The sequence below is a fragment of the Arachis ipaensis genome, chromosome B1 (genome assembly GCF_059453495.1).
Source record: "Arachis ipaensis isolate K30076 ecotype BB chromosome B1, ASM5945349v1, whole genome shotgun sequence".
Taxonomy (NCBI): Eukaryota; Viridiplantae; Streptophyta; class Magnoliopsida; order Fabales; family Fabaceae; genus Arachis; species Arachis ipaensis.
Window position 1 is genome coordinate 13,036,620 of NC_142436.1, and position 70,093 is coordinate 13,106,712.

At 39.8% G+C, this 70,093-nt stretch overlaps 5 protein-coding genes across 6 annotated transcripts in view; 4 read left to right on the top strand and 1 right to left on the bottom strand.

The window, feature by feature from the left end:
• LOC107625263 (transmembrane and coiled-coil domain-containing protein STS1) overlaps window positions 1-5,795 on the top strand; it is a 9,374-nt gene extending 3,579 nt beyond the window's left edge. For both annotated transcript variants that reach the window (XM_016327861.3, XM_021117568.2), the window contains exons 3-15: window positions 860-1,354; window positions 1,590-1,758; window positions 1,864-2,016; window positions 2,648-2,745; window positions 2,919-3,010; window positions 3,204-3,274; window positions 3,362-3,497; window positions 4,024-4,083; window positions 4,174-4,256; window positions 4,398-4,474; window positions 4,580-4,650; window positions 4,960-5,017; window positions 5,261-5,795. In XM_016327861.3, coding sequence (XP_016183347.1) covers window positions 860-1,354; window positions 1,590-1,758; window positions 1,864-2,016; window positions 2,648-2,745; window positions 2,919-3,010; window positions 3,204-3,274; window positions 3,362-3,497; window positions 4,024-4,083; window positions 4,174-4,256; window positions 4,398-4,474; window positions 4,580-4,650; window positions 4,960-5,017; window positions 5,261-5,383 — 1,686 coding nt within the window. In that variant the 3' untranslated portion in view covers window positions 5,384-5,795. The remainder of the gene's footprint in view (window positions 1-859; window positions 1,355-1,589; window positions 1,759-1,863; window positions 2,017-2,647; window positions 2,746-2,918; window positions 3,011-3,203; window positions 3,275-3,361; window positions 3,498-4,023; window positions 4,084-4,173; window positions 4,257-4,397; window positions 4,475-4,579; window positions 4,651-4,959; window positions 5,018-5,260) is intronic.
• A 21,040-nt stretch (window positions 5,796-26,835) lies between these two features.
• Window positions 26,836-27,903, top strand: LOC107646530 (protein FAR1-RELATED SEQUENCE 2-like). Its single transcript, XM_016350714.2, has one exon. It carries the CDS (start codon window positions 26,836-26,838, stop codon window positions 27,901-27,903), a length of 1,068 nt encoding a protein of 355 aa, XP_016206200.2.
• An 11,789-nt stretch (window positions 27,904-39,692) lies between these two features.
• On the top strand, window positions 39,693-40,406 carry LOC107646535 (uncharacterized). Its single transcript, XM_016350717.1, has one exon. The coding sequence runs from the start codon at window positions 39,693-39,695 to the stop codon at window positions 40,404-40,406; it is 714 nt and encodes a 237-aa protein (XP_016206203.1).
• A 3,033-nt stretch (window positions 40,407-43,439) lies between these two features.
• LOC107646543 (putative F-box protein At1g67623) lies at window positions 43,440-44,018 on the bottom strand. Its single transcript, XM_016350727.1, has one exon. The coding sequence runs from the start codon at window positions 44,016-44,018 to the stop codon at window positions 43,440-43,442; it is 579 nt and encodes a 192-aa protein (XP_016206213.1).
• A 3,505-nt stretch (window positions 44,019-47,523) lies between these two features.
• Window positions 47,524-48,168, top strand: LOC148575752 (uncharacterized). The gene has a single exon (XM_088502530.1). The coding sequence runs from the start codon at window positions 47,524-47,526 to the stop codon at window positions 48,166-48,168; it is 645 nt and encodes a 214-aa protein (XP_088358656.1).
• Window positions 48,169-70,093: the final 21,925 nt, after the last annotated feature.

Genomic DNA, 70,093 nt, shown 5'->3' on the forward strand with positions numbered 1-70,093 from the left:
ACAACTCTAAAATACAACTGAACGTTGCTTGTCCACGCTGCCTGTGAATTCCAGCAATTCTGGTAAGTACTAGAGGCTCCAGTGGCTACCTGTAATCCAGCACTAGTGAGTTTGATCAAGTAAGCCATTCAACACTGCTTCCATTGGTCCTCTGTTTTTTCTTTCTCCCTTGAGTCCTTGTTCATTCTTCATTCTCCATTCTCAATTCTCAATTCTGTTGAGGAATTTAAGTCTTTGCTGTTCAATTCCTGCCAGAAGTAAAACAGTTTCTTAAGGATGCTGTAAGGAAGAAAAGCTCAGGATTTGATCCACACCATGCTGTATAATTCCTATTTCCCTCTCGTATCAGAATGCTCGCTCTCTCACTCATTTGCCAGCTAGGCAAGTTGGTTTCAAACCACACCCTAGCTACTCAGTTACAATTAGGTCCTTGCTTTATCTATAATTGAATAGGTTCCTAACATACTATTTTAGTTGTTTGATTATCTTCCTGCACAAAGAATGTTTGTGAGAAATTCATATTCTTCCTAGTTCCTACACAGGAAGAATTGTGCTGGGATTCTTGATATGCCTCCAACAAAAGGGAAATTTATATTTTAGGGTAAAAGATAGTTATGTTATTTATTGGAAATAAGTAGTAACACTTACAACTGAAAGCATTTCACAATAAAATTGTAGGACTGTATGTGACATGATATTTATTGCAGTTCATATTACTGACTCCACTGTTCTAGTGTTTTCCTTTTATAACAACTTTCTAATCTTTTGCTTTCATTTCTACTAACTATTGATGTTGCTTGCACTCCTATGTTTTTTTTTTTAGTATATCACTAATAGACTATGTATGTGAATGTTACAGCTCTTGAGATTGCTTGCAGAAGAATCTGATGATGGTTCTTCTGAAAGGTCAGATCAAGAACTTGCTTTATCAAAAGTTGTTGATGGTATACTACTTGGCATGGAAGAAAATTTAAGCTCTTCCAAGGCTAAAAGGGGAAAGCTTATCGAATATGAGCATCATTGTCGTGAGAAATTTTCATCTGCCGATGTTAATCCTAATTCTGAAAAGATAGATGTGCCATTCGAAGCTCAGAAGAACACTACCCCTTCTGTTGATTGTAAAGATTCCCAGGGGTTTGTCCATGGCCAAATTGATGAGAAACCAATTGAAGAGGTGACGATGCTTAGTGATCAAAGAAAAGTGACTGTTCTCTATGAACTTCTTTCAGCTTGTCTTTCAGATTTAGGTGAAGATAACAAGAGATATACACGGAGAAGAAAAGGTTATGATGCTCGGCATCGTGTGGCTTTGCGGTTGCTAGCAACTTGGCTTGATGTCAAGTGGACAAAAATGGTTTGTATATGTACAATGAATCCTTGAAGTTTTAATAGAGAATTATGTGAATAAGAAACAACTTGTTTTGAGCCGAGGATCATGGGATACGAGTGCTATGGTTTCTGAGTGTTCATTTTAATTGACAGGGATCAGAAGTTCATTGTACATTGCCTATATGTTGACCTTTCTTTTTATTTCTTACTCACATTCAAGTTCAGCCTAATTGTAAGAATGATGTATATTCATTTTGTAGGAGTCCATTGAGACCATGGTTTCATCTGCGGCAATGGCTATAATTAAAGAACAAGAATCCAAAAAAGAAGAAAGTCAATTAAATGAAAGCAAGTGGGCTAAATGGAAGCGTCGTGGGATTATTGGTGCTGCTGCTGTAACTGGGGGAACTTTGTTGGCTGTTACTGGTGGTATGGAGACCCTAATATCTATTGTAACTGCATTGTAGAATTTAGAAACTCCAGATGAATATTTCCTTGTGTATATGATTGTTTTTTATTTTAAGCATTCTACAGGGTTGGCCGCACCAGCAATTGCTGCAGGACTAGGTGCTTTGGCCCCAACTTTGGGTACTCTGATCCCTGTAATTGGAGCAAGTGGATTTGCTGCAGCTTTTAGTGCTGCAGGAACTGTTGCTGGTTCTGTTGCTGTTGCTGCATCATTTGGAGGTATTTTATTGCCTAAATATGTTTAGTTTGCTAGAAGTTTTTCATGTGATGTATAGATATTTTTGTCCTTTCTTTGAATGTGGTCTGCAGTTTAAAGGTATTGTTGGGATCTCCAAGTCACTATTAACATGGTTGTCTTATGGTTGTGTTTGTGTTGGGGTTTTTAATTGCTGTTAATATGATGGTTTTTGTGTTACATTTACATTTTGACTGATAGAGTGTTGTGTCCATACTCAATAATAAACACGTTATGATTAGTGAGGGTGATTTTGTTTTTGGCTGCTTCAATTGTTGACTGACTTGCATATGCTAACTGCTTCTTAGATGAGTTCCAGTGTGGTTGCAATAGAACTCATACATTTATCTTTTGGTTGTTCAGACAAGGATATACCGCTTTTGCAATGGAGTTTGTCTTTAATTTTATAAGTAATTGGCTGGATGGTCAATGCATGCCTATTAATCGTCAACTTAGAAGATATTTTGGCAGTCATAGTCTTTTGTTTGCTGTTGTGGCAAAATTAGCATCTGTTGAGCAAGATGTTTCCAGCCATGCATTTATTTCTAAAATTTAGTTAGAGATGTTCCATTTTTGCATGATTAATTTTTTTTATGAAACAATTTGTTCTACCAGCTGCGGGAGCTGGACTTACTGGAAGCAAAATGGCTAGGAGAGTTGGTGGTGTTGAAGAATTTGAATTCAAAGCTGTAGGAGAAAACCATAAGCAAGGTGTAAGTTTTTCTAGCTAATAATATTCATTTTCATGTGACTTTTTATTTCACTTGATCTATTATCTGTGTGTCTGTGGATGCATGTGTATTTATCTCACCTTTCTTGTATTTTCCAAGGACACTTTCGCATTTGATATATTTTTCATAAAAGATTCTTGTCGAACTTCTTGCAGAGGCTAAGTGTGGAGGTCATGGTCTCTGGATTTGTTTTTGAGAAGGAAGACTTTTTAAGGCCATGGGAAGGACAGCATGACTACTCAGAGAGGTACTATTGGTAATATTGCCCTTTGTTATATTTTCCTTTGTCAGGGAATGAGGGAAGTGTTTTCAAGCATGGATTATCTTATTACATTGAAATTTTCATTCAGTTTGATTTCAGAAATTTTGATGTTAATATTTCTATAAGTCATGATCCTGACATAACAATTTACCTTAAATACAACCTTGGTCAAAGCTAGATATGCACTGCAGTGGGAGTCCAAGAATCTGATTGCCGTGAGCACTGCAATTCAAGATTGGCTTACTTCAAGTAATTGGTTTATGGTGCTATTACTAATAAATCATTAGTATTTAAGTTGCACTGGATATGCTGAAAATGCTCTTCAATTTGCATTAGGACTTGCAATGGAGTTGATGAAACGAGGGGCAATGATGACTGTTCTGAGCACACTTTTAACTGCATTGGCTTGGCCTGCCGCGTTACTTGCAGCGACTGATTTCATAGATAGTAAATGGACAATTGCTATCAATAGGTTTATTTTTTAACTCTTCATTCTATTTGGAACATAACTTCTGTGTGGTCATGGGATAAAACATCTTTTTTTTTTGCTATTATCATCTGTGCAATGCATTTCAAAGAGTTTGAATTTTGAAATATTGGGAGTTTTTTATTTTTTTTCATCAATTTATAATTGAATGTATTTTCCTCTTTTTTTTTTTTTTTTTTTTTTTTTTTTTTTTTTTTTTTTTTTTTTTTTCTTTCCGGGTGGGGTGTTGGTTGGATTGGGGTCTGGATTATTTTGCTAATAAATACCATTCTGAATTTTTGACAGTGACCTTCTACTCATGTATCTTGTGTACTACATAGTTTAAAAGGCATACATCTTTGGTCAAAAGAATGGCGAACTTTGTGTCTGTTTTTCATTTCTGTATATTCATGCTTTGGATATGATTCTTCCATCATTCTAATGAATAATTTGCTATGAACACCTTCTCTGTTTAGTGCACACTGCTATATTTCAATCTGCGTTCCTTATCCAAGTTAATTTTGTTTTTCAGAGCAGATAAAGCAGGAAAGTTGCTTGCTAAAGTCTTATTAAGTGGAGTACATGGAAATAGGTATTTGACTAGACTAAATTTCAATGCATCATTTTACTCCCGCTCCTAGAAAGTTGTAAAGATGCAATATTATTAATCTATGGATTTCAGGCCTGTGACACTTGTAGGTTACTCACTCGGAGCAAGAGTTATTTTCAAGTGTCTTCGGTATTTGTCCCAGACAGAAAACAGTGGTAGGTATTTCCTGTTTAATCTTTTGTATTTGACCGTGTTAAATTATTTATATGATAGGTGTTTTGTTTCTCTTTACATTTGTCTATTGGATAAGATTATTTCTTGTTGACTTACAAGGCAATCCTTATGTTTATTTTCAGCCGAAATAGTAGAAAGAGTTGTTCTTCTTGGAGCACCAATCCCAATCAAGGACGAGAACTGGGAAGCTGCTAGAAAGGTTCATGGGGGGATTCAACTTTTTTTCCCCTTATTGTAGAGTCTTCTCATTTGTTCTGAGACAAAAAAAAAGAAGTTTTTCTAAGATTATGAAACTCTTCTGCAGATGGTAGCAGGAAGGTTTATAAATGCTTATTCAAGGAATGACTGGATGCTCGGAGTTGCCTTCCGCGCCAGGTACTTTAAAATACTAATGTAGTATTATAAAGTTTCTACGAAGTTGTAGGGATTAACATAACCTTTGAACAATTAAGCTCGAAAATGTTCATTTCAAAGAAATAATAATAAACCAGGGAATATTAAGATGGAGTTCTATGAATGCTTTTGTATGCATTAATTCTATTGCTGTTATAATATTATGGTAATATCTAAAAATAATATAATGAATTTTTTATCAAACAAACATAATTTTGTTTGTGTAGAATTTGATGATATATTTTTTTACAAGGAGCAGAAACTAATATCTTTATTTTTTATTTTATGCAGCCTATTAACGAAAGGATTATCTGGAATCCAACCGGTCAATATACCTGGGATCCAAAATGTAACTTGCGTCTCCTTCTTTGCTATTTGTAGTTTTTTCTTCAACTGTCCTTGCACCTAGATAAACTCTCCGTACACGCAAATAATTGGATAGATTCTTAACATAACTTTACACCAATAACTCCTATTAAATCTATACCGTTGAATTATCTTGATTCATTTTAGTCATTCCATCCCTTAAATAAGCTGCGCAGTCGCTTAAAAAGTTTGGATAGTGACAATTTGGTGGTGTTTTGATTTGCAGGTCGATGTCACAAACCACATTGAAGGCCATTCTTCTTATCTGTGGGCAACCCGTCAGATCATCGATGATCTTCAATTGGATACTTACTATCCCGTTTATAACAACATTCTTTGTATATCTTGAACTCCCCCTGACGTTGTGGATCCCAAAATGGGAGGAAAAGAAAAACTAGAGCAGAAAAATCACAACCATTCAGGTGCTCTACTTCTCTGTACATCATAGTTATTGCTATAGTTATTGCTGGTGGTCCACCAGTAAATGCACCGATTTTAGATATAAAATGCTAAAACTCAGTACTTTTACGGAGTTGACCACCTGAGTTAAGATAGCTGTAGTATATATACATTTTCTTTATCAACTGCACAGAAGCCTCAACTTGTTATTTGGCGTAACTGGATTGGAGCAAAAACACTACTTTCATATGTGACAAGAAACACCACTTATATCTTCTATAAGGATTTTATCTAACATGAATGAAAGATGTATCAGTTGGTAGTTCAATGAAATATCAGCTGGTACATAGGTGTTATAAGCATAACATTGCTTAATGAGATAAAGGGCATACTAAGGCTGTGTTTGGGTGCTATTATTTTGTAAGATGTTTTTATAATTTTTTAGTATGTTTGGTAAGTTATTTTTAATAAAATAAAACACTAGAAGAATAATTGAAAAAAGATAAAATTTTCAAAATATTAAAAAATAAAATTTTGAATTCTTAAAAATAAGATTTTAAACCTGTAACCGCTTCGTCAATGTAAAGTCCCATCTCATCCTCTCTCATTGCGTTGCTGGTGTCTCGTTTTCAATCGTCCGTCGCGCTAGTTGTTTTACCCTCCACTGCAACTCCTCTGTGCACCGTGCGAGGCTCACTTGATCAAAACATCCTAAGTTTAAGAAAAGAAAACATTTAAAGTTTAACAAAAGAAACATCCCGACTTAACAATAGAAATATTCTAAGTTTTACAAAAAAACATTTCAAGTGCAATAAAAAAAATCTTAAATATAATAAAAGAAACATTCAAGTTAACAGAAAGAAATATTCGACAGTTAGTTTAATAAAGAAAAACATTCCAAGTTTTACCAAAGAAACATTACAAGTGTATTTAAAAAAATTTCAAATTTAATAAAAGAAACATTTCAAGTTAAATAGAAAAAATTTTTTCTCATGTTGAAGGTTTGATAGGGTTTCACGAGACCTTGCATGCATAGTCGCACGTCGTGACCAAGAGAATTGGAAGTAGAAAGAACGGCGATGCCGTCTAGGGTGCTCGGCAACAATCGGCGGCGAACTGGACTCGCAGCAACCGAAGCACAACGTTGACAGTCCGATCTCGCCGTAGGATACGTTGCGTGTAGATCGGCGCGTCGCAGTGAAGAGGTTTTGATGCAAAGGGGACTGGCGCCGCGACGCGATCAGTTATGGTGGATGAGGCGACGGCGGCGATGGTTGCTGGAGCTTCGGGAAACGGCAACGCAAAGGAGATGGCGTTCACGTGGAAGCAGCTATGCAAGGATAGTACGTGGAGATTTTTTTGCGTTAGGCTTATATGGCATGTTTTTAATATCTTAATCTTATTTTTTTAAAATTCTAATTTTTAAAAAGTTGTTCAAGTTGGCTTATAGTGGAGTTACTATCAATTGGTGGTTCAATGAAATATCAGCGGGTACATAGGTGTTATAAGCATGACACTGCTTAACGAGATAAAGGGCATACTAAGTATGTTTGTTTGGGTGCTATTATTTTAGGGAGCTACTCAAATGAAGATGCAAAAAACATCTTTTTATGAAGATGCTTTGTATAAAAGTGTGATTTATTGATTTGGCCACACTTCAAATAAAAACAACACTTTTATAACATATCAAAATCTAACCCTACACTCCATCATCTAAGGGTCAAAAAGAAAAATCATCACATGAAGACAATTATAATATCTTCATGGGAGTACCCACCGTTATTTTATAAGAGATTTTTTAACTTTTTAGTATGTTTAGTAAGTTATTTTTAATAAAATAAAACACTAGAAGGATAATTGAAAAAACATTTTTTAGATGTTAAAATTTTCATTCTTTTTAAAGATATTTTTTACTTTAGGAAAAAGATGCTTTAACATAATAGAGGATTAATTTAAATTAGATTTTGAAAAAAATTACTTATTTGTTTTTATGTTTTTTAAAAAGATATTTTTTTTTTAAGTAGATTCCACATTTTAAAAAGTACTTCTCAATTATTAATTTTTTTTAGTTTTATTTGGATAAAGAAAGGTATTTTTTAAAAACATAAAAATACTATTTACATACTAAAATTAGCTATTAAAATAAGTTATTATGTATTTATGTATAATAGTTAAATACATGTGTCCATTTTTAATATGTATTTTCTATTTTAATATATATTTTATTTTAGTGACTAATTTTAATGACTGATTTTAGTATACACTTAATATCATTATTAAAGTTAAATTACATAAAAAGACATGTTGAAAAAATGCTCCCAATTAAATGTTTTTCTTTTTGTTCTATTCTTTTGTTTTTTGCTTTTATAAACTTATAAACGTTAATCACATTCTTTGTAATGAGAAAACATAATGAGCATATCAAAAGAATTTTTTTAGGGCTATAAAATACAACAACAACAACAAAGCCTTGTCCCACTAAATGTGGTCGACTACATGAATCAAACGACGTCATTGTGCTCTATCATGTATCATGTCTACAGAGAGACCGTTTACATGTAGATCTCGTTTGACCACCTCATGGATAGTCTTCTTAGGTCTTCCTTTGCCTTTCGCCCTTTGTCTATCTTCCATCTCATCCACCCTCCTAACTGGATGTTCTATCGGTCTTCTTCTCACATGTCCAAGCCACCTGAGACGCGATTCAACCATCTTTTCTACAATGGGTGCTACTCCAACTCTCTCCCTTATATCTTCATTCCTTATTTTATCCAATCGCGTATGACCACTCATCCATCTCAACATCTTCATCTCTGCCACACTCAGCTTATGTTCGTGCTCTCCTTTAGCCGCCCAACATTCCGTACCATACAGCATAGCCGGTCTTATAGCGGTGCGATAGAATTTACCTTTAAGTTTTAAAGACACTTTTTTGTCGCATATAAAACCAAATGCACTCCGCCATTTTGACCAACCTGCTTGGATCCTATGATTTACATCCTGTTCAATCTCCCCATTATCCTATATGATGCACCCAAGATACTTAAAACTTTTAACTTTTCGTAGGATGTTTTCTCCAATCTTCACCTCTATATTGGGGTTTTCCCTTCTCAGACTGAACTTACATTCCATATATTCCGTCTTGCTACGGCTTATGCGCAAACCATACACTTCTAGAGCTTCTCTCCATAACTCCAACTTCTTATTTAGGTCTTCCCTTGACTCTCCCATAAGGACGATATCATCGGCTAAAAGCATGCACCATGGCACAGGCTCTTGGATGTGCTCTGTGAGTACTTCCAAGACTAATGTGAAAAGGTATGGACTTAAGGATGATCCCTGGTGTAATCTTATACCAATAGGGAATTCCTTTGTCACACCACCTTGAGTCTTCACACTAGTTGTGGCCCATTATACATGTCTTTAATTGCCCGAATATATGCGATCCTTACTCTCCTCTTTTCTAAAACCTTCCATAAGACCTCCCTTGGTACCCTATCATACGCTTTTTCCAAATCAATAAACACCATATGTAGATCCCTTTTATTACTACGATACCTCTCCATCATCCTTCTTAATAGGTATATCGCTTCAGTGGTAGATCTGCCTGGCATAAATCCAAATTGGTTCTCTGTTACTTGTGTCTCTTTTCTCAACCTCCGTTCTATCACCCTTTCCCATAACTTCATAGTATGACTTATAAGCTTAATCCCTCTATAGTTTCTGCAACTTTGTATATCCCCCTTATTCTTGTAGATAGGTACCAAGGTGCTCTTTCTCCACTCATCAGGCATCTTCTTTGACCTTAAAATCTCATTAAAAAGCTTGGTTAACCAGTTGATGCCTTTTTCTCCAAGACCCTTCCAAACCTCAATCGGGATATTATCAGGTCCTACTGCCCTGCCATTTTTCATCTGCTTTAGAGCCTCTTTTACCTCGAAGTCTCGAATCCTTCGATAGTAGTCAAAGTTTTGGTCTTCTTCCCTTGTGCATAATCGACCAAGGCTCGGAAGAGTCTTCTGTCCCTCATTAAATAACTCGTAGAAGTAGTTCTTCCACCTTTCATTAATCTTCTCCTCTTGAGCCAACACCTCTCCATCCTTATCCTTTATGCACTTAACCTGATCCAAATCTCTCGTTCTTCTTTCCCGGCTCTTTGCAATTCTATATATACCTTTTTCTTCTTCTTTCGTGCCCAAAGACTGGTAGAGACCCTCATATGCTCTTGTTCTTGCTTCACTTACAGCCACTTTTGTCTCTTTCTTAGCCGCCTTATATTTTTTCCAGTTATCTGCATTGCGGCATAAAGACCACTCTTTAAAGCATTCCCTTTTTATCTTTATCTTTTCTTGTATACTCGCATTCCACCACCAGGACTCCTTGTCTCTTGGTCCTATTCCTTTAGATTCACCAAAACTTTCTTTTGCTGTTCTTCTAATAACTTCTGCCATCTCCCTCCACATCTCTTCCGCGCTTCCATTCCCATCCCACTTTGCCTCTTCTCCTATCCATCTTAGGAAGCTTCTTTGTTCCTCACCTTTCATCCGCCACCACCTCGTCCTTGGGTTCTTCGTATGATGTCTTTTCCTCAACTTTTTCTCAACGCGAAAATCCATGACGAGCACCCTATGTTGTGTTGTCAAACTCTCTCCCGGGATAATTTTACAGTTAATGCAAAATTTCCGGTCGACTCTTCTCAACAAGAAGAAGTCGATTTGAGAGCTTGTCATGCCACTCTTATAGGTTATAAGATGTTCGTCTCTCTTTTTAAAACATGTATTTGCAATGAGAAGATCAAAAGTTGAGGAAAAGTCCAAAATAGTTTTACCCTCGGCATTGATCACCCCGAAACCATGGCCTCTGTGAATACTCCCATATCCAGTCACTTCTCTCCCAACATGGCCATTTAAATCTCCTCCTAAGAAAATCTTATCTCCCAAAGGTATGCCTTGAACCAAACTCTCTAAATCCTCCAAAAACCTTATCTTGTGTTGTTCGTCCGAACCCACTTGTGGTGCATAGGCGCTAATCACATGGAAAGCACCTCCCTCCACCACAAGTTTGATAGAGATGATCCGATCTCCCACCCTCTTGACATCCACTACGTCCTTCTTCCACTGCTTATCCACAATTATTCCAACCCCATTCCTATTCTTCACCTTTCCTGTATACCAAAGTTTGAAATCAGAAGTATCCAACTCCCTAGCCTTTGCACCAACCCATTTCGTTTCTTGTAGGCACATAATGTTAATCTTCCTCCTTGTCATGGTGTCCACCACCTCCATGGACTTTCCTATTAGAGTGCCTATGTTCCATGTCCTAAATCTCAACCTTCTGTCGCTTCGACCTTTACCTTTTACTTTGTGAACTAGCTTATTTACCCTCGTCCGTTCACGAAAACGCGAGAACCCTTGCTCATTTAACACTACATCCGGGCACCGATGCAGCGGCTCTTGCTTTGACACCGTACTCGAGCCATACGGCGCGTTGCTTCCGGGCAACGACCTAGCTTTAGCGCAATAATGTCTTTGATTCATGTCATGGGGGTTCGGCTATATTTTTATGTTGGTTGCCGAAGACTTAACACAACCCTCCTCCTTTATCCGGGTTTGGGACCGACTATGTACCGCAAGTGTAATATAGGCAGAGTTTTAGGGCTATAAAATACAAAACAAAAAAAAATCTAATACCAAAATTTTCATTCTTTACAGATATAATTAGTTAATTACACAATCAAATGGAAGATATTGCAAGAGGAAGAGGAGGAGATTCTTCCTCGAAAATTGGTTCAAATGATGATCCACAAAATAATAATGATGGATGATATATTGTTGTTTGAGTTCCTCCGTCAAAGATTTATCTATTTTGTGTCTTAGAAGTTAGAATACATATTAAATTTATAAATTAAAAATATAAAAATTTAAAATTTTAATATATTTATTTTATATTTATTAAATAAAAATATTTAAATTTTTTTATTAATAATAAATTTATAAGGCACCTGTTAACAAAATCTTTGAGTTAAATTTCGTAAGAATAATATTTTTTTTTTCTTTTATCAAAAAGCAGGGAGGGGTAATATTTCCATTTTCCCAAACCATTTTCTATTCAGGGCGAGCGCACGACCTGCTCCATTTGCCAGTGGGATTTGGTATTGTGGGATGACATGCTTGTTTGCCGCTCTTATGTACAAATGATAAAGTAATTAAAAGGAAATGAGCCTGTCCGGAAAAAAAATGAGAAATTTTAGTAACTAACATTACACAGTTAATGCTGTAGCCAATATATGACTTAAGACAAAGAATATCCGGAGTTTAATTAAAAAACTATTCAAAATTTAACTTCAATAAAAACTCATCTTTAATAATAAGTAAAATAGGAGAAGTAAATTTCAGAAGAAAATTAGTTGTACGTAGTAACTAGTAACGTAGATATTGGATGTGTGCTGCTATGGAGTCTTGGGGCTCGTTTTTTTTCCATATGGAAAAAGTTTTCGTGAATTGCAATGAAATGGATATATATAAAATTTTTTTATTGCGATGGTGTGAGTATAACACTTTTTTATTTTTCATATTGGAAAGAAGATAGAGTATCATATGGGTATGAGAGTACATGGCGCTTTACGTAAGTGTGATGGTTTGGAAATCGCTGTGTCCGATTTCATGACTTGTAAAATTTTTTCTCATCCAGCAAAGAAATCGCTGGGTCCGATTTCTTTGGACCAAAAAAAATTTGAATGTAAAGCATGAAATTGGTGGGTCCGATTTCCATGCACTGCCTTCCATAAACCACAAATCGGACGGTCCGATTTGTGTCTCCTTTCAACTGCAATAAATCGGACCATCCGATTTCTTCCCTTCACCTGAACGCTCTCCAAGTTCCATAATCCAGCATTACACCAAACTTGGTCTCATATCGAAAAAATTAGCCGTGAGTATAAAACGCAATTTGCATTTTATTTTTTTTATTTGTTTTTTATATTTTTTTGTTTATAAAACTAAACAAACGCAGCCTGCATTTTATTTTATTTTTTTTGACAATTTTTAATTTTTTTTTATTTTTTTGTCCAAAACGCAGCCTGTGTTTATTGAGAGTGTAATATTTTAATTTATTTTGAAACAACAAATCGCAGTTTGTGTTTTTTAAGTGCCAGAATTTCTTTTTAAAAGCATAAAATGCAGGTTGCGTTTTGTGTAAAAAAAATATTTTAATCAAAAGTCTTGCCTATAAATATAAATCGGGATCCATTTGAAGTTCTTCACTCCAATTTTATGCCTTCTAATCCTCTTTCTTGCATATATGTCATAGTTGTAAATTTTTTTGACAGTTAGTTGTGTCAAAAAAGTCGGGTTATGTGAGGTTGAAGTTATGGAAGGTATTGTAAATTTTCGAGTATATTATAACGGTGAGATTATACCAAACACACACGAAGGAGTGACTTTTGTCTGTGAATGTCCGTTTTCATTTGCTATTTTATCCACCATGAGTTTTGTAGAGTTGTAAAATGGTCTTTGTGATAATATACAAAGTCACATTTCGAAAAGAGTGAGCAACATTTTATACAGGAATCATGTACAAGTATTTGATGGGCTGATACAATTTTAAATAATGCCCATCACTTACGACGCAAGTATGCAGCAGATGTTCTATATTTATCAACAAACCCGATTTCACATGCCGATGATAGAGCTGTATGTTGAGTTCGAACAACATTCGGGGCTGGACACGGTTGGCGAGGAGGTCAATGTTAATGAGCTCGAGGATATAAATTGGGAAGAAGATAATAACGACAGTGAAGAGGAGTTCGAAGCCAACTATGAAGTCGATGATGAAAACGATGACGGAAACTTGGCAGGCAATCCGGCAGTACAAAATGAAGCGGATGTAATTGTAAGTCGGCACCCCTTTGGTGTTCCGTCTTTTATGCAGACTCTGGATCTCGAAGTCATACATGCCGCGAAATTTTCTGAGTATGCGAATATGGGTATGTTATGATTATTAATTCAAGTTATCACTAGTGTGTATTTTATTTGCCTTGTCTGACTGATGATGATGTGCATATCGTAGGTGAAAGCAACGTTGCGACGAAAGATAATAAATTTAGTGTCGAAATGAAATTTGGTTCTAAAAAGTCAGTGATATATGCAATAAAAAACTACACTAATAATAATAATAATAATAATACAGTTACTAATAATAATAATAACAATAATCATAATAACGATTAATAATAATAATAATAATAATAATAATAATAATAATAATAATAATAATAATAATAATAATCTGCTCCGTATCATTTTTGTTTTAAAAAAAATATTTTGTTAATAAAATATTAATAAATAATTATAACCGTTATTAACATATTTTATTAATAAGAACAAGATATTAACAATTTATTAAACAATATTATTATCATGAAAAATAATAATAAATTATTAAAAGATAATCATAAATTATTAAAAACAAATAATAAATTATTATCATTATCATAAACAGTATAATAATAATAATAATAATAATATTGCAATAATAATAGCCATAATAATAATAATAATAATAATAATAATAATAATAATAATAATAATAAAATTACTAGTTCAAATAAAAATAAATAAAATATAAATAAATATATTCATTCATCATAAAATTAAAAAAAATTATCTATTGAGAATGATCCAAATATTTAATAATGTGTTTTTCAGATAATATAAAATTACGAACCATTTTTTTTTATGAACTATCTTAAACGCCCTAAACTTTCTATTCTTCTTCTTCCTCCCACTCTTTCTCCAACTTCTCAGCGCACAACCCTTCCCTCCTGCAATGCAATGTCTCATTGGCATCCACCTTCACATTTTTTTGGCCCTCTTCGTTGCTATTCCTCCTGCATTTTTTATTATAAAGGCCCGTTCAACACCCTCCTCCAACACGTGTCATCCCTGCAGCTACGGCGTCTGCAATCGCAACGTGCGATTTATGTTTGTCGGCGGACAAACGCAACCTGCGTTTGTTTCCAAGCGGTCAACACAGCAGGTGTCTATCTACATGCAGGGAGCTGGGACACGTTTCGAGACTTGGATGTCCCTCCCTGACAAACGCAACCTGTGTTTTTTCTATACTGCAGCTTTTGCTTTTTTTGTCTCAGTCAAAACGTAACTTGCGTTTTTTAGGTTACTAACTATGACAGATCCACATATGTAAATTACACGCCATGCACCAATAAAATTGCATATCATCATTTTTTCATCCATTAAGAAATTAATTTCTGGAGTCTTGGAGGCGTGCCCTGCTGTATATGGATGAAAGATTAGAATTTGAAGATGAAAAAAAAAAAGATATAAATGTGTGAATGTGTGATGTTTGATTTTGATGTATTAACAGTGTAAAATATTTTACATAAATATCTCATCACATCTATTCTTTTAAATGATCTTTTACGTGATTAATGTAAAAATATAGTTATTTTTTCTGACGTCACATTAGATGTACGTATAAAACTGTTTTATACTGAATTCATGAAATTATTGATAATAATAAAAGATATTTTTTATAAAAAAAAATAATTAAAAGCTACCTTTACTTAACCTTTTTTAAAACAAAAAAACTTCTCCGTATTAACCAAATTAGATTTTGGTGCTCCAATTACTTTTTCTTCTTTCACATGCCGTAATTCACATTTTAAATTTGGTAACTGCAAAGACTTTATTCTGCAATCCAATAATAGGTGTACAAAACAAAAATTTTAAAAATAACGAAAAGGAGAGGTTTCTTTTTTTTTTTTTTTGTCTTAATTGTTCAATTAAATTCGAGTTAAATCTTAATTTGATTCCTAAATTTTGATCCGATACTTAGAATAATCTTTACAATTTTCTTAGCTCCAATTAGAATCTTTAAATTTACAATCATGACTCTGAGTTGTCCCTACAATCATGTTCATCATCGAAATACTGATCTAGCGCATGTTATTTTAACTCTAAAATTAGTCCATAAAACAATTATTATGAACGATCAAATAAAGTATGTAAATATTTAAAAATGCTTTGTAAATAATATTAAAAACTAGTCTTGATATATCTGTGGATAAATATATGTATTGTTTAATTTTTTAACGTATATTTATATTTTAATATTTTATACACACAATTAATTTGGCAAATGATTTATACTATCATAACAAGATCATTGTATAATAATAAATGAATCGAAAATTATTCATTATATAAATTCAAATTTAGAAACACCTACGTTCTAGAATGAACCGAAAATATTATCAAAACAAAACCATTGTATAACACCAAATGAATCGAAAATTGTGTTAATAAATAACTTTGTATTTCAGTTAATAATGAAGTTTGGGGAGTTGTAGGGGTGTATTTAAGTACGTCGAATCAGACACGGGCCACTCAATTTGAAAAATTATCATCACTTTTTCAGCAACTGCAGAATCGTTTCCTTGTCCTCGTAGATTTTAATGCTATTATAAGTCCCCAAAAGAAGGATGGCGGGGGAGTTAAATCTACTGCTTCTATGGTTGCCTTTTCTGGGTTCATTAATGAGAATGACTTGGTAGACTTGGGTATGATTGGAGACCATTTACTTGGTCCAATAAGAGAAGAGGGCAAGAGTTAATCCAAGAACGTTTAGATCACGTCATGGCTAATGATGTGTGGATCAATTCCTATCTAGCAGCAGTAGTTACTAGATTGTTTGAAAATGGATCTGATCATGCCCCATTATTGTTGGACTCAAATTTTCCACTTGAAAAATCTATAAGAAGGTTCAAGTTCCAGGAACGTTGGTGTGGTGTGGAGGGGGTGATGCGTGAGCATCATATACCCTTTTTTAGTTATTTTTATATTGTTTTTAAGTAGATTTTAATTACTTTTACTTGTTTTTAGTGCAAAAATCACCTTTGGATGCTACTTTGAGTTTTTCTAGTGTTTTAATGGTTTTAGGTGAAATTCGGAGCAGTTTGGAGAAGCCTGGAGCAAGAAAGAAAAATGCTGGCAGCTCCCCCTTGGGCGCTGAATGCCAACCTGGCATTCAACACCAGCAAGGGGGCAAGAGATCAGACGCGCCTTCCCCTCTCTGCCGTTCAACGCCCAATCCTGGCGCTGAATGCCAGCAAGCTGCCCGAGTCACACAACAATTGGCCTCCAAAGTGGATTTAGCATATATTAGTTTTATCTTATTTTATCTTTGTAATCTTTATTTTTAAAATAATATTTTTTAGGTTTAGCATTTATTATTAGGTTAGTATTTATAGGAGAAGATCAATTAGGTTTAGGATCTTCTTCCTTCTGCACTTTTTAGAACCCTGTTTTCTCTGTAAGTTATGAGCAACTAAACCTCCTGGTTAAGGTTAGGAGCTCTGTTTATTTCTATGGATTAAGATTATTATTCATCTATTTTAATTAATGTTTCATTCAATTCTAAGGTGTTATTTTCGTTCTTAATCTTATGAATTTGGGTGGAACGAGAGTATGACCCTTATTCTACATGAGCTCTTGTGATTCTCGAGAGAGCTATCTCGCTTGAGCTATAGCTTGAAAACACTCCTCCTAAACTGCTAATTACATGAACTAATTGGGATATGTGACATAAAATTCTGTTAGCTTTGGGTAATTGAGGTTTTTGTGGTGCTAAACTAGTTTTCTGAACTTCACCTTCTGATTTGAATTGAATGACCACGAGAGTGGTTTTGGGTGAGGATTAGAGGAGACTAAATCGCTAAGAGATTAGCGTTTAATCACTTATGGTTTGCCATAGAATGAATCACTCATTGTTAAAATAGTTGGTAAGATATTTTAATCCGGAAAAGTAAACATCTCCAAGGCCTTTACTATTTTCTCATCATTATTTTACACGAAACCTGTTTAATTGGTTTATTTACTTGCTTTTCACTACTTATGCGTTTTACACCAACAACCATCTTTTACTGTTTACCTGACTAAGTCCAACAGGATAACTATTGCTTGCTCAGTCTGACAATCCTCGTGGGATCGACCTTCACTCACCTGAGGTATTACTTGGATGACCCGGTGCACTTGCTGGTAAAGTTGTGTGAGTTCTAATTTCACGCACCAAGTTTTTGGTGCCGTTGCCGGGTATTGTTTGTGATTGACAACTACCAGTTGTCTTGTTGCTTAGATTAGGTATTTTTATTAGTTTTTGTTTAATTATATTTCTTTTTTATTTTCGAATTCTATCTTGTTTACTTTCCTTAATTTTCGATTTTTATCTTATTTATCTTTCCTTTTATTTTCGAATTTTTCTTTGTTCTACTTATCTTATTTTTATTTAATTTCAAATTCTAAGTTTGGTGTCTGTTAGTGTTTCTTCCTTAAAATTTTCGAAATTAGTATTGTCTATTTTCCCTTAATTTCATATTTTAAGTTTGGTGTCTTTAGTGGTTCCTTTTTCTTTTTAAATTTCGAAAATTTTAAACTCTTTTGTTTTAATTTTTGAAAATTTTTAAGATTAATTCTTGCATCTTATTTTTGAATTTTCTTTTTAGTTAATTGCTTACTTTATTTTTTTTGGATATCTCACTGGGAGTTCTCTATACTCTGACATAGATACTCCCATCTTTTCTTTACTTCTTGTTGTTTATAAGCAGGAACAGAGACAATGAACCCCTTCTTAATTTTGATCCTGAGTCTGAGAGGATCTTAAGGTGGCGTTTGCAACAAACTAAAGCTCACAAAGCCGGAGAGAATCTCACGGAAACCTTTGAAAATGAAGCTGAAGAGACCACTATGGCAGCTAATCTGAACGCTGAAGAGCATGCAAGGAGGGTGCTTGGATCATACACTGCACCCACTGCTGACTTCTATGGGCGCAGTATATCTGTACCTGCCATAGGTGCAAATAATTTTGAGTTTAAGCCTCAACTGGTCACTCTGGTGCAACAGAGCTGTCAGTTTTATGGACTCCCGTAGGAGGACCCCAACAAATTCATATCTGACTTCCTGCAGATCTGCGACACTGTCAAGATGAATGGAGTGAACCCTGAGATTTACAAGCTCATGCTCTTTCCTTTTGCTGTAAGGGACAGAGCAAAACTATGGTTGGATTCTCAGCCCAAGGAGAGCCTGGACACATGGGACAAGGTGGTCACTGGATTTCTGACCAAGTTCTTTCCACCCTAGAAGCTGAATAAGCTTAAAGTGGAAGTCCAGACCTTCAGACAGAAAGAGGGGAGTCCCTCTATGAAGCCTGGGAGAGATACAAGCAGCTGATTAAGAGATACTCTCCTGAAATGATTTCAGATTGGACCATACTGGAGATCTTTTATGATGGCTTCTCTGAGATGGTCAAGATATCATTGGACCACTCAGCAGGTATTTCATTACACATGAAGAAGACACCTGAGGAGGCAAATGAGCTAATTGAGATGGTTGCCAACAACCAGTACATGTACACTTCTGAGAGAAATTCTGTAAACACTGGAACCACTCAGAAGCGAGGAGTCATGGAAGTAGAAACACTGGATGCGATTTTGGCATAAAACAAGCTCATGTCCTAGAAAATTAGCATGATCTCCCAACACTTAAGTGGGATGCAAGTTTCAGCTGTCAACGCTCAAGATGCATCCTATAGAGGGGACGTTGGTGATGTTGCTCAGCCCAACATGGAAGAAGTGAATTTCATAGGAAATTCCTCTAGAAATTCCAATAATAGAGATGGAAAAATCACCCTAACTTTGGGTGGAGAGAGTAGCAGAAGCCTCAACAAGGCTTCAACAACAATCAGGGTAGAACCAATTAAAATAGGTTCAACAACAGACAGTTCTAACCCTCTCAGCAGTAGATGGAGACGCTTAAGCAAAGCCTCTATGACTTGGCCACAATAGTCTCTGACCTCTCCAAGACCACTCATAACTTTATGCAAGAGACCCAGTCCTCAATTCGAAACTTGGAGATACAAGTGGGTTAGTTGAGCAGCAAGATACCTGAAAGACCTCCCAACACTTTTCCAAGCAATGCAGAGGTGAATTCAAGGGAAGAGTGCAAGGCCCTCACTATGGACAAGGAGGCCGAACGCAAAGAAGAGGATGTTGCGGAGGATTTAAAGGAGAAAGAGGCTCAAGAGGAGACTAGCAGTACACTCGTACATGCCCCAGTGGTGATAGAAGAGCATGAAGAACAACACCTTCATAACATGCAAGAGGAGACCAAGGATAAGCAAATTGCTCAATTCTTGGTAGTCTTCAAGAAGCTACAAATCAATATTCCTTTTGCTGAGGTGTTGGAGAAGAAACTTCCCTATATGGCCTATCTGAAAAACGCAGTCTCTGAAAAGAAGGCCCTGAGGAGAGATAAAATTGTGGTGCTGACCAAGGAGTGCAGTGCACTAGTGCAGAAGAAACTACCCCAGAAGTTGCCAGATTCCGGAAGCTTCCTGGTTCCCTGTATTATAGGAACCATCACATTTGAGAAGGCACTATGCAACCTAGAATCAAGCATAAATCTAATGCCTCTCTTTGTGATGAAGAAGCTGGGGATCCAAGAGGCACAGCCCACAAGGATCTCACTGGAGATGACGGACAAGTCCCTGAAGCGAGCATATGGAGTGGTGGAGAACATCTTTGTAAAAGTTGAAGACCTTTACCTCCCTGCAGACTTCGTGATACTTGACACTGGAGAAGGAAAGGATGACTCCATCATCCTAGGAAGGTCATTCCTAACTACCAAGAGAGCCTTGATTGATGTAGAGAGAGGAGAATTATGCTTGAGGATGCATGAGGACTATTTGCTGTTCAAGATTCCCAAACCTCAAACTCTCTCAGATAAAGGAAGTACTAGCATACAAAGCTCAATGCTCAAGCCTTCTCAGTCAGTGGAAAGCCATTCCGAGTCCCCTGACATCAAACCTAAGTTTGGTGTTGGACATTCACCACTTAGCACTGAAGAAGGAGGCCCCAAGAAGAAAGTACCCAAGGGTTAGAGGAATAAGAAGATTTCAACTGAAGACTTCTTACCTGGTATGAGAGTAGTCTTCACAAGAAGTCCAGTCATACCGCACACGGTGAACTGGATCCTGTCTCTGGAACATGTTGAGTGATTCATGAAAGCACAGGAAGGAAGTTCACAATGAGGGGTGAAGATCTGAGCCCCTATGAACCTCCGTAAAGGAGGTTTCCGTCAAGCTAATGATGGTAAATAAGCGCTTGTTGGGAGGCAACCCAACCATACGTATCCTATAGTTTATTTTCACTGTTGTTTATACTATTTTTATTTATGTTAGTTTGAATTCATATCATTTTATTTTACATTAATTTTCATAGTTTTCCTCATTTTTCTAACGTTTGTGGTCATGTATAGCGCTTAGAATAGAAACAGAAAAGTACAGCAGGAAAAACAGCGTACCCTGGAGGATGCCCCCTGCTGGCATTGAACGCCAGATCCGGCGTTCAGCGCCCAGGGGGGAGTACAAGGTTTCCAAAAGAGAGTGTCTCAAGGCCATTTTTTTATCCCCCTAGGGCGTTCAATGTCCATTCTTGGCGTTGAACGCCAGAGAAAAAAAAGGGGATCCCCCTGGTGGCGTTCAACGCCAGCCTGACGTACAACGCCCAGGGAGGAGGCAGCATGCTGATTTGAATTTTGAAGTCTTTGGCCAATGGATAACACCCACCCACCAATCACTTCACCATTTACTCACTCTCATCCATTCTCAGTCCTCTTTCACCCACTTTTCTATCCACATTCATTAGTCCCATCACCCATCACTTACCTTGATTCTCTCAACCCACCTTTCACTCCACCCAATCACCTTTTATCATTTCCATCCATCTCTCTTTCCAACAACCCCATTCAAACTCAAATTTCCCCCCTCCATAGGACCATAGTAGAAACCAAACCTATCCCCTCCTATAAATACCCCTCACTTCCCCCACTTTCCCTACACCTTCACTGCTCTTCCCCTCTACTCATTCTTCACATTACACATTCCTTTTCTTCATCTTTCCCTTTTTTCCCCCCAAGGTCGAAGCCTCTACCATCCCCTTCTTCTATTTTCTTTACTTTTTCTCTTCTTATATTTCTCTTTGCTCAGGGACGAGCAAAATTTTTAAGTTTGGTGTTGGGCACTCCGCTTTTTGCTTCTTTTATCTTACCTCCATGGCACCTAAGACCGGAGAGTCCTTAAGGAAAAAAAAGGAGAAAGCCCCCGCTTCCGAGCCATGGGATTTCACAAGATTCTTCACCAAGGCCCATCAAGACCATTTTTATGACATGGTGAGAAAGAAGAAGGTGATTCCCAAGGTCCCCTTCAAGCTGAAGGACGATGAGTACTTGGACATTTTATATTAGATCCTGAGACGGGGTTGGAAATTTCTGGCCAACCCCATGACCGAAGTTAGAATATTGATGGTGCAGGAGTTCTATGCCAACGGCTGGATCACAAAGAAGCATGATACAAGCGTGAACCCGGAGCTGAAGAATTGGTGCACCATGCTTAGAGGGCAAATCATGGATTTTAAGCCCCGAAAGTGTAAGGGTGGCACTACAGTTGCTAGAGCCACAGGATGACCCTCATTCATACACTCGAAGGGTCAACACTGACCAAAGGTTGGATCAAGTTCTTGCTGACATCTGCGTACCAGGAGCTCAGTGGAGGAGGGATGCTCAAGGTCGGCCTTACCAACTGGGTAGGCTTGACCTTAGGCCAGTGGTTAGAGGATGGTTGGAGTTCATCCAACGCTCTATCATCCCTACGAGTAACCGCTCTGAGGTTACAGTCGAGCGAGCAGTGATGATTCACTGCATTATACTCGGCAATGATGTGGAGGTTCATGAGATGATCCCTCAGGAGTTGTACAGAATAGCGGACAAGCCCTCCACCACTGCGAGGCTAGCATTCCCTCATCTCATCCAACGCCTATGTGCAGCAGCTGGAGCTCACATAGAGGGAGATACTTGACTGACAAGGAGAGACCGATCACAAAGAAGGGTATGGAGCACGCTAGGGAGCCCGTGTAAGGACCGCAGTAAGAGCCAGTTCTACCGCCTCCACAAGATATCCCGGACATGCCTCAAGGGATGTACTTTCCTCCCCGTGACTACTGGCACTTGTTGACCACATCTTTAGGGGAGCTGACATCATCCATTGATCAGTTGAGGCTGGAGCATTGGGACCAGTCTACTCTCTTCCATCAGATGATGGAAGATCAAAGAAGGATGATGGAGGAGCAGAGGAGGCAAGGGCATGACATTGAGGAGCTCAAACGCTCCAGAAGATTTTCCAGAGGGAGCAGTAGCCACCATCACTAAGGTGGTCTAGTTTCATTCTCCCTATTTTTATTATATCTGTTTTCCTAGTAGTTCAATTTGTTATCTGTTTTCTATTCTAGTTGCATGATCACTCTTAGGATTTCTTTGCTTTCTAGTAGTAGTTTAATTTTTATTTTTCAAGATGTCTTATGTATTCCGCATCAAGCTTAAAAGGAAAAATCTATTGAAAAAGAAGTAGTGAAATGCATAAGATCTTGAGTTATATTATGAGTTATTTTGATTACTTTGACGTGGTTGCCTTATCTCTATTTTCTGAATGTATGAATTAACTGTGCATAGTTGATATTAGAGTTGAGTATATTGGTTCTTGAGGAACAAAAATTTAGAGAAATATTATTGATTCTCTGGAATAAGAAAAAGATTGATTCTTGAAGCAAAAGAAACAGCAAAAAAATTTGAAAAGAAAAGAAAAATCAAAAGAAAAAGGTCCAAGGCTTTGAGCATCAATGGTTAGGAGGGTCAAAATTGATCTAAAGCTCAAAAGAGTGGTTTTCCCTAAGCATATGCTTATGGTGTGAAAGTGTCAAGTAAACCTTGAGACTGAACACTTAAAGTCGTGACCCAACGCTGTTACAGAGTATGCCTAAGGCTCTGAGCACCACTGTCTAGGAGAAATAAAAAGAAAAATTCGAACCTAAAAGGTTCCCCCAGTTAAGTGCTTGTGGTGTTTATGTTTCAAGTTAAGCTTGAAGAAAAAATACTTAGAGTCATGACTAGGCTCAAAGGTGCAAAGCACCAATGAAAAGAAAAGTGTTTAAGAATCAACAAGAGCCTAAGGAAGAAAATCAATAATATCATCCGAGTTCTAGTTCTGAAGAACACCAATATTTCTGAGATTCAATGGATAATGGGATGGCAAAGCTATTCAGAAATAGAGTGTCAATAGCTCCATTCAGTAATTATGTGATAAGCTATTCAATAATTATTAAAATTATATTATAATGACAAGTGTCATTGTTGCCACTAATAAATATAAGAAATCTTTTTTAGTAAAAAATTTTTATTGGCCATAAAGTTATGGCCAGTATTATTTTTATTAAAATAATTTTTTGATAACAATTATCAATTGAGATCAGAGGGAGTGTGACCTAAACCAAGTGTCGGAAGAGATTCAGAGAAAACTAGGTCTCAGAGATTCAAAGAAAGCTTAAGCTCACCACCGAAACTTGCTGTAGCCGTCCCTGCCACCCTTGCCACCGCAATTCAGATCGAACAAAGGCGCCTCCTCCACCAACGCATCTCCAGATCTAGTAGCAATGCCGCCTCCTTTGTGAATGATGCTCTCACTGCATTTGGCTCTTTTCTTTTCTAGTCTGTCATTGTCAATCTCTCACCTTCGCAACACTACATCTCTGCCGCTTGCACCGCCATCGGTTGATTTTCTCCCTTTATTTTTTCGAATTTTTGTTTTTCATTTTATATTTTTGCTAATTTTAAAATTTAGCAAGATTTTGTTATTGTTGTCGCTGTTGCTCAGCTTGCTCTCCATGACCACTATTTGAAGTAGGCAACGATTGCTACTTCTCCTTCTTAACATCTTTTTTTTATTCAAAAACCTGACTTTTCATTAACATCAATGTTACTACAGGAAGTTATTTTCTGGTTGGCTTTGAATTAGATACAAATGTACGTAGTTTTCGAAAATTCTGAATTATGATGATTTATTAAAATTCATTTTAACATTATATAAGTTCTTATAGGAAATTAAATACCACATCAAATTAATTTTTAAATAGTTTTAATATACAATTTTGCTAATGCACCAATAGGGGCCTAGCCAACAACAAGTCAATAAATATTTTTGAACTACATTCTATACTAATTAATTGTCATTAATTAGTGATTATTTAAAATTTTTTTAAAAGATACAAAATTAATGGTTATTAATTACCTCTTCTTACTCTAATTCACATTTTATCATTTATTACGGAAACCCTAATTCCTCTTTCAAAAAAAAACTTCAAAACTCCAAAAAACAAAAACATCAAAACATAAGATAAAGAATAATCCAAATCCTAAGAAAAAAACATACGAAATATAGGAAAAAGAATCATCCGAAACTAATAAAAAGAATCATCAAAATCCTAAGAAAAAATACAAAATATAAAAAAAAAGAATCATCCAAAACTAATAAAAAGAATAATCCGAAATTTAGGAAAAAGAAACATAAAAAACTAGTTAAAAAATAATTCAAAACCAAATAGGAGGAGGAGAAGAAGAGCCACAGGGTGGCCGGCGAAGTCTTGGACGGCGTTGCATGAACGGTGGGGGACTCGCGGTGGCGCATTGTGAGGAGGAAGTCACGGAGGTCGTGCATCGCGAGTGGAAAAGTCGCCATGGATCGGAATAGTTGATCGCGCGTCGCGAATGGGGGCCTGGTGGTGGTTGCGTCGCGACGGATGGAGAGTCGTGGGGTGCGAGTGGCGAGCGATGGGGAGTCGCAAGCGGTGAGAATGCGTCGGGCAAGCGGAATGGGTGTGAGTGCTGTACGGACGATTCGCGATGGAACACAAGGAGGGTGAAGCAGAATGCGTCAGGCGAGCGGAATGGGTGTGAGTGCTGTACTGACAATTTATGTACTACTATTTGATCCTCGTTAGATTTTCTTAACTAATCACAACTCCTAATGCAATATTCAGAAGCTTAGTCCTTCTCTAATGGATTGTTAACAGCACTAGTGCTAGAAGTAGTTGAATAATGCCATTCCTTCCTTAATTTTACTTAAGTAGTGCTATATAAACATACATTAGGAGATAAAGTAAGAGACATTTATGGAAAAAGTAACACCGATTGAATGGTCACCTACTCACCTCTTGTTTCTTATGAAGCCCGAAAAGTATAAAGGTAATCTTATAATGCAGACAAGAATAATTTCTATAGAGCTTAGTCAATTTTGAGATTGATGAGATATATGACTTAACAACGCCTATTTTGTTTTGTGTGAAAGTTCCCACATGCTGCTTCTTTCTTATAGCAAATACATCAAGATTATTCCTCTGCCATTATTGACACTGTCATGTCCCACCACAACCCATGGGTTCTTGTACTACTCCATCATCTCCTCAACAGGTTGAAGTTGACCTTATTATTACTATTACTATCTCTATCACCTCTTTAACCAATATCTCCAAAATATTTGCTTAGTATATTACTCCTATATTTTTTTAAAATATTCAGGACTAGAAAATTAATTTAATTTGATTTTCTTAAATCATAATTTGACATCTCTTTGTCTGATTGCTTCCAACAAACTTCTGTAGTTTTAATATATATCATTTTTATTTTGCTATACCAACAATTAAGGAACAAAACATGATATGCCATTTATTTATTATTATGAAATAACTATGACTAACTAATATTTTGTATATTTTTTTTAGTTGCCACTGATGGTATCTCTACAATAATGAAATGTTCTGAGGCAGGCGCGACAGATGCGGAGTCCGCGTTGAAGTTTTTGGGAACTTTAAGGACGACTGATTCCAGGATGTTCTGGAGGTACTCGCTAGATGTTGACAAGAGGCTGGAAAATCTCTTCTAGTGCGATGGTACAAGTCGTTATGACTACAGCGTGTTCGGGGATGTCCTGGGTTTTGATGCAACTTACGGTCGTAACAAATACAAGTGCCCTTTGGTAATATTCTCAGGGGTGGACCATCATATGAGGACGGTGGTGTTCGACTGCGCCATATTGAGCAACGAGAGCGAAGCAAGCTATGTGTGGTTGCTGCGGTCATTCCTTGAGGCAATGAAGGGAAAACAGCCGAAGTCTGTCATCACGGACGGTGACCTCGCCATGAAGAGTGCGGTTAGCACAGTTTTTCCCGGTGCACATCACAAGTTGTGTAGCTGGCATTTGTTAAGGAACGCCACTGCTAGAGTTGGACGGCCGAGTTTTCTCAGGAAATTTCGTCTGTGCCTCATGGGAGATCTAGAGGTTGACGAATTTGAGACAATATGGACGGATAGTGTGGCGGACCACGGGTTAGAGGATCATCCGTGGATAGTGGAGATATATGCCAAGAAACATTCCTGGTCCAATGCCCATATCCAGGGGAAATTCTTCACAAGTCTGAAGACGACATCCAGGTGCGAGGCTTTGAATATGCAGCTTGGAAAATTTATACACAACGGGTACAATCTGAGGGAGTTTGTGGAGCACTTCCAACACTATTTGGAGTTCATGAGGAGGAGAAAACTAGTGGCAGACTACAAGTCTGCGTATGGCGAACCTGTTGTGAAGACGAAACTCGAGGCCATTGAGCAGTTCGCTGCAACGGTTTATACAAGAGAGGTTTTCGAACTGTTTCGGGAGGTGCTGATGCTAGCCAGCAACATTAGAGTTGTGTCCACCAAGAGGACGAGCGCTTGTGTTTTGTTCGAGGTTGCAATGTACTGCAAGCAGAGATCATGGGCCGTGTCCTGGGCCGAGGAAGACGACGAATTCAGCTGTTCTTGTCAGCGGATGGAGTTTTTTGGGCTTCTTTGTGTCCACATGGTTGTGGTTCTAGTTTATCTGAACATGACAGCTATCCCCAAAGGCCTAATACTTGACCGGTGGACAAAGAGGGCAAAGCAGCCGCGTGCACCCTGCGACGAAACTCGTGTTGGGGAGATCCCAGACGCGGCATACATGAGCATGCACGCGGCGATGCTGGATGATTGCAGGGAGCTGGTGAGCCTGTCTTGCCAGTTTTTCGAGGACTACGTGGACGTGAAAACAAGGTTGGCAAAGGAGCGTCAATCCCTGCAGGACAAACATCGCCAAAGGTTAGGTGTTGCTGAGGAGGCCAGGAGGGTGTCTGTTCGAGACCCGATGCGGGCAAGGTACAAAGGATACGGTCGAAGAGTTGTTACCTCTCGGGGAAAGTTTCGCCGTGTTCAGAGGTGTCGATTGTGTGGAAAGGGCGGACACAATTCTCGCAAGTGTCAACAATCGAGTATGGGGGAGAACATCGACAGTTTCGAGGTTGGCACGGCTTACGAAAGCATGGAGGCAGGAGAGGGGGTGAGGAGTACTACGAATTTGAGTGAGCTGGCTGTACTGTTCTTGTTGGCGGTTACGCATCGAGTCGAGCTGGATTCAGTTTGGGTGGCTGCTAAGAGCCGTACTTGCTGGCGTGACATCCGGAAGGGCGTATGCATAGCGCAATGTGAGTTAAGAATTTTATAGTTTTGGTGATATTGGTTGTGTTCAGGGACGAATGTAGTATGCAGTACAGCTTGTGAGGACGTGCCAAATTCAACGTGTTGTCTGTGTTGTGACAATAGTTGCGTTTGTGTGTTTGATTAATTAAATTAGAAAGGGCTAGTTAGTGTAAATCGAGTCATGTAACGAGACATTGTTGCCGAAAAAAATTTTCTACTTTTCGTCATATTGGTTGCGTTCATGGACGAATGTAGTATACAGTGGAGCCTGTGAGGACGTGCCTCCTCAATATGTTGGTCTGTTTCAATGTGTTGGTCTGTGTTGTGACAATAGTTGCGTTTGTGTTTGATTAATTAAATTAGAAAGGGCTAGTTAGTGTAAACCGAGTAATGTAACGAGACATTGTTGCCAACTTAAAGTGGTCATTGCATAGGGATTTCGGATGTCCGGGTCTTGGGACGAAATTGCCTATAAACTGCATCGAGTGTTTATGCTTTCCTAGTACTAAGAATATGGCACTATCCATCAGGAAGCGGACAAAAAAAAACATATAATAACAATAGGCTTTGTTTATGGAATGATAATAAAGGCTTTGTTTATGGAATTATATACCAGACTCCATTGGAACAAATACGGAACAGAAGATAAAATTTAATCCGCGCTAATTTAACATCCAGCCCATGGAAACAAACTATTTTTACCAAAAAAGCGGTGGTTCCTGGCATGCAACTGTTGATACACATGCAACAAAATACATTCAATATGGCGGGTCAGGTAGCTATCACGTCGAACTGGAGTCGTGTACAATGATTTGTTGGTACCACTTCAAAGTGACGGCCCACCCTGGTCACCAACAAAAGGGGGCATGGAAAAGCCCAGCACGACCAAAACGAAGCTCCCGTTATGAACAGGTCATGGCAGCACAGCTGCCATTGCCCTCCGGCCATTCCAGTCCACCTCTGCCCGCTGCCCTACCTCATCACGGAACTCATTGAAATGCTCGTTTACAATAGCCAACGCAGTGTCAATCCGTATCCTGTCGGACAGTTGATCGATGCTCTGCAGCATGACAAAGTAAAAGGCATACATGGATGTGTCGATTAAGAGATCTTTACACAACGGGAAACTTTTTTAAATGCATACATCGTGAGAAAGGTTGTGTTGAATACCTTCCTCTGTGGAACAGGGCTGGTTGTGAACATATGCTCCATCTGAAGCCACAGCATCATCCATAACTTGTCCTTGTTACTTTTTTTTCCGCAGTCGCCGTCGGAAACATAAATTGGTGAATACATGTCAAAACCGGAGAACAAATATGCATGGTTGAGCAATTAATATAATGGGTACCAGTTGTACTCGTTGGTGATCCCCAGTACGAAGTCTGGATTCCACTCAGACAGCAGCGGGTTCCTTCCTAATACGTCGATATCTGGGAACATGGTTTTGAAGATCTTGTCTAGAACAATGGCCTGCAAAACGGCGGTAGTTGAGACAGAAGAAGAGTTTTACTTCCCAAAAAAATGAATGTCTGGGTTTACCCTGCATGTCCCATAAAGGATGAGACAATAGAAAAGAAAAGAAAAAAAATAGAAGGACCAATGTGGGTAGAGAGGAAACGGAATTTTTTTTTTTTGGTTTTTTTTATCGTCCTTTTTTTAACCTTTTTTGGATTATACGTGACCCGGAGTAAACCCAACAGGCCCAGCAGTTCATAACAAACCGGATTAAAGAAAGAAAAAAAAAGGCAACTTCCAAATTGAGATGGAAACACAGCGAAATGTCGTGCATCGTTGGAAAGGAAAAGTAGATATTACGTACCACCGACTTAACCGCTTTACTTCTTCCCATGACAGTCTCCTGTGTTGGAAAGCTGTCGAATATCCACATCCGGTGACTGGAGATATCCACGCCATCAGGTAGTAGTGACACTCCTTCGTGCCCTCGAGGACGTCTTTCATCTGGACGTAGATCTGTCACGGAGTTATGCGTTAGCGTTTCTGGTCAGGTATGAGCGGCAATAGGAATAATAAAGACCATACTGGTTTTTGGGTTTTCCTCAATTTTATGTCATCTTTCTTTGTATTTTTTGGTTTTCTGTGCGGTCTGCGCCGCGACAATGCTTACATATTTCAAGGCGTTGGGTCGTGGTAGCCATGTCCCACGGAAGTAGTCCATCAACTGATCATCGTCGATATCCTTGGTCAGAGCAAATTCCTGTCACGTGTGACATGGTCCGGTCATATAGCGGTCGTAACTGTATCGCAAAAAATGAATCGGCATCGGGAAGCAAGTTGTATGGAAACGTTACCAAAAAAATCAGCGGAAGGGACCAGACCGAACACCGTTGCAGCTGCGACTGTGTCCATGAGGTCCTGAGCGCAAGCAGCTCCAGGATGTAGGCTGACGGTTCATTCCCAGGCAGGACCGAGAAAAACGCCTCTCGGTCCAGTTGCCGATCATCGCGGCGAAACAGTTTCTCGTCAGGGTTCAAGCATTCGCCGAATATGTAGGCTATCATTTGGGCCGCCTCCAAGGAAAAACCCATCTGCCGGGTTTTCTTGAAGCCGGCATGTATGAACTGCGGAAGAACCAAAAATAAAGTTAACCCGTGTTCGGAACATCGTTTTACTTCGAGCACGACCTAAGCGATACATTAATCCGGATGATATAGGCCTTACCGGCGGAAAGATTACTGCCCCAAAAGATGAAATGTGTTGGCTGTTCTGCTGTCTTGGGTTTTTCGGCATTTTCTGAGGTGTTCTCATGTCGTCTGGGAGTTCTCCTCTTTTGAAGAACTTTGCCTGCAATCCCGAGCCGCTCCCTATGATGTTTGCACCACTTCGGACATTCGAGCCCATCGTGTCCTGTGATGTCGGGGCACAAAGAATATGGGTGAAATAAATAAATCACGCGAATGCACAAGTGGTTGTTCAGATAACACGGCAAGCCGCCTACAGGGCTGTGAAGTTTCACTTACAGGCGCTGCGTGGCCCAACGCATTGGGTGTGGAATGGGGCGTGTTATACTGCGGGGCATGTGCGGTCCATGCGAGGTTTGTCTGGTGTAACACCCCTGGCGCCATCCAATGATCATTATGGAGCATCGACCCGAACATGATGGTACTCTCCGCCCAGTGTCCTGTCATGCTAGAGCTGATGTTCGCCCCACCCAAGCTTTCGGGTCTTGCCGTGCGTCCCTCGTGGGGTCCCAATGTCAGGTCGACGATGTCGACGTCTGCCGCCGTGCTCCGTTCTCCCCTCCTTTGAGCGCTGCTTTCCGGCATGGCTGCGGTGACCTGGGACCCGGCACTGACGGTCCTTATCCCATGCTCCCCTCCCGTCTTGACGTACTTGTTCAGGCATTCGTCAACCTAGCCGAGTGCTTTCCTAAGGTCATCGGTGAATACGTCCACCTGTGAGTGCTCTTTCTGGAGAAACTGGGAAAGCAAAGACATATCTGGCTCAGACCGAAGTGAAGTGGGAATAGGGCCAATCTAAGGGCAAATGGAGTATGCATGCAGATACAGGAATATCATACATACCTCAAGCAGTCTCACAATGTTCCTGTTCAGTGCGTCCATGGTGGCGTTTACCTTCAAGAGAGCCGCCGCCACCAATCCCTCCTACAAACAACGGTGACACTAGTCAACAGAGGCCAAGGAGGAGACATAAATGTTTACCTTACACGGGTGCATCAAATCCGCATACCTCCGAAGCTGGTATCTTCTCTACATCCTCTTACATTGAGCGCGTCGTTCGGTTGACTACCTCGCAGGAAGTGTGTTGGTGGAGTGATGCTTACCTTAGAAGGCACGCTGATGGGTCGTGTTTTATTCCGCATATATACTTAAAATATGCACGAATAGTTGCAAACGTTTGCTTTTCGGGCGATCAAACTGGGTCTCTAATGTGACAAGGTGATGTGACCATTCGAAGATATCACGAGGGATCTTTCTCGGGAAAATTGCCTTGCGTCCGTTGAGTGGGCTAGACCTCTGACATCATTAGGTAAGATGATGAACGATAGGGTTACTCCAATCCCTACGAGAAAAAGATCCTTCCACAGATGCCAACCACAAAGATTCCTCGCAGATACCTTAATACCCTTCGTCGGCACCTCGCTTCTAAGCCAGTCGATGCACATGTCCGAATGCGGCTACCCGACGGCGAGAACCACAATGTTCCACATCGGCGTTGCCACGACGTTGGACCCCCATGATTGAGCACTCGTGTAGAGTTTGTGTCGGTGGGAGGGAACATCTTGGAGGGGTTCGGCGATTCTGGACAAAACTGTGGACGGAAAATTGCAGTATGTTGGGTCAGATAATATAAAGGAGCTGGAGATCATAAAGGTCTGTTAAACAAAACTGTAAAATTATTTTATATGAAAAAAATTAAGAAAAAGGGGGGCTCTACAGTAATGTAATGACGATTTCATCTATTATTTATAAAAAAAATAACATGGAAACAAATAAATTCGTAATGTTTAAAAAAAAAAGTTATTAATTTTTACATAAACAACTGTGCTAATTATTTTTATATGCTAACTACAATTGTGTAATACATATAAATGAAGTTTTGGGTGTGTAATGCTTAACTATGGGACTCATAATTGGTTTTAAAGAAATCGTTAGTGCCGATTTGTTTAAAATCGTTACCAACGATTTGTGTGAAGAGGAAGAATAATTAGAAAGCTTTGGATCAACAATCAATGGTTAGAATCAACTTAGAAAATGAGAGTAACGATTTCATGGTTGTAAAAATTCTAAAAAAAAATTGTCTTACTTGAAATCGTTAATCTCATTTTCACAATTTTTTCTCTTTCTGAAATCGTAAGTCACAATTTCTTATAACATTGAAAACACCCATATCGGTGTATTACACTAAATTAGTGTAATATCAATGTATTACACTCTTTCGATTGTAATATCCAAAAAAATTAGCCAAACAACTATAGTCAGTTATAATTTAATGTAAACAATATACATAATATTTAAAAATGCTTTGATGAAACCTTTTCGGTTATTCGTGATTTAAATAATTAATATAGATTATTAATTGAATAAATATATAATTGCCTTATATAATTATTAAATAATATATATGTCATATTCTTTTTTTTGTTTTTTAAATAATAATTTATCATGTTTCACGAAAACAACAAAAAAAAAAGACTCAACCGGCAATTTTGATCAGAAAAAAAGACCCAACATAAGTACATAACGCTAACGGGCATTGTCGCGATTATCACAACACCCCCTTCTGGTCTCGACACTCGCAACCATGTTGTCTTCCATGGTCACCCATGCCTGACAAGCCTAAACCTTGGGTATATCTAAGTATCGTTCCACCTCGTAGTCGGTGCGACAGCGGATGCACGAAATATGGTCTGCGCCTCTGACACCGTGGACGGAGTCCCGTGCTGCCGCCCTTCGGCGGTAGTCATACAGAAGACCCATGTGGCCTCGGGTCAGGCATCTGGTCGAGTCGTAGACCGTATGATCCTCTCCCTTTTTCGGCATTCGAACTTCATCCGGCCAAGCAATTGTGAGAACTGCAAAGCAACTCGAGTAACACGTGGGGAGTAAAGCACCAACTTCCAGGGCGCGAAATAGTTCCAAACCATTCTTTTTTGCGTCCTTGTCGTCCCTTCGGAGTAGCAGCTCCATTGAAAGTGCGTACTTGGCAGCGTCCAAGCCATTGCTTGCCGCATTCTGCAGCATTTTCCATCCGATGGTGTCGTTACATCGTACGTAGAGCTCCCGCAGCGCCTCCCGGAGCAGAAGCTCCGGGTGACCAACCTCAAAGCACCTCTCGAAAAATCTTCCCGCTATGGGGTCGCTTGTCCACCACCACTTCATGTCATGCGGGGGTGGTATAGAAACCATCCTGAGTACAGCATCCTCTTCGACTGCATCGCGCGCAGCGCAACACGTCATACGGAACCTGCACAGGTCCTCAATGGAGTTCGCTGCCACTTTAATGGCTATGGCTAACCAAACATCGCGGGGTAGTTCGATCGCAGCAGACAACCGCTCCATTAAAACTTTCCGTTTGCCGAGGGGCCTGGCAGTGTCTGTGTTTATGACAGTGTTATCCAGTAGTGTGGAAAATACGGGTGCAAGCGTATTTATAGTTTAACTGCGCCCTTTCGAATCTAGTTCCCTCGGCCTAAACTGTCATGCCTTATCCTTGGCGGAATTCAATTTTGATTTTTTAAAAAAAAAAGAAAGCATTCATGGGACTCCATAGATAAATAACCTTTGTTTTCTCCTGGACTTGAAATAACCTTATTAATTGGGGGCATTTTGGTTTCTGTTTGGACCTGTGTCGTATAATCATCGGACCAACGAGTCGGGTGGTTATTGGAGTCGGGTATATGGTTGTTGGGCATAGCCCAAGTCCAAAAAAAAAAAAAAACCTTTTTATTTGAAACTGGCATACAATCACATTTATTGTTGCCTAATTTTTATTTATTCGTTGAAAAATGACGTTAATTAATTATTTTCTGGCGTGACGTGAGTGAAGGCTCCTTGTGGCCAAACGCAACCCACATAACATAATCCACGCAGGTGCCTGCACAGTGCCCACACACGGTAAAAAACGAACTCCCCACCGACGTCGGGGACCCTCCCCCACAGATTCCATCCTCGTTTTTCCGCTGCTGCAAATTTGGGCTTTCGTTGCCTGACTGATTTTCCCTTAATGACACCAGTTTTTCTTAGAAGCAATATACAAACAGTTTTGATAGTACAACATAACGAGTCGACTTACAACGTACATTTAATACAACTTTCCAGTAGCCAGCACGGTCATGAGCGGCACACAGGTGCCGTTTCCCCGGTTGTCTTTATGAGCACGTCCCTCCCAACGCCGGGACAGCACGGCACCATCAATGGGAGGACTATTTCGCAATTTTTGCATGCGATAAAACGTCGGTCAGCTGACGGAGCAGTTCTACCGTCTGCTCATTCCTGTCCCTTTCTAGTTCGATGACACAATTCTCGAGGGACTCAACCGCATCCTGCAGGTGGCGTATCAACGAGCCCGCTGCAACGGCCACAATAAGGTAAACAAGAAAACTTATTAGAACGAGCATTACCACACTGTGTTCCGGTAGAATGAACAAAAAAATAGAAGCGTCCCTATGCTAGGGCTGTACCTGAACCCTCCGGAGTCTTCCGTGTGGTCGTGCCATCGCTATCGCAGTCACCGCGCTGTAGGGGAAACTCCGCCGCAAGTGACATCTCCGTTCGCCGCGCATGAGCAGGGGTTGCATGGATCTGGAAGTAGTCGTTCCAAGCGGTGACGGCCTCTTTGTAGGTCCGATAGCGATGGTGCAGGTTCCGGGGAAAGCCATCCACATGAGCCGACGCCGATTCCCATGTTGCGTATATTCCGGGTACACGCTCCCTGAACACGACATAGCATGCACCCTCTGGCCTCATTACGATCGCCTCTGGTTGCTACTCAGAGATATTCCACGGGGAGGGTATTTTCTGCTTTGGAGTGGGGATAAGCTTGAGCCCTGCAGCAAAGTTGATGTTATCATGGAGCGAAGTCAGAAGTGTATCATTCTGCGTGTTGTAGAAGTTGGGTCTGATAGGTTTCCCTGTTTACCCTTGTAAGGGATGAGATGTCTAATCTTTAAATTTTCATTTCCAATGAAGTCATCAAAAATGACTTCCGCTGAATCTCATAGCTGCACCATTCGATATTAGTGTGGGGGCCACGAATTCCATGTGCTGAATACCTTCGGCATTTTGGTGCGCATAACCTTTTTCTTTGGCTGACTGGTGCGCAATATATGTTGGCTATCAGATCTCTCTGTTTTTTCAATCCAATGGTTGAGATTACCTGCTTCCATCAACTACATCAATCTGTTCATCCATCGCCATGGAAAGGCTGACAATACGACTTGATTTTCCGCTGACCCACTCAATGGAATGATTGATAAGATTATATTAAGGCTATATAATTTAAATTTTGTATTCAATCGATGGTTATCGCCTTTTTAGAAATCCAGTTATTGTCCTTGGTAATTGCACCAACATTAATGCCCAATTAATGCCCAGTCTAATCATGTTTAATGGTTATTTATTAAAAAGAAAAAAAAAAACACTTACAAAGGCGGGAGGTGTTTCGCCATCTTAACGCGCATATGTTTACTGTTTTCACTCCCTAAATAAAAAAAAAAATGCTTACTTTTCGAAGAAAGAAGGGGAGCCACCCAGGACCAAAAAAAAAAGGTTACAGAAAAAATAGTTATTGCATGTATAATGACTAATTAGTCGCAGATCCGCCAAATGAGAATAATGTAGAAAGGAACAAATTGATAAGCAGGTCTTTGAGAACCCACACGTCCAACGGTTGTTGGCGAAAGACACCGGACCACGATTTGGAAACGGAAAATGCTAACAACGCAAGATAATTTCCTAATTATGTATCAACTGCTCAGACGACTTGTTTTATATTGGATGGTTTACATCACCCGTTTTTTGCTTGGGGCTGTGAACTATCTGATGCCATCACAATTAATTTATACCAAACAGCCCCAGAAATGGGTAACTCATATAGTCATGGGGAGTAACCAGAAAGCTTGTTTTGCGTATGTTTAGGAAATATTTATTTCAATTTAAACCAATTCAAATTATTACTAACAAGCAAGGAGATGAGAAGATATTGATTGTTAACTGCATCTGGATTAAACGAATTTATACTGACTACGAAGCATAGAATATTAATCTTCCGATTTAATAGCAACCAAAATGGAAATAATTCAGATGTTTTGTTCTTGTCGTGTAGTAGTCACTGGCGAGGAGGGATAAACCAACTAACAATTCAAGATAAACATATTTTTTATATCGAACTGATTAAGGTAGATATAATAATCGCTACCAAGTTCTAACTAGCATTTCAGGAGATCAGAAGGGCGACCAAACAAAGAATCCAAATAGATCATCCAGGGCTTCAGGCCTCGACAGAAACAAACACAACATAAATATATCACACATGTGCACCATGTAAAAAACCTATGTCACTGTCTTCACCCTGCTTCGGTCGAACGCCTGCCCGATGGAACAAATATTTCGGCTTGACCTCGAAAACATCGACGACCATGTTTGTCAGGTCACGCCACTTTGAGATTTCTGCCATCATTTTGTTTACCTTGTGATACAGTTGGCGAACGGTCTTGCGAAGCAACCAATTTTCCTTCCGGCGTCGTGCCTTCTCTTCTTCTTCCAGTTGAACCTCCTTTTTCTTCGACCTGGCCATCAACTCTAACCTCTCGGCATTGACCCTCAACAACTCACATGCGGTCTTTTCAACCCATGGAACCTCCCAGATCCCCTCCTTCCTGTCTAGTACGGCCTCGATGAGGCCAAAATCCGCGGTCTTTGCATCTCTACGGAGGATGTCAATCAGATCAGCGTATTGTAAATACACAATCTGCGTATTGTCAGTGCAATACGTGCTCTGCGTAACGTGTTTGCCCAGAATAGCGCCCTTAGAACACTGTAAAACTCTATTCTTTGTATCATTAACGTAAAACTCTCTTCACTCTTCTATATTAAAATAAAAAATCCTAAATTACCAGAGCGCCTTAACGTATTTTTAAATTTGTTTTTAAATTTATTTTTCAATTTCATTTTCGCGGGCGCAGCTTTAAAAATTACGATTCCCGTGCCAAACCCAAAAACGAAGCATCGGTTACAGTGGGCGTAAGAGCAACTCCAATGGGCATTGGAGCCCTGCTTCAGACAAAAGAGGGACAGGACCGTTGGAGAGGAAACGAAACGGGTTCCTGCACGAATCCCACGAAGAGGGAGTCTATCTGAATGGGGACTCCCATTGAATGGCAAGTTATATAAAAATATAAATAATTATATGAAATATTAATTAATTAAATAGTAATGTTAACTAATTAAATAATTATATTAAATAATTGAATTATAATTAATTTAACTAATAATTATATTAAATAATTATATTTAACTAATAATTAGTTAAGTAATCAACCTATAACTAATTTATTAAAAATTATAATAATTAATTACACTAAATAATTAAATTTTTATTTAATTGATCATTTGTGTTAATTATTTATATCATAATTAATATTAAATATAATTTATATTTATGTTATTATATTAAGCAGGACCACAACAGGGACTAAAGTTAGTTCCTCCTAATGGAGAAGAGAGAGATGCTTTGAGTTCCAACTTATTGTTTACGACGCAAAAGCTAATGTGGAGTTATTTTTTATGACAGGTTGGCCATAAACAGGAACTGGGATGAGTTCCCTACTAAGTGAATTTAAGATTAACTTACTACGTTAACCCTATTTATTCACAGTATTCACACATTGTTCAAAAAAAAGTGTTGGTTACCTATGCTTTTGCTAATTTTAACTATAATTTTCAAAAATTAAATACAAATTACCGGCTAAATAAAAATATAATTGTTTATATATTAAGTAACTAAGATATTACGATAAATAAATAGATAATATTTATTTAATTGACATCTATATCAGCCTAATTGATGATGATAATCCAAATCTTCCACCTCCTGCTCACATACCTCGGTTAGACTAATATCTACCTGTTACGATGGGTAACCGGAAATTACTGGACCGGACTCATTAGGTTGGCCCAATCATCTGAGGAGGGAAGCCTTAGAATGGATTCGCGTCTTTCGGACCTCCGTCTGACTTGTGAATACAAGCGAGTGGGGGTGGTACCTGCAAAGACACTCCGATGCTTAAGTTAGCAAGGGTGTAAGCAGGTCTAGAGAGTATTGGGAGTTGGAGATCCTTGAGGGATGTCAGTGTATTTATAGTGGTGAACCAATAACCACCGTTGAAGTAGTTCCACCTTCTAAGGTGGATAACCGTCCCTTTATCGTAGGGAAGTTGAGATATGGCTCCTGGAAGTGGGTTGAGAGATTTTAGGGCAGTTACTCATTTGAATGAGTGTTTATCTGCCAGCTAATCTTCGTTCCTGACTTCTTTAGGACGATTCGTGGCAAGAACCGACTTCTCAGGGGAAGGTCGGCGTGAGATGAGGCTCAATCCTTTGGATTGGGCCTTTCATTTAGACTGGAGCCTTAGCTTTGGGTCAGGGTATGAACATTACCCATCCCTGAACTTATCATCCATCCATAACATTCAATAAGTATAGAACAATGGTTTTGTTTGTTCGGGTTGTTAAATGATCTAACTTCTAAGGTTTTTTGTTTCGTTATTTGAGTTTAAATTAACTGATCACATCACATGAAATATAAGGCTTCATTTTCATAAAACAAAATAGTTACAATAACAATGTAGATAAAGAAAACAAGTACTTTAAAAAAACTGCACTCATCGTGTCCAGGCTTGGCACGGGTGATAAAACTAGCTTACTATGAATTATCGCCTAAATAAAAATATAATTGTTTAAATATTTATTAATTAAGTTATTACGATAAATAGAGAGATCATATTTATTTAATTGACATTTATATTACTGTAAATAGATTTATTAATTAACTAATATTAACTTATTAATTTAATGAACTTATTTTTTAATAGTATTGCTTCTAGGATAACCTGCCACATGGCAAGTTATCGTTTGTTGAACAAATTTACTTTCAGCATGAACTCCTCCTTTTTGATACGTGTGCATGGACCCAGGTCTTCTATCCAACGGTTGGAGTTGCTATATATATAATACAAAAATGTGAAGGATAAAGTCACCATTGGATGCTCTCTACGTCGTTTCCCTGTACCTGTGGCACCAATCCCTTCACCTTCACTTCGGCCAAAATTTTGAAATGCCTTCCCTAACATCAGCGGGCCGCCTCCCTCACGACATATGGACCGTCATTTCCAGCCTCGTCGCCGCAGACTCCGTCCACAGCCTGTGCGCTATGCAGATGGTTTGTCGGGCCACGCGCGATGCAGGCCGGGAGGGCGTCGCCCTTGCCAGCGTCTCCATACCTTGCCCCATTGAGATGGCCATGACTTGGGACCGTTGTCACGAGGCAGTGGATTTCTTCAGTCGCTGCAGGGTGAGCGGCAACCCGAAGATCCTGTTTCGGGAGGGACTACGGGAATGCTTCCATCGAGGTCATCCGGATGCGGGGCTGGATCAGCTATGTTCTGCCGCAGTGAAGGGCCATATCGTCGCCAGGTACGCCGCGTCGTTGGCGACCTTTCTTCTCCCGGTGAGGACGGGCGCCATGAAACAATCTGTGGAGTGGTTTCGTTCGGTTGCCGACTCCGGTCTGCTCCGGGAGTGCATGAGATTGTGCTGCGTGGTCCACTTGTGTCCGTCGCGGCCTGAAGTCCAGCTGTCCCAGATAGGAGACAATCTCGTGTGTGATTCGTCTTGTTGCTCGACCCGGGGCAAGACCAGGGCCATCTACAACTATTACCGTTGCGGGAGCCAGTACCAACATTGGCGCTGCTACGAAGGTGGCAGGACCCTGTCATGCGTCAAGTGTCGCGCCGACTACGAGTTAATATTATTTGTCAACTGGTGGTGACATCGTCTCGTACAGATCTGGTTCGGGCTATTAACTAGGCTTTTCGAGGATGGCCTTTCGGTCTTTTACATTGGAGCACACTGTGACTGGGTGTTTTATTTGATGCGTCAAGGATTTATAGTGTTCTGCTTCTTATGCGTGATGCCTTTTCGTCCTTTGGCGACACTAAACTCTGGCGACTGTTCCTGTCCGTCAACATGTAGTGTAGTGTCAAACGATAATTAAAGTAAAATGGAAAAGTATAAGTAATCAACAACTTTTCTAAACAATGTGAATTAATAGAGTTAAAATACTAAATTTAATTAATAGCATAAAATTAGGGTGTAGCGTATTTTTATTTGGTCGGTGGTTGTTCAAGATGGCCATTGTTTATCATCTAGCATTTCTGGAGAAAAGTATAGGTAACCACCAACTTTTTCGGACAATGTGTAAATAATGTGAATTAATTGGGTTAATGGAGCAAATTTAATAAAACAGCCCTTGACACTAGTTGAGGTTACGTGGCTTTCTGCTCATGTTGGTTATGCTTCTTGGATGCTTCCATTCGCACGTTGACCGTAGAGTCCCAATAAATGGGTAACGCATGGGGTTTCGGTAGCCAGTAACACGTCTGTGGCCAAGGTGGCCCACAGGTGGAGACCACAATCTATCTGGTTTATTCCACTATGCGAGGAATTCCAGTTAATGTCCTGACAATACTCTTATTTCCGTCAACTAACAAAGTACCTCACTCAGAATCCAATTCCGTCCGACTCCAACCTCATGTCCCTGTCCTGGTTACCAAACATTTCCTTTTCAGGACCGACCATCCCTGTGGCCGTTGGTAAATGTGTTTCCCATTTCAGTTGTTGTCCCACGGAAGTTCCTGACAACCAAACATGCCTACCTTTATTGCACCGTAACCCATTTGATCATGGCATATGCGCTGATCGTTAATGCATACCACAAACAATACTGGATGGTGGGCTTTGCATTGAGCACCTCAAACGCACGTACCATACCATGGCTCCAGCACCTATTTTCCGCCACTATGCAGTGCTAAGGCGCTTGGATCCAAAGAAAGGGTTTTCTTAATTTTGGTGTACCCATAGGCCGTAAGATCAACATGGAAAGTGTCATGTTACGCATACTTAATTTTTCTGTTGTTACAGATAAGTTTCATTCTTAATTTTTCTCCCATGTTTGTTTAACCGAACCTGTAATCGTGTGTTTGGATTGTGTGTGGTTAGTCAAACTGAAGTTTGAATGAAAGTGATTTTATAAAATTGATTTTGGGTTGAAGTAAGTTTGTGTCAACATGATTTATGTTTGACAATTCTGTACTAAAATTGATTTTGATAAAATAAATATTTTTTGTATAATATTAGTTAAAATCACTTTTAGATAGATAATTACTAAAAATACACACATCCAAATGTTAATGCTACTAATTAAATTTAGTTTTTTATACCCTATTAAATTACATTGTTTACACATAGTTCAAAAATGTTGTTAAATACCATTTACTTTTCCGCGTATTTATTGCTACACCTGCGCAAACCATGGACCTCAATACAGACCACATTTTCCTATATATTTTCCTCGTTAAGCGCTAAGTTAAGCGATAACCCTTAGTGGATTATCATTTTCTCGTATTGGAAAAATAAAAACAAGTACATCGATCAAACAAAACAAATTAATACGGATAAACAAATAAAACGGAACGGATAAACAAAGTCCCGATGAGGAGAGAGTATACGGTGGGCGAAACTTTTGGAGAACAGGGGCAGGCAGTCGGTCGGTACCAGTATCCGATTCGGTGCCCGCTTATAACCATTCGCTTTGACATATGGGTCAGCATTGCAACGAGGGTTGCGTCGTCTTCTATTAGGGATCTGTTCAACATGTAGGCGAGTTGCGGGCTATTTGCGGCTACATGCAGGTCCGACGGCGTGTACAGGCATGCCCTGGTTTCGGAGTTGCCCGTTGACTGCTTCCTGTACCGCTCTGGGCGGGATGCAATGGGATTTGTGAGCCGATGCGCCAGGGCGCGGAACCCGACAGCCCTGCTCCGGCAGGGGATGGTTGCCTTATTCTGGCTTGGCCCCTGCAGATCTGGTATACAGACCATGACCGAGGCAGTAGATTTGGGTAATGTGGAGGCATGTTACCTCAGTGTGATGCTTCTATGGTCGCTTGATGATGAGGACGACGATGACATCCGCCACGGGCTTGCATTTTTCGATGTGGTGCGGGAGTCTGGTGCAATAGAAAGGTGCAGAGAGTTATTCACGCTGTTGTTGGCGGGCCCGTGGTCGGAGATAAACCTGACCGACCCAGCGGAGGCCGTAGCATGCCGTTCCGGTGGTTGTTCTAGCTAGGGAACAATGAGCGTTGCAAGCGACTTGTTCGGTGTGATGTGTGTGCGATGCCTGGCCGAGTACGAGGTGCGGAAGTTCCTTACTTCTGTTCGCAATTAACTATTGATGATCGATGCAGGTCAAGCTGTTCATTCACCCCTCCGGCTGATAGGATATGATTGGGTCTACCTTAATTTGCTACTATGTAGTTGTCTTATTAGTATATGTCGTCTTGCTATCAATTTATGTCAATTATTAATAGATTATCCTGTGCACAACCATTTTCGTTTTTCGCCATCTCGAACGGAAAAATTATGTGCTATGCCAAATCAGTGAATATCAACTGACGATCACACAACAATGTAGTTTTTTTTTTTTTTGCTAAAACGATGTATTGCAATTGAAAAAATATAGGTAACTAACAACATTTTATAAAAACGTGTGAATAGTGTGAATTAATATGGTTAATTCGGGGATAACCCTGCCAAGGTTATTCGGGGATAACACTGCAACAGTACATCTGGGTGCATATTAGTTACGGTGATAACCAGTAACGTTACTGAAATTCAAACATCCCTAGGAAGACCCTGACCTCGAAATCCGCGAGGCACTGCCCACACGATACACGGGACATGTCCTTCATACCAGTCATGGTGCCCCGGGTGGTGCAAGCGGTTGACCGACAAGCCACGATCTATCCCGGATCCGATGGTCTCTCGTCGATCCATCGCTCCCAGAAAATGTCTGTGAAGAACTCCCTGCACATTTCGATCTTTCCGGAAGTGCGTATAAACTCTACCATTTCAACACCCTTTTGCACTTCTTCTTCGTCTTCATGTTCGCACAGTAGCAACATGGCAAACAGGTGACCCGATTCGACGCTTCCCTCCGTCGCGGCCCTGGCAAGCAGTTCCATTCCAATGCCACGGCGTCCAATCCAGAAATACTCCGTTAACCCCTGCCGGAGTATAGCATCAGCATTTCCCATTTCGACGCATCGATCGAGGAACCTCTTTTCAGCCCGGTCAAGGTAAAATAAAAATGAGACCAACCGTATCTGCCACATCGTCGCATGCTGGTATACAGCGTCCGAAGTACATGCATCAAGGAACACCTTGCAAGTAGCCTGCATGCTGAGTAGGTCTCGGATCGAATTCGATGCAACCTTCGAGGCAATCCTCACCCATATATCGCGAGACAGAATATTCAGCGGACACTCGTACTCGACGGGTACGTCCCGTTCCTTTCTGCGTGCCTTGGAAGCCCCATCCATCTGCAAGGGCTTGGATAAGCGGAGATTACGAAGAGTACAGAGGAGGGGGAGTTAACAGACGGAGTGTCAACTCATATATAATATTATTATTATCATTCAAATTTGTCGGGTATGGCGGTGGTACGGTTGTGATATTTGTAATTCCAATTTCCAAAACGCATGTGTCCTCATTTATTAACATATTTTTATTGTTATAGTATTGTCCACATGGCAATAATTATCATGACTTCGTGTAAGCGTTGCCCAACATTATGAATAGTGACAGATAATTAATACGCTTACAAGAGTAACTCCAATAGTATAAAAGTGGACTCCCTTATCTGACATAGAAGGACTTTGAAGCGTTGGAGTGGAAAGGAAAGCAATTCCTTCACGTGGACCAAGAAGAGGAGTCCCTTCTCAGAGGGACTCTTGTATTCGAAACAAATTTTTGACACACGGCAAATAACTAAAAAATAAATTAAAATACATCACATATATATTCAATTAATAATTAAATTATATTAAATAATTATTTTATATTTAATTAAAGATTTATATTAATAAATTAAATATAATTAATAATTATATTAAATAATTATATCTTTATTTAATTAATAATTTATCTTAATTATTTAAATCATAATTACTATTGTTCCAAGGGTTACCTGAAACTGTAGGTCGATCTCGGACGAGATCTTCTATACTGGTCGGAGATGACGTGTCCGGCTGGTGGGTGGCGGCCGGAGCTGTCGTGTCCGATTCGTTGGACTGACTGCACTGCTGATCCTTCATCACCGGAGGGTGGGGGTACCTGCAAGAGACTCCGATGCTTAAGTTAGCATGGGTATTAAGCAGGTTTTATGTAGAATCAGAGTATGAGTTATACCTGGGTGCTCTAGTGTATTTATAGTAGATGGGGCTGACCTTTCTGATAAGATAAGTTAGTTATCTTATCTTTATTTTGGGTGAAGTCAGCTTATCTTCAAGGGAACCGCCTTTATCTCTATAGGCTTGGATTGCCTTTGGATTTGGGTCGTGTTCCTCTATTTGGGCCCTTTATTGGGCTCTCCTGTTGATTTGGCCGACCTCTTTGAGAAGAGGTCGGGTAGCCTGACCTGAAGAGGTCGGTCGCTTTGTCGCCAATCATCCCAGGTCGGGTAGATCGACCCAGGGTATGAACAGTGCCCCTGCTTGAGCTTGGTCTTTTTGTTGAGGTCGAGTCTTTGACTTCGGTCCTTCTCTGACGAAGCCGAACTCAAGCATTTTGTCGATTTCTTCCTTTTGTAGAATCTTTTGAATGTAGAACGTTTCCCTCTAAAAGCGCGCACTTTTATATCAGTGCTTTGTTCTTGAGAACGTGAGAGGGTTTAATACCTTCATTAATTGGTATTAATTGCCCCGTTTTCCCTTGGCTTTTTATTTTGATTTTCTCAATCAAAAACGGTTTCTCTTCTTCGCTCTTCTTCGTAACTTCTCCCTTTACTCTCTCATTTTCTGTTTCTTGCCTGGAGTTCGTAGTTCCTTCCCGCAACGTCTATTCTGCTACTGCTTTCTGTGGAAGAGGGGTGATTTCCAGATTTCTCCTTCCATCTTCGCAGTTTTCCGCTTCAAGGGGTGGCTTTGTTGCTTCTGCTCTTCAGCTTTCCTTCGAGGTTTTCTTCTATTCTCCGGGTTCAATTTTTCTTCCTCTGTTTCTTTATATGTCTGGTTTTAGAAAGTTTGACTTTTGCTCAGAGAAAGTTTGGATTTTTCTGCTTTACTGTGCCTGATTCTTGCGTGTTCTGGAATTTCTTCATTTTTTGTGCGAATCTTTTTGCTTTTCTTGTTGCTTGAATCTTTTTAGGGCTTTTGCATGTTGTCGCCGTTTCTGATTTCGCCTTCGATGATGGTTTTTGCTTGATTCTGAAAAAGGTTGCATCTTTGATGATTTTCTGCTTGGCATTTTTTATGTTTGACAATGCTTTTTGCTGATAGACTGTAGAAAGGTAGTGACTTAGATGACTTTGTGTTTTTACTTCCTTTGTTTCATTTGAAACCTTATTTTTATGTTTTATGAGTGCCGGGACATAAGCTGTAGAAATTTCCTGAAACCTTGCTTTGTTACTGCCTCCAAAGGATGCCCCATGACTTTGGTTTGAGTCTTGGGATTTTCCTTTTCTGTTTGTTCGCCTGTATCATATTAGTCGAGTTGTTTTGCCCTTCGTCCGAGATGTTTTTCAGTGATCCAATCTTCCTTTCTTATTTGTAGGATTAGTCGGCCTCATGTCTTCTCGCCATAACATTGTAGAGGTGTCTTCTAAAGTTCCCGAGGGGATGTCCGATTGGCTGGACTCCCTTGTCTTGATGTGTGTCTCAGTTGTGGATGCTGAATTTTGTGTAGAGCTGAGAAAACGTCATAGGATCTGTGGTAACAGTGCTCGGGAGGGGGATTATGAGCTTGTAGCTCCTGACTCTGATGAGAGGGCTTGTTTCCCTACTTTCGTCGAGGGGGAGCGTCCCTTCTTCTACGCCTATGAGTATTTCTTCAGCCAGTTGGATGTTACCTTTCCTTTTACTGCTTTTGAGACCGACTTGTTGTGGTCCTGTAACATTGCTCCATCCCAGCTTCATCCGAATTCTTGGGGTTTTATCAAAATATTTCAACTGCTTTGCCAAGAGTTGGGCATAACACCTTCTGAAACTCTTTTTCTCTATCTTTTTGTTTCCGCCAAGCCTGGTGGTTCTTCGAAAAAGAAAGCTTCCTGGGTTTCTTTCAGGTCTGCCCAGGGCCATAAAGTGTTTGCTATGTATGATGAGTCCTTTAAGGATTTTAAGAATTACTTCTTTAAAGTTCGTGCTGTCGAAGGGGTCCGCCCCTTCTTTCTTGATGAGAATGACGAGCCTGCTTTTCCTCTGGAGTGGCAAAAGAATGTGAGAGTGCCACGTTATACATGGGAGATGCTTAATGAGGTTGAGCGGGCTTTTGTATTTGTTCTTGAAGATTTATGGGGGGAACCACCCCATCTGGATACGAAAAGATTCTTGAGTGATCCATCTTTAGTTCGAACTGCTTTGGGTACTGTCTGACTTGTTTTTATACTTGCTTCTGAACTTTTCTTCTCCTGTATTGTAACTCGTCATTTCGGTTGATTCTGTATTTTCAGAGATGTCGAAAAATAATGATTCTATGAAGGCCTACAGGAAGGCGAAGAAAGTTGTTGCTGCTCAAAACATCTCGGCCAAGGCGGCCAGAGAGGGATCTTCACAAGTTCAGGTGAAGTCGCTCGTACTGAGCTCTCCTGGGCCTAGGAAGGTGATTCTGACTCCTCGGGTTCGTCTGGCCGAGCCTCCACAGCCTTCAGTTGCTACTTCTGGTGCTCCTCCCAATAAAAAACAAAAAACAACTGAGGCCTTCAACCTTGACGCCCCTGATTTTAATGCAATCGAATTTGTAGATCAGCAGATCGGTCCCTACGGTACCCTCCCCATGGATGATGTGTCAATCCTTCGCCATTTGGATTTTATGACCCGAAACAGTGTTAAAATGGCATACATGGGGGCTGCCTTGTACCGAACTGCTCAGAATCTTCCTCTCCATGCCACTAAGGAATTTATGGAGGAGGCTAAACAGGAGTTCGACCGGATGAAGGGCCTGAAGGAAGAGCTTGAGGTAAAGGTAGCCAAGTTGGAGAAGGATCTGGAGAATGAGAAGGCGAGTTCTCTCTCTCTGGCGGCTTCGGTGAGGCTGGCCGAGGATACGGCTATGAGACATAAGGACAGTTATGTGACATCTTATCGGGAGGTGGTGCGCCTGAGGGAGGAGTTGGAGAATGCCCGAGCTGATTACTCCGAGCTTCAAGGTCATCTTGTTGGCAGTGTAACTGCTGCTTATGAGAACCTGAAAGAGCAGGTTCGGGTTATTGCTCCCGAGGCTGACCTCACTCTCTTCAGCCTGGATAATGTTGTTAGGGATGGTAAGATTGTCCCTGATGACGAGGATGATGATGATGTCGAACCTCTCCATGTGTCTTCTGCCAAAGTGTCGACCTCTTCAGTTCCTCCGGTTGTGTCTGATCCAGATTGCCAGATTCTGAACCGGGATGATGGAACCGTAGATGCTGTGCCTATCCAGACTCGGCCTCCTTCTCCTCGTACTGATGCTGCCGGGAAGACTCCCGATCTTTGCTGATTTCCATTTGGATATTTGTGTGGTTGGCCCGGCTTGTGGGCTAGTTTAAACTCTTTATTCGTGGTTTGAATATTTTGCTGTCTGTTGATATTCCTTTGGGTTGCTTGTTTAGCAACTTTTATTTTGAAAAACAACAAGTATCTTTCAAGCTTTTGGGGCCTGACCTGGAGGCTTTATAATATTGTATTCTATATCCCATTTGTTTGCGCCTGTCTTAGCTTTTATATGTTTCGAGGATGTTGAAGCCTTGTTGCTTAGCCTCTTTGAACTGCTTTGTACTTGGAGGTTGTAGATGCGTGGATCCGATTAGCAATCCATGACCGGCTTCTTTATCCTTTTCCAAGTAGTTGACCGACGTCGTCATGTCGGTCTTTTCTCGGCTATTTTTAGTAATCTTCTTTTTGGACCTTGGTCAGGTCTCTTTCAGTGATTACTTGTAGGAAACCGACTTCGTTATGTCGATCTCTTCTAAGTTATTTTTGTAATCCTCTTTCTTGGATCTTTGTCGGATCTCTTTCAGGGATTACTTTTATAACTTGTTTGTTGTAGTGGACCGACTTCATTATGTCGATCTCTTTTAAGTTATTTTTGTAATCTTCTTTCTTGGACCTTTGTCAGGTTTCTTTCAGGGACTACTTTTATAACTTTTCATTTTGGGCTGACTTTGTCATGTCGGGCCCTTCTAAGTTAAAGTAATCCTCTTTAATAGGGTTGGCCAGACCTCTTTCCAGGGTTTACTTGTAACTTGGGTTAACTTGGTCTGACTTCTTAATGTCGGCCTGTCTTTAAGTTATTATTTAGCAATCCATAAGACCTCGTCAGGTTCTTTTTCGGATCACTTTCGATAACTTCTTACATTATTCTGTGTTCATCTTTGCCGATTTGTAGAAGGTGGTTGCTATCTTTAGATCGTCTTTTAGGTGAATCGCGTTTTCACCTTTATCGGACGATTGTCTTTATCATGATCGTGCAGTGAAATTGTTTTTCACTTTATGCCGATCTGTTGCTTTATAATCGGACGATGAATGCTTCAGATTAATGTGTATTGGAAACTTGTAGAATATCTAAAATATATATTTTATTTAAAGGAAAATATATACATATGGGAATTTTTCATCCCTTTAAGTCGGATAGTGTCTGAGTCTCAACTTGGTACCTCATTAAAAAACCCTTTCAGGAAAAAGAGTGCATCCAATAGTGAGATCTCTTACTTTTTCTAGCTGTAGTACCTTCTTAGGTTGCAGGCGTGCCATGATCTGGGAAGCTCTCGTCCATCGAGTTCGGATAGTCTGTAGTAGCCCTTCCCAAGTACTTCTACAACTCGGTAGGGTTCTTTCCAGTTTGCTGCCAACTTTCCTTCTCCTGGTCGAGTTATTCCAATATCATTTCGGATTAGGATGAGATCATTCTCTACAAAACTCCTTGGCACTACCCTTTGATTATATCTGGAAGCCATTCGACGTTTTAGTGCTTCTTCCCTGATCCGAGCTCTTTCTTGGATTTCAGGTAGTAGGTCGAGCTCTTCCCTCTGAAGTTGGGAGTTTGCTCCCTCATTGTAATGAACCACTCTAGGCAATCCTTCCTCAATCTCTACTGGAATCATCGCCTCTATTCCGTATGCTAACCGGAAGGGGATTCCTTTGTGGTGGAGTGTGGCGTCGTTCGATATGCCCATAGAACTTGTGGAAGCTCTTCTGCCCAAGCTCCCTTTGCGTCTTGTAATCTCCGTTTTAACCCGGCCAATATGACTTTGTTGGCAGCTTCAGCCTGTCCATTGGCTTGCGGATGTTCTACGGAGGTGTACTGGTGCTTTATGTTCAAGTCGGCTACTATTTTCTTAAGCCTGCATCTGTGAATTGAGTGCCATTGTCTGTGGTGATGGAGTGTGGAACCCCGAACCTCGTGACAATATTTCTATATAGGAATTTTCGGCTTCTTTGAGCAGTGGCGTTGGCTAGGGGCTCTGCCTCGATCCATTTTGTGAAATAGTCTACCTCTACTATGAGGAATTTAACTTGTCCTGATCCCTTGGGGAAGGGTCCGAGAAGATCAAGTCCGCATTTTGCAAACGGCCAAGGCAAAGTTACGCTGATGAGCTCTTCTGGCGGGGCGATGTGAAAGTTGGCATGTTTCTGACATGGTGGACATGTCTTTACAAATTCGGTAGCTTCTTTCTGTAGAGTTGGCCAATAAAATCCTGCCCGGAGTACTTTTTTGGCAAGAGCTCGTGCTCCGAGATGATTGCCGCAAATGCCGCCGTGTACTTCCTCTAGCACTTCCTTTGTGTTGTTGGTCGGCACACATTTTAGTAATGGTATTGAGATCCCTCTTTTGTACAGGATGTTGTTTATAATAGTGTAGTACTGTGCCTCCCTTTTTAACCTCTTTGCCTCCTTTTCTTCTGTGGGGAGTGTTTCTGCTTTGAGGTAGTTAATTATGGGGGTCATCCATCCTTGGTCCTGACTTATTATGGCTAGGACTTTTTCCTCTTCCGAGATTGAAGGGTTCTGTAGCATTTCCTGGATGAGGCTTCTATTGTTGCCCCCTAGTTTAGTGCTGGCTAGTTTTGAAAGTGCGTCAGCTCGGGCATTTTGTTCGCGGGGTATGTGGCAGATCTTATATTTCCCTAGTTGTCCGAGCTGTTCTTTGGTTTTGTCCAAATACTTTTTCATGGTGGGATCTTTGGCTTGGTAGCTCCCCGTTATCTGTGAGGTGACTACTTGTGAATCACTGTAGATGTTGAGTTTTTGAGCTCCAACCTCTTTAGCCAGCTTTAAACTAGCTAATAACGCTTCATATTCCGCCTGGTTGTTTGAAGCCGGGAACCCGAACTTGAGGGAGAGCTCAACTTGGGTTCCTTGGTTACTTTCTATTATCACACCTGCGCCACTTCCAGTCTTATTTGAAGAACCGTCCACATAGATATTCCATTCTGTGGGGATTTCCAGGGCATCTGAATTCTGCGATGAAGTCGGCCAGAGACTGTGATTTGATGGCCGTCCGAGCTTCATATTGGAGGTTGAACTCAGATAACTCGACTGCCCATTGTAAAATTTTGCCTGCTAAATTTGTTTTCTGTAATATTCCTTTTATGGGCTGGTTAGTTCGAACCCTAATGGTGTGAGCCTGAAAGTACGGGCAAAGTCGTCGGGACGTTAGAATGAAGGTGTAGGCAAACTTTTCTATTTTCTGGTAGTTCAACTCGGATTCCTGTAGCGCTTTACTAATGAAGTAGACGGGTTGTTGCCCACTTTTTTCTTCTCTGACTAATGCTGAGGCTATTGCCCGGCTTCCTACTGCGAGATATAATATGAGTGGTTCTCCTTCTCATGGCCGAGATAGGATAGGTGGCCGTCCTAAGAATTCCTTGAAGTTTTGGAAGGCTTGTTCACATTCTGTTGTCCATTCGAACTGCCTTCCCTTCCTCAAAGTAGCATAAAAGGGGAGAGATCTTATCGCTGATCCTGCTAAGAACCTGGATAGGGCGGCCAATCTCCCGTTGAGTTGCTGTACTTCTTTGACACAGGTTGGGCTCTTCATGTTGAGTATGGCTTGACATTTATCTGGATTTGCTTCAATTCCTCTTTGTGTGAGCATGAAACCTAAGAATTTGCCTGCTTCTACTGCAAAGGTGCATTTCGCAGGATTGAGTCGTATGTCATGCTTCCTTATAGTGTCGAACACTTAAGCCAGGTCGGACAATAATGTCTCTTCGCTTTGTGTATTTATTAACATGTTGTCTACATAGACTTCCATGATTTTTCCGATGTGATCTGAGAAGGCTTTATTCATTAGCCTTTGATAAGTTGCTCCCGCATTCTTGAGACCGAAAGGCATCACAATGTAGCAGTAATTCGCTTTCGGCGTTAAAAACGAAGTCTTTTCTTGATCTGGTGGGTACATGGGGATTTGGTTGTATCCCGAGTATGCATCCATAAACGAGAGGTATCTATATCCGGAGGAAGCATCTACCAGAGCGTCGATACTTGGGAGTGGGTAAGGATCTTTTGGGCAGGCTTTGTTGAGATCGGTGTAATCGGTGCACATTCGCCACTTCCCATTTGATTTTTTCACCAAGACGACGTTGGCTAGCCATAATGGGTACTTGACTTCTCTTATGAATCCTGCCTCCAGTAATGCTTGTACCTGTTCTTCCACAGCTCGGGATCGCTCTGGCCCAAGTTTTCTTCGTCTCTGCTGTACCGGCCGAGATCCTGGGTAGACTGCCAACTTGTGGCACATTAGTTTGGGGTCTATGCCTGGCATGTCTGCGGCTTTCCATGCGAAGAGATCGACATTGTCTCGTAAGAATTGTACCAGTAATTCTTTTGAGTCTCCTTTCAGGATCGTGCCGATATTAGTTATTTTATCCGAGGTGTCTCCAATCTAAACCTTCTCTATCTCACCTTCTGGCTACGGACGGAGTTCTTCTCGTCTCTGAACTCTGCCAAGCTCAATTGCATGAAACTTTTCTCCTCTGCCTCTGAGGTTTAGACTTTCGTTATAACAGCGGCGTGCCATCTTTTGATCTGCTTTTATTGTGGCTATCCCCTCTGTAGTTGGGAATTTCATGCATAGATGTGGAGTCGAGACTATTGTGCCGAGTTGATTCAGTGTTGTCCGACCTATCAGGGCATTGTAGGCTGAACTCACGTCGACCAAAATGTAGTCTATCTTGAGTGTTCTGGATTGGTTTCCTTTTTCGAAGGTTGTATGTAGCGACACGTATCCTAGTGGTTGTACCAGGGTATCTCCCAGTCCGAACAGACTGTTCGGGTATGCCCTAAGCTCCTTGTCTTCTAGGCCGAGCTTGTCAAAGGCAGTTTTGAATAAGATGTCGGCGGAGCTCCCTTGGTCTATTAATGTGCGGTGCAGATTGGCGTTTGCCAATATGATGGTGATGACCATGGGGTCGTCGTGTCCCGAGATGATACCGGATAGTGAATGTGATTGCAGGGATGTCGGGCGCTTCTTCCTTTCCCTCGACATGGTATACTTCTTTGAGATATATTTTGTGAGATAATTTGGAGATTCCTTCCCCTGCGAATCCACTGTGTATCATGTGGACGTGTCTTTCCGGTGTACGAGGTGATCGCGCGGTTCGTCCGATATCTTCGTCCCTTCGTCTCTTTCTTTGGTCGTCATCTCGGGTGGCTAGAAACTGATCTAGTTTTCCTTCCCTCACCAATTTTTCTATGTTCTTTAGATCGAAGCACTCGTTGGTGGAGTGCCCTCGCGCTCGATGATATTCGCAATATTCATTCCGGTTTCTTCCTCCTCTTTTGCCTTTGAGTGGCCGAGCTGGGGTATTTTCTCCATATGGCAGACTTCTTTGTATACGTCGACTAGGGATGCCCTGAGAGGGGTGTAATTGTGGTATTTTTTTATTTTCTCCCCTTGTCGATCTTCTTTCCTTTTGGATTCCTTGTCTTTGTCTCGGCAGGGGACCCCGGATTTTGAGGTTTCTCCCAACCGAGCGTTTTCTTCCATGTTGATGTATTTTTCTGCTCGTTCCTGCACTTCGTCTAAGGAGGTAGGGTACTTCTTTGATATGGATTGGCTAAAAGGTCCTTCTCGTAGGCCATTCATGAGTCCCAGGATGGCGGCCTCTGTTGGCAAGCTTTGTATGTCCATGCATGTTTTGTTGAATCTTTCCATGTAGTTGCGGAGGCTCTCCCGATCTCCTTGCTTGATCCCCAGTAAACTGGAGGCGTGCTTGGCCTTATCTTTCTGGATGGAGAATCTGGCTAAGAATTTTTTGGCCAGGTCGTCAAAGTTTGAGATGGACTTTGGAGGTAGGTTGTCGAACCATTTGATTGCTGTCTTCGTGAGAGTTGTTGGAAAAACTTTGCAGCGAACGGTATCTGAGGCGTCAGTGAGGTACATTCTGCTTCTGAAATTGCTGAGATGATGGTTGGGATCTGTGGTACCATCATACAAAATCATATCCGGGAGTTTGAAGTCTTTTGGAATTTTGGTTTTCATGATTTCCCTGGTGAATGGATCTTGTTCTTTGCGTGAATTTTCCTCAGGAGTGGTCCGAGGAGCTTTTGATTTGAGATCGGCTTCTAATTGTAGTAGTTTGTCTTCCAATTCTCGACGCCGCCGTACCTCTCTTTGTAGATCCTTTCCGACCTCTCGTTGTTTTTGGGTTTCTTTTTCAAGTTGCTTTAAGCGATCTTGAAGTGCTTCTATTACCCCCGGATTTGATGAGTTTTTGTCCCCGTTGGATTCCGGAGTATCCTTTTGGTGTAGTGTCCGCGTTCTTGTGCGGTGTTCTGTTTTCCAGATCTGAATCGTGGTCGTTGTCATGGCCATCCGCCATGGTGTTGGGATGACTTCCAGGCTCCCCGGCAACGGCGCCAATGTTCCGAGGGTTACCTGAAACTGTCGGTCGATCTCGGACGAGATCTTCTATACTGGTCGAAGATGACGTGTCCGGCTGGTGGGTGGCGGCCGGAGCTGTCGTGTCCAATTCGTTGGACTGACTGCACTGCTGATCCTCCGTCACCGGAGGGTGGGGGGTACCTGCAAGAGACTCCGATGCTTAAGTTAGAGTGGGTATTAAACAGGTTTTATGTAGAATCAGAGTATGAGTTATACCTGGGTGCTCCAGTGTATTTATAGTAGATGGGGCTGACCTTTCTGATAAGATAAGTTAGTTATCTTATCTTATCTTATCTTTATTTTGGGTGAAGTCAGCTTATCTTCAAGGGAACCGCCTTTATCTCTATAGGCTTGGATTGCCTTTGGATTTGGGTCGTGTTCCTCTATTTGGGCCCTTTATTGGGCTCTCCTGTTGATTTGGCCGACCTCTTTGAGAAGAGGTCGGGTAGCCTGACCTGAAGAGGTCGGTCGCTTTGTCGCCAATCATCCCAGGTCGGGTAGATCGACCCAGGGTATGAACAACTATAAATAATTATGCTAAATTAATATTAAATATTATTTATAATGTTATAATAAATTAGAATTAATTAAATTTGTTTACTTCAAAAAAACTAGATTAAACACATATGGCAATTTCACAAAATTTGTCGTCAACTATATATTTTAATTATGTTTTTTTATATAATTTTACAAATAAATTTAATCTCGAGTTATATATTGCGTATTATTGTTATATATGAAGTTATTATTGTTATTGTAAAAAAAAATATTAACTATATTGATTTTAATTAATTAATTAAGTGGGATCACATCAGGGACTAAAATTAGTTCCTCCTAATGGAGAAAAAAGAGATGCGTTGGGTTCGTATTTACTGTTTATGACGAAAAAACTGATGTGAAATTATTTTTTATGATAGGTGGGCCATAAATAGGGAATGAGATGAGTTCCCTACTGGAAATAGAGACTCAAAACATCTCTCTCTTCTCCATTAGGAGGAACTAACTTTAGTTCCTGTTGTGGTTCCACTTAATTAAGTAATTAAAATACTTAAAATTAATGTATTTTAACTTTTTTCAATATTATTATTTAAATTTATAAATTTAAAAATAATTCACTATTATAAGATATTAATATTAAATAAATTCATATATAACAATAATACACAATATAAAATTCGGGCTAGAAGTAAAATTGGAAGAAGATGAAGAAGAGTAGAGAAAAGTGTGAGAATAAAAGTGTATGTAAGTGGTATATATAAAGTATTAAAATATTAATTTATTAATAATAACGGTAACATAGTAATGGCTAGTTTCCAACAACTAATTTTGCAACGGCTAGTTTTACAATTGCTAATTTTAATAATGTCATTAGCATTTTAAATTTTAAAAATAAAAATAACCAACCCAACCAAAAATTATTTTATAAGGTGTAAAAATTAAATTTATTTTTTAGTGTAAGTAGATTTAATTAATTATAATTTAATATAATAATATAAATAATTAGGGTTTGTCAAATATAATACTTAGAAGTGCAATGGCTAAGTGGTAGGTAGAGGTTGCTTTTGCTCCAAGGTTCTTGGTTCGAGACCTTGTGGAGACATTTTAAAAATTTTTTCAAGCAAACCAGTTCGGTTAGATCGGTTCTTACCAGTTCACACCGGTTTTATTCCTTAAACGGTGTAAGGAGTAAATCGAACCGAACTAGGGTTCGGTTCTAGTCCGGTTCACTAGTTTTCTGGTCGAACCAGCCGATCCAGTTCAGTTTTTACAACTACGGATTCAAATACGAACATAATTTCAGAGACCAATAAGTATTACCTCTGTGTTGACAATTAAGTTGTTTTAATGGTAATTAAGATCTAATAATGGTTTATAATAAAAGAAGCATTCTTTTGCAACAATGAACCTATAGTAGTAGTTAGGGGTGTTCATAGATTAGATCATAACCATATAAATCCACAGTATTTATCCGTATCTAATCTGTAATTTGAGGATATGATTTGATCTGTAAGATGATCGGATTGGATTGAATCGGATCCACACTCTAATCAGATAGAATTGAATATGCTTACAAAAGTAAACAGAAAAAATTATTTACCTTTTTTGATAAAAAATAAAATTTTTTATTATTTTTTATTTTATGGATATATTTGATATCTGATCCAAACATAAAAAGTGCGAATATCGAATTTGATCTAATGAGTTTAGTACGGATTGGATCGAAATTTCGCACTTTTTACGTTTGGATCAAATATCAAATATATCCATAAAATAAAAAACATTTAAAAATTTTATTTTTATAAAAAAGTCAATAATTTTTTTTGTTTACTTTTGTAAACATATTTACTTCTATCTGATTAGAGTGTGGATCCGATTTGATTCAATCCGATCATCTTACAGATCAGATCATAAACTCAAATTACAGATCAGATACGGATAAATACTGTGGATTTATATGGATATGATCTAATCTATGAACACGCCTAACTACTACTATAGGTTCATTGTTGCAAAAGAATGCTTCTTTTATTATAAACCATTATTAGATCTTAATTACCATTAAAACAACTTAATTGTCAACACAGAGGTAATACTTATTGGTCTCTGAAATTATGTTCGTATTTGAATCTATAGTTGTAAAATTAATTTGTGTTTTTTCTATTTTCAAAATTAATTATATTTTCATTATATACCATTATTAATGTAAATATAAATTTCACTGAAAATTTATTAATTTACTTGATCTATTTTATTGTTAGTATTGTGATTAAGGTTATTTGTTTTGATATTAGTGTTAAAATCTACTGATATTATAGTTAGATGATAGGCTTTGTGAATTTATTATTTTTTTTATTGTGTCAAAATAAGATACTATTGTAGTATTAAATTTGTATGATTTTTTTATATTACTTATTTTTAGAAGTTGAGAATTGATTCTTCATAATAGTATAAGATTACATTAATACCCTTATTTATATTATATGTAAATTATGATTTGTTAAGACAAGGGATAAATGTATAATTTCATTCATTTTACCATATTTTCCTTCATTTTCTTCTCATTTGTGAGGAGAAAATAATGTAGTGGGTCATACATTATATTTTTTTTCCCTTTTATTTTCTCTCCCCCCATTTTATTTCCTTTCAAATTTCGTCATTCCAAGCAATATGTAAGTGGGACAACAACGCTTCGGGTAATCAGACGCTCCTCCTTATAAATCCATCGTCACCCCCTAAGCTTCTCTGGTCGTGATACTTGCCTCACGTTTGCCCCAATAGGGTGAGACTGCGTTCCTTTTTCAAACCCGCCACCGAACCGGACGATGTCGCAGGACTCCGTCCCGAAAACCGCGGGGCACATTAGTCCCGCCGTTCTGCAGGGACTCTCAATCGGCGGATTGATCAGCCTCATCCGCACGGAGGAGAACCATGCAGAATGTTCCATGGTCGAGGAAGCGTTGGTTAGGAAAGAGGCCTGGCTCGAGGAGAAAATCCATCGACTTTTGTGCTGGGCGAGCAGTGGCGAGGCGACCGCGGATACGGATCAGAATGAGGAGCTGCTGGAAGCGGGGGACGGAGACAAGCCACAAGGAGGCAGAGAGCCGTCGGCGCTGGATGAGATACACCCTTTAGAGTCCACGGAATTCGCTCTGGAAAGGAAGGCATCTGATATGAAGAGGATGGTCGCCGCACTTCTCAAGTGGGAAGAAGACCAGACTGCTAGGTGGCATGGTTTGGCACTGAGGGTCGAGGCTCTGGATAGGACGCTTATAAACAAGCGCCGCCGTGTCGTGGATGGACCGTCCCTGTCGTCGCATGCCCTTGACCATCCCGAAACAACGGCCGTCGATGACGACGGTTCGATTGGCAACTAACATGTAGCCTTATCGGCGTGGTCCTAGAGCACGCCATTTAAGATTCCAAAAAATACAGCCGTTGCCGGTGATATTGTTCAGCTCACCGCTCGGTATTTTAGACGGCTAACATTTTGTTTTCGGGGTTTTATAATATTGTGTAGAAATAACATGGCGTTCTAAGTACTGCCCGACGTAAATGCCTATGTATACCCTGTCTTGGTTTTCTATCGTGCTTTATTTTAATATAATACAAATATAATTATAAGTGTTTAGTATCATAATAAAGATTAATATTTAGAGGAATCCACGCTCAGGGCACCCATCATAGTTGTCGCCGAGAGCGATGGGTAGCTCCGCCATAGAAGCCACCTTGTACACCACAGTTGAACGGGCTGCATCCAAAAAAACCTTGTCACCTACATGCTAAACAGATCCCGGATCGAGTCCAACCCAACCCTCGCGGCAGTCATCACCCATATAGACAGGTGCAGAAGACCAACCAGACCGCCGCGCGGGGGAACGCCTGTCCCTTTCCTTCTCTCATTTCCGACCGTCTTCTCCATCCTGACTGTGGCCATGGTAACTCCCATTTTCATCCCACGCATGGGTATTGCTGGTGGGGTGGGGGGATTCAAACTGCAAGTTCTCTAAATGCGTTAGCATATAGGTTAGGTTCCGTGCCACATACGCCTATATTTATGCCCACGATAACCGATGCACCGTCTGTGGGTTTGACACGGCAATCGAGGAGACTGCAAACGTAATTATTAACGCTGGGTATTGAAAATATCAAGGTGGTTAAAGAAAATCCGAGAGGAATATTGATTAAGTTCCAAAGTAAATCTAAAATCAAGATCTAAAAATCAGTTAATCTTCCAGCGTGAATTTAAGATCAAATTCAAGATATGGAAAGTGTGAGGAGCGAAAATAGGAGGACAGGGAATGAGAGGCAAAGAGAGTGAGACAGAAGCGAAAATTATGGCAAAGTAAGACTATAATAATATATTTATCTATGTATAAATAACAATATAATGTTGCGTTTATAAAATTTCCTGATAAAAAACGTATTTTAGATTGTATAAATAAGTACGACTATATTAATATATTTAAATATGTATAAATAACAATATAATGTTGCGCTTATAAAATTCCCTGATAAAAAGCGTGTTTTAGATTGTGTCCTGGAATTTGAATGTACTATCTGGGGCCGTGTTGGACACGTGGCGACATTCTGACCAACACGTGGGGGCCTTGCTGTAACACGTGAGGGCATGTTGAATAATTTCCATAATACTATAATACAATTCAAATGTGAATGTTCAACAAAAACACTATTTTCTTTCCATATTAAAAATAATATCTATTTCTGTTAAGTATTATAAATATTGTTTAATGTTAACAATGGACACATCGTTAATTTCACGTATGACTCAGAACGTTTAGCAGTCTTCTCCCTACGTTTGGAATTCAAACTGGAATGTGGGCCCCCCGCCATTATTCCTCCTGTCATCCATTCATATGCTGATCCAAACATAGACTAACTCGGGAGTTTAAAATTTAACTGAAATTAACCCTTAATAAAAGCCAATGGCTAATCAACGTAACCAAACAGATAATTCACAATTAAATTACCGTGAGTAACCATGTGTCAAACAGCCGTTGTATCTTAAAGGACAGATGTCCGTAACATGTGCCCTTGGTCTCGCCAGTTACCGGTACCCATCAGTTTACAGCAGGGAGTGGTTCATTTCCATTTTTTTGAACACTTATATAGAGTAAAGTACTGGATAGTATCCACTACCGTTTACAGCAAGCTTGGCTTCGCTGAACACCAAACAACACTTACGTGACAACCAACTCCTCAGCCAGACCCGTTCCCTGCACACCAACCCGACAATGTCGCAGGATTCAATTAACCAACCGATTCCCGTCCATAGCAGGGGGCTCGAGGAACTGTCGGTCTTGGAACTGATCGAAATCCTCGTCAGGGAGGTAAACTCTTCAGACTGTGATAGGCTCATGGCATTGAACCGCGTGTTGGTAGCCAAAACCACTGAAGAACTTCGTATACACCGTGAAGAGCTGGCAGCGATGAACGTGGCGCAGGCGACTCCCTATCTAGGGCAGAATACGACGGAGTTAGGCGTCGACGAGGGGGACAGCGCGACGACCTGGCTGGAGACGCAGGTCGTAGATGCCGAGCAAGAACACAAGGCCATGGTTCGCCGACTGACACCCCAGGCAGCTGACTCGACGGTCTACACCGGTAACCCTCATCAGCGGGAAGAAAAAGAGACAGCAAAGTAGCGTGCATTGGAACAACGGGTGGCGGAGCTGGAAAGGAAGCATGCAGTGCTGCTCCATCGTTTTGGTGCTACATCGCCGCCGACGGCACAATACCATAGCCACCCGGGGACACCAACAGCGGATGATGACGTTACGAGAGGCCGTTGACGTGGCAGTCAGATGCAAGTCCCCTAAAAAAAATACCATCGTTTGCCTCTTTTTAGTAGTAATATACCGAAACTGGCCCCTTTTTTTGTGGTAGCTTGGGTACTTATGTGATTCTGACACTTTTTTTATTTTTATTATTGAGATTGTGGTGGTGTTTTTAAATGATGTGGAGAGTTGGTGTGTTTTTTTTTTATGGACGATCACAAATCTGACCCTCAGATTTGCTGTTTTAATTTTTTTTAAAAAAATTTACAAATCTGACCATGCTTTAACGTTAAAAAATTTTTGAAACATGTAAATTGGACCCTCTAATTTGAGGAATTTTGATTTTTTTTATGTTTTTTTACTCAAAACGTACCCTCGATTTTCTTACTCAAAACTTACCCACAGTCCTACCCAGAACCGAGGCTCAGTTTTCCACTCAACCTAAAATGTAACCCTCAGTTTTCTACCCCTACCCAAATCTGAGTCTCCTATTTGTAGTTTCTAATTTTAAGAAGAAAAAATTATTTCTATATCCATAAAAAATACACCACCTCTTCATAACTATGCATAACACACTTCTCCAGTCCATTACCAAAAAAATTAGCTGTTTTGAAATGCAATGTAAGGGATCATGACGTCTTGGTGTAACTTAGAACACGCAATGTGATGAATTAAGGCTTTTTCCCCCGTACCGCTAACAATGCTCATCGGGAACAGACAACTAAACATGCAAACCCGTGCTGATAGGCTGAATAGTAACCATGCGAGGACCTTTTTTTTTCCTCCTCTATAATTATACATTACAGTCACTGTGTCAACATAATCAGCCTCATCCGCTGGCAGCGCGGCAGTCGCGTCAGCGGTCACTTGCGTCCAGTCACGTATATACCGCGAAACATACCCGACACGTTACTTGCACGTGAAACGAGGCGAGCTCGCAAAGGATTGAGGCCAACTCTATTACGTTTATTTTTTTGGCACATTGGTGTAATCTTGGTGTAATACTCAATTATTGATAGAATTATTTTTATTCGTAATCATTTTTTATGATTATTAATTTAAAAACTGTAATAAATAATACCAAAACTATGCAAAAAATCTGCATATAAAGGACAAGATGGAAAAAATCTGACAAATTTACTGCCCGTTTGTCTAATAAAGGGATGAATAAACCGAAACAAAACAAACAAACAAACAAAAAAGCCAACAAAGGACGACGGCAGCCAAATAGCAACGTGGTGCAGACAAAATTTCGGAATCACAACATAGTAGCCGTGCAGAACTAAACTCCGGTGGATGACGCCGGTCCGAGCTTATTGGCCGATTCATACCAGGCTTTGTCATCGCGCAACCGGTGTTTCAGGTATGCAATCTCCTCCTCCATCTGGAACAGACGCTCCGGAAGGCACAACCTAGCCTCCCGCTGCAACTCATCTACACGTTCCTTGTACCACTGGGCGACCAGGAAATTAAAGTCCTAAACCTTGGTTCCCGTCTCAATCAGCAGTACCTCCAGGGCGACGAATGCCGCGTCCTGCCTTGCGACATATTCGTCGGTCGAATAACCCCCGAAAGCGGCGAAGTTTACCCCGCTCGGGGTGCTGAAGACATGGACTCCGTAGCCGTGGTGCACCTTCCCCCCTACACGAGCCGGGGATAGGGGGTAAAAATCAGGCGGTTCTACGCCGACCTTTGTGCATGCGGCCTTCAGTTTCTCCTCCAGATCATCAACAATGACGAACTTGCTGGGGTCCCAATCGGGGGCAAGATCTACAACGAGAGAAAAGATGAAGTCGAAAAGCGAAAATCAAGGACATAGAAAGCCATTTAAGAAAACCGTAGCTCAAAGACCATGGCGGGTAGAAGGAGAGCGTACCTATATCAACCTCTTCGATCTCACCGTCAACCAGCCCATCCCCGACGCCCCGTTCGCCTGCCACAGCGTCTGTTCCGGGCACTGATGCCTCCGAGGGCCAACCGTCGAGGAATTCGGAGAAAGGTTCTATCTTATGTAACAATGAAGGCTGTTTGGGATCCAGCGGCCGTTCCTATACTTCTACCGTGTGATTGTTGTTTGCCGAAACGTTCCGATAGGGGGTGATTTGGTGTCACTCGTGTGGGGGTTATATAAAAGTTCCACATCCAATTCGCCAAGTGAAACGTCACACTGGTAGCAGTGGGAAACGACTTGAGTAAATGAGGTATTTTATCTCCATCGGTTATCGAGCTCAAATTCAAGTTACTAGAGGTGCTTCTTCACGTGGGCCAAGAAGATGTGGGTGAGTGAGCAATTTCAAATGGTTGCTTTTTTAGAGTTCCTATTACTGTGCATGTCAGAAGGGGGAGTCCCTCCGAATGGTGACTCTATGTATATCAAATAAGGTGAATTATATGGTAAAGATGTAAGTTCATAGATTTTTCTTTTAATAGAATGAAAGAGAGACTAATAAAGGTAGGACCCACATTTTGAATAATAATAAAATTATAAAAAATAACTATAAAAGGAATTATATTCTCTCTCTATAACACTTCAATCTGTACAATAGAGTGCCGCATCCAATAATAACTTGTCATTTGTTAAGTTACTTAAAAAATAAATAATTATAAAAATGTTAATTAGTTAAATAATTATATTAAATAATTAGATGACAAGTAATTCGATAACAATTATAATAACCAATTACAATAAATAATTACGTTTTTATGTAATTAAGACAAATTTATATTAATTAGTTAAACATTAATTAATTGGGTAATTAAATTATACATAATTGACTAATAATTATAATAATTAATAAGAATAAGTATTTAAATTTTTATCTAATGAACGATTTATATTAACTAATTATATCATAATTAATTAATATTTAATACTGTATAAATATTCATACTAGATAATTTTTAATTAGATTCACTTACATAAAAAAACAAATTTAATTTTTACACTTTAAAAAATAATTATTGGTTGGGTTGGTTATTTCTATTTAAAAAATAATTCTTGGTTGGGTTGATTATTTCTATTTTTTCGATTTAAAGTACTAACTACGTACATATAATTTTATTCTCACACTTTTTTTTCTTAGTTAATTATTTTTAAATGTCTTAATTTAAATAATACTATTGAAAAAATTAATTAATTTTAGATATTTTAACTGATTAATTAAGTGGCACAACAACAGGGATTAAACTGAGTTCCTTCCAATAGAGCATCCATGGTGCTGTATGAGACTGTTGGAGGCAAGATTAAGTGTAGTAACTAAAGACAAAGAAGACTGATATTTACAAAAATACTTACTAAGGACTGTATCGTGTGCACAAAGTCGTTACTAGGAGTTCTAATATATCAACAGATAAGGTTTTTGGCAAATCAGGAAAGGCAGTCCAAAATAACACGGTCACACCCTGTTAATCAACCCAGATCGATTCATTCAAAATCAACAAAATGGACCAGCAGCTCCATGTATGGGTTGGTGCTGGAGATCTCAAACACAGCCAGCTTCTGCTCAGTTATGCTGCACTTGCGCAAGAAATCCACCCACCCTCCGCTGATGGCGCCACAATTGCACCTTCTATTGCCCCCGTATCTGCCGTAGACCACCCGGACGGAAATGTCCCCTGAACGCAGAGTGATAATCGCATCATCGCTGACGTCCTTTCCAAAGTGCAGCACATTTGGCTGGGCAAACCAAAAACGAGAAGGAAATGTACTTAAAGGCATGTTTAACATCAATGCAATGTGCATGAAGTCAACCATATGTAAACAGCCACAATTGATGCATGTTGGCATGCAATTGGGTGCTTGTTTCCTAATAAATTGAAATTTAAGAACAACAGACAAGGCATTACCAACAGATTTGTCTAATGAATTTCAACTCAACAACTACTCCACCACATAGCCAACCATTAACAACAAAGCAACAGCAGAACACATAAGATGTGGATCACGTACAACGGCACATAGGCCAACAAAATAAGGATAAACAAAAGAACAACACTTAATGTCGACCACCTAGGCCGCAACATTACCTTCAATATCGGGAACAGCAGGGGAACAAAACAGATAATGTGGACCACAAATACTCCCAACGAAACAGGTGTATATATAGCAAAGAGGGAAAGCCATTACCAGGAAGTGGATGCCCAACAGCCTCTTTGTGATGTGCATGATGAAGAAGGGGTGCTCGGAACGAAATGTCTGTTCCACCTCGGCTGCAGCCGCACTCCTGGGGACATTGATGCACCCCGTTCGACGCCGGGGCGATCGAGAAGCACGTGGACGGTTCCTTGGCACCTGGGGGGCTGTCATGTCGCCGGAGTCACCACCAGATGTAACATACGTCCTCTCCACACCGAGCGACTCAAAGATGCGAACGCTGAAGTCATCCCTGCCCTTGTGCTTGAACAGCAGAATGTTAGTAGGTTCTAGCTTGTATTCATAATAAAACCTTTGCCATCCCCTCCGGAGAGTGATCTCCACCGGTCCCTTGCGGCTGCATGCAATCTTGTAAGTACGGTTTGACCCGTCGGCGACTGTGATGTAGATATGGTTGCAAGCCTTGGGGAGGAGACCATTTGGTAAAGGTAGACGCTGCAAATATGGGTACATCAAAACAGAGCGTAAGAGACAGAACTAAATGCGGGGAGTGGAGTCAGAAATATTGGATAGCACAGGAGAGGAAGATTTAACCTACAGTTGGTCGCGAGGGGTCTCCTGCCGCTGTGAAAACCCTAATCACGGCAGCTTTCGCCTTAGATTCGGCCATCTTTTCATCAAGGCACCAGATGAGAAGAAAGGGATATTCTGAGAAGCACAACTTACAAGAGCACCAACACACTAGATAGCGTGTGAATCGAGCGGATATGAAGGGTGAACCCTATCTAATTAATTAATCAATGTAATCAGAGCTCCACTCCTTGGGAACATGTGCCATCACCCTTCGATGAAGTCTTCTCCTAGAAGCCAAAAGGTGTCGTGCCTAATGGGTCAGAATGGGAAAATTTTTTTTTGGGTCCTGTCAACCCAGACTTTGAATTTTAAAAACCGGTTTCATTCCCACCCCCATACTTTTTTACCAATTACAAAGCAGCCCCCCGCAACATTATTTACAGACGGGAAAAAATTTAATTATATTTACTGGATGTTTTTTTTGTTTACTTAGGTTAATGATAATCCCTAAACTGTAACTGTTAAATAATTATCCATTGTAACTATTTAAATAAAGATCAATGAAATACATGTTATAATACTTAACTCACTAAGAATTATGATACATAAATTTCACCGATTAATTATATACTAAGTTACACAACGACTCAAATTAACACATTCGTGGCTGTTTCAACTGCATGTTCATTGTCTTAAAAGCATTAATGTTTATAACGATATTTTTTAATTTATAAACTATGAGATCTTTAAAAAGTTTTATTACCCGAAAAATTCAAATATAAACATAAAATTCTTAATTGTTAGTGGTGCGTAATTTTTAACTCACAAACTAACCGGCAAGTGCACTGGGTCATGCCAAGTAATACCTCAGGTGAGTGAGAGTCGATCACACAGGGATTGATGGATCAAGCAACAATGGTTGAGTGATTGGCTTAGTAAGACAAACAGTGATTGGCTTAGTAAGACAAACAGTGATTGGCTTAGTCAGGCAAACAGAAAAGAGTGTTTTGGTATTCAAAAGCATTAAACATTAGTTAAAAAATTAAAACAGCAAGCTGTAAACAAGTAGTGAATAATATATGGAGAAACAATTAAGGATTTAGAGATATCTATTCTCCGGACGGAGTTTTCGTACTAACTATTTTAATCATGCAAGATTCAATTCATGTCAAATTATATGTGACTAATAGGAGAGTTGGGGAAAGTAAAATAAACTAAAGTTTAAATCAGAATTATTAGGAGATTGCGTGGTTGCTTCTTGGAGAGTTGGGGACCACTCGAATCCTTAATAATCCACGCCTAACTTGAGAAATCTCAAGATACGTGCAGCCTTGGCCGAATTGATGGAGACAAATTATGGGCTATTATCTATGGTTGGAAAGCTCTGGAAATAACTTGAGAAATCTCAAGATACGCGCAGCCTTGGCCGAATTGATGGAGACAAATTATAGGCTATTATCTATGGTTGGAAAGCTCTGAAAATTAGCTCTCAAAGTCTATGGCATTAACAGTTCTTCGTTTAGAGATTAGGGTTTAGGACTTGTGGTTTTTCGGATTACGCTTTAGGTTCTACCGGAAGACATTCGATGGTTCAAATCACCGGACCAATTAATAATCGGCTCTGACAAGGCTTGATGGGGACACCATGCGGAGCTCTCAACCACCGCGGAGATTTCGGGGAGGATTCAAGTGAGAGAGCATACGACGAGAATCCGCCACATCCAACTCAAAACCTTGACGTAGTAAGTTGATGGGTATCCCGAGTTATAAACTCACCACTCTTCCTTGCTTTATTTGATGTGGGACTAACTTCCTGCAACCATCACAATTGCAACGTTAACAATTGTTAGGTAACTCCACATCAGCTTTTGCATCTTAAACAGTAATACACAGTATATAGTTTCAGACTACACTGACTTGTCAAATTACTTAATACAAAGAAAGCCATATTATTGGACCGGATAATTTAATATAACAATTTAAGGAGGTTATTCAATATAAATATAATTAATTATCTATTTAATTAACAACTTGTCAAATGGCAAGTCATTATTGGCTATAGTTAATCCCATTCAGATGGACTTGGATCTATGGAAAGCTGTGCAGGGACCAACTTGAGCTTCTATCCAACGGTTAGGGATCCAAATGTGTCAGAAAAAGTAACACGGGCACTCAGCATTGGAGTTGCTCTCACACACTAGAGTTTAGGGTTTAAAGCCTTAGTGGCTAAGGTTTAGGGCATAGAATTTACGGATTATGGTTTTCGGTCACAAGGGATATATGCAAGTGGTTAGAGCCTAGCGTTTAGGATATAAAAACGAATGTAAAAACACAGAAATTTAAAAATACATTCTACTAGATAGATATTCCATGCCAGTTTCCTAAAAACTTCTCGGTAAATGATTTTTACGATGTATGTTGCAAAAAATTAAAAAAAAAAGTAACTATTTCATTTGGTTAAATTTGTGCAGGAACAAGTTGACGGTCCGATCCCGTCATATCCAGCAAAATGAGCATATCTAGTTGTAGATAACCTACAGATAGACTATTCTAGTATAAAAAAGACCAAAGCATTAATGACCAATAAATTTTTGTTGGTATCCATACCTTCAAACTCGATTAAGGTACTCCATTTATACCGTTGACTTATTATTTGATAATACGTATGACCCGTCACCTGAAAATTTTAAAAACTGATTACACGATTAGGATAAGTTCGTAAATTATAAACCATATTAGACTACCCTACAATTATTATACAATGCAAATCGGATCGAAGGATAGACTCATCATCTCTAAATATATCAAATTTTCGAAAACATATTCACTCCTTAGGGTTTAGGGTTTAGGGACTTAATAGTGGCTAAGGTTTAGGGCATGGGAATTAGGGATTATGGTTTTTGGTCAAAAGGGATAGATGCAAGTGGTTACGGTCTAGGAATTAGGGGTTAAAAACGAATTTTTTTAATCCACAACTTCATCTCTAAAAGAGTATATAGATCAATAAACACTATACAGGGTTGTGCATGCCTGATGTCCATTGCTGCCGCTATTCTTAGCGACTCCCCAAGATCTCTAACACACCACTAAACAGTCGCAACGTCCCACTCCAGTATCACGCCACCACGCCGTCGCAGAGACGTGACACAAATCTGTTGTTCAACATGGTGAGGCACAGAGTTTCAAAGGACGTGGGAGGAAACGTATGGGTGACTCTGGCGACACTAAATTTGTGTATCTGCAATTTGCTGGGGCACTAAGACACAACGTTTCAGACGCCAACTTTTTACTGCTTTCCCCTCATTGAGTTCTTAATCTTTCTCATCCTGTCTATCCAAACCTTTACTTTTTCCCTTTTCCTCTCTTTGATCCTACAACCAAATTTCTCCTTGGAATTTTTTAAAAAAATAAACAAGTATGGCTTCTTCAACGATTTCTTTCTCTAAATTGGAAAGTAAGAAAAACAAGCCATATCTAATAATGACGACCATTATCATCGTCTCCACAAATACACAGGTGCACCAGAATAAGCCATATTTAGCACGGATACTTTTAATTAACAATCTAGAAAATTACCCTATTTTCGAAGTAATTGTCTTTTATTTTTTAAATTTTAGATAGAAAAATCTTTCTTAAATATCGCTGAATCTCACCATTTATATTGACATTATACTTCACACTAGATAAAATAAAATATGAACCTGTATTAGATAATGTAATATAATATATTTCACTATGTATATATTTATATAAACGTATGGATATTACGCATATATACAAAAATATCCATTTCATTATATATTACATTATTAGATAAAATGTTAATAATTACACTCCTACTCGTAACATGCACATATAAATATAATTTATGCTATACTAAGTTTAATATTATAACACCCGTGTCTTTGCTTCTGGGCCTAGCTTCCATGCCATGGCAATTGGAAAAAAAGTAAATAATAAAAAACCAGGAACGATCCTTGTGGGTCTGCTCTTCTTGGACTTCCCCTGGCCCATGACCCAATAAAAATTAGATGAAGGACACTCTGGATGTTTTCCGCTACTACACCGGCTAGAAAATACTTCGCCTTTCATTCGACACATAAGACCCTAACCCCTTCGTCGTTTTGCATCCAACCACCAACACCTCTTCTGGGAGACTCTCGCAAGAAGTTTCCTCAGTCCACAGATAACAACCTACACAATCCAGGTAAGTCGTCCCGAATCCCTTACTGTGATTCGATTTAGAGCGTCTGTTGGTTGCTTCACGGAATCCCACCCATCTGATTGTGTGAAACTGATATCATCCACAGCCGAGACCGTCTGTACATGTTGCATGTTTTTTCCTACAAAAAAAAATGTTTTCCACTATGTTTCCTTGCATCGTCATTCTTGTTATATGGGGCCTTTGATTCGACGGTGGGGAAAACCATTATCCAATCTCGTTGGTGGTATCCCTTCATTGGGGTGCATTGTTTGCTGAACCCTTGCCTTTGTTCCACTATCCTGCGTCGGCTACCTTCTCTGCATGTTTCATCTAACATGCAATCTTGACGGTTTTTATCATTCCTTAGTCACG

What these genes read in the sequence shown, in the direction of transcription:
- LOC107646530 (XM_016350714.2), top strand. Translation starts at nt 26,836, where the DNA reads ATGCAGCTTGGAAAATTTATACACAACGGGTACAATCTGAGGGAGTTT.
- LOC107646535 (XM_016350717.1), top strand. Translation starts at nt 39,693, where the DNA reads ATGCCTTCCCTAACATCAGCGGGCCGCCTCCCTCACGACATATGGACC.
- LOC107646543 (XM_016350727.1), bottom strand. Translation starts at nt 44,018, where the DNA reads ATGGATGGGGCTTCCAAGGCACGCAGAAAGGAACGGGACGTACCCGTC.
- LOC148575752 (XM_088502530.1), top strand. Translation starts at nt 47,524, where the DNA reads ATGGCATACATGGGGGCTGCCTTGTACCGAACTGCTCAGAATCTTCCT.